Here is a 72,089-nt window from a genome sequence, read left to right on the forward strand (position 1 = left end):
TTATGGAAGAGGTACCTTGATGACACCTTTGTCATCTGGCCACATGGCCAGCCTGCTCTAGACCAATTCCGCGACCACATCAATTCCATACACCCAGCCATCAGATTTACCATGGAGGTCGAAAAAGATGGCAAACTACCCTTTTTGGATGTCTTAATTAAAAGGAGACATGACGGTTCAATGAGCCACTCTGTCTACAGGAAAGCTACCCATACAGATGCTTACTTGAAACCGGATTCCCACCACCATCCATACCAGAAGAATTCGCTCATCAAGACTCTATACCATAGAGCCCAATGCATTTACGACCAGGAACACATTACCAGTGAACTCAAGCACGTACACCAGGCTATCAGGGCTAATGGCTACTCCGACTACACAATCCGTAAAGCCATCACTCCAGTCATGAAGAAGGATCCTCTTGTGGAGCCACTCAAAACCATCACCTTACCCTACATTGCAGGGGTCACTAAAAATATCTCCAAAATCCTGAATAAACACAAGATCCAGGTCCGATTCAACACAGTACATAAAATCCGTGATTTAGTTCCATCTGTAAAAGATTCTGTTCCAGACATACAGTACCCGGGCGTTTACAAACTAAAGTGCCTCTGTGGTAGTAGCTACATTGGAGAAACCAAAAGACATATCTCGGACCGCATCCGCGAACATAAAGCAGACTTGAAACACGGTAGGACGAACTCCTCTGCCGTGGCAGATCACTGTTATAATTCAGTGGGCTCACATGACATTGACTTCTCCAAGACGGAGGTTCTTTGCAAATCAACCGGCTACCATGAGAGATTCGTTCATGAGGCCATTCACATATACACGCACAGAGACAATTTCAACCGAGAAGATGGATTCAGGCTTAGTAACCACTGGAAAGATGTTTTAAATCATTTCTGTTCTTAATTAATTGTATTTTTACGATGACCTTCAGACCGCAGCTCTTTCGCCAGCATTGCCTCTTAATACCTCTCACACCACGGTTTATGGTATAGTTTTACAACAGGGAGTATACTAGGGCCTCGCAGCTGTCTCTCTCCCCCTCCTCTGTTCCGACCATGGACGAACTCGTCCGTCTGAACGGAGCCCGTAGCTATCCGTGGTGCTGAAATTTGAGGGCGCTTTGTTCCTCTCACACAGCTTAAAGGCCGTGATCTGAACGTGGCTCTTTCACTCCAGCGCTGTCCTACCAGACAGTTTCGCCCCTTCACCTGATGAAGGCCGCTTGTGTTGTGACCGAAACGTCGTGAGAATATTATTGTGTCATTTTATTTTATCAATTTATTATTTTATTCTCATTCTACGTGACTTTACCGAAAGAACCAAAGAAGACCAAATATACAGGCGTCCGGGTCGGGATGGAACCACGACCTCGTGCATACCAGGCAAGGGAGTTAACATCTCACCACCACAGTGAGATTTTATCTCAATTGTGATTGCACAAAGCAGCTGCAATCATCGCCTGCTACTGGCAGACTCCTGCACCAGTTTACGTTTGCAGATGAGACTCATTCTGGTCTCTCCAGTTCTGGGCAGGTTAAACCTTGAATACCTATTCACGTACCCACCTGGTGACAATCAGAAATACATCAAGGGGGTTACCGAGGCACAGTTGATGAGGAGCGTTCCAACAATATTTTAGGCAGAGGACAGGTGAAGTTACCTGAATAGTTCCAGATATTGTGGGTAAAGAGGCTTCGAGAGTAGCCACAAACCTAGATTTACGTAGACACCCACACGTGCAGAGACCCATAGAACAGAACGAGTCTCCACGATCCAATCAGAGGAACGCGTAGACTTTTATTTTACCAGGTAATAGCCACTGAGCTATTAAGCTAATTCTATGAAGCAACCTGCCTAGCACATATGATAGCACAACGAAGGCTTAAAATGTGAAAATTTAAGCAGCCAATTACTCTGAGCATTTTTTTATTCTAAATATGGAGTTAAAAACCTGCGGAATCCAGAGAGAAATCCACATGACCAGAGGAAGTGAGAGAACATGCAAACACCAAATATACAGGCGTCCGGTTGGGATCGAACCACGACCTCGTGCATACCAGGCAAGGGAGTTAACATCTCACCACCACGGTGAGATTTTATCTCAATTGTGATTGCACAAAGCAGCTGCAATCATTGTCTGCTACTGGCAGACTCCTGCACCAGTTTACGCTTGCAGATGAGACTCATTCTGGTCTCTCCAGTTCTCGGCAGGTTAAACCTTGAATACCTATTCACGTACCCACCTGGTGACAATCAGAAATACATCCAGGGGGTTACCGAGGCACAGTTGATGCGGAGCGTTCCAACAATATTTTAGGCAGAGGACAGGTGAAGTTACCTGAATAGTTCCAGATATTGTGGGTAAAGAGGCTACGAGAGTAGCCACAAACCTAGATATACGTAGACACCCACACGTGCACAGACCCATAGAACAGAACGAGTCTCCAAGATCCACTCAGAGGAACCCGTAGACTTGTGGAGATCCGTTGACGAACACTGCAGTGGAGCAGCAGCGCATGCTGGGAGCAAGGAGATATTGGAGTGGAAAGAGCAGGCTGTTGGCAAGGGTGGTTGGCTTCACTCGAATCGCTCGCTGTGTGGCTCAGAGAGACGCTGGACCAGGACCTCTCTCTTATAGCGATGGTAAAGAAGGAAGTAAAATACTTAGAATATTTTCATTGTCGTTATTGACATGATGAGACACTGCCTGGAATGTGAACCTGCATCCTATTTGCACAAACACAATGCACACGGCTACTGTATTCAATTCTAGATTTAAAGCTTTTGTGACTGCAAGGATCCATACTCTTTGGTTCTATTCGGTAAAGTCACGTAGGTAAAAAAATAAAACAACAAAAATCACGACGTTTCGGCCACAACACAAGCGGCCTTCATCAGGTGAAGGGACCAGACTGTCTCGAGGACAGCGCTGGAGTGAAACACAGCCACGCTCAGACCGCGACCTTAAAGCTGTGTGCGAGGAAACAAGGTGCCTTGACAAAGGAATAAGAAAAAAACGCATTTGATTGGCCGACTTAGCATGATGAACGGTGTAGAGGTGGTGTACATGCGGGTGAACATGCCGGTTGGCGAGGGGGGGAGGGGGAGTTTACCTATTGATGGTGTAAAAAGGGAATTTTTAAGAGCTGCGAAAGTTTGGGGTACCACTAGTTGAAAAATATACTGTACCATTGAAAATTAGTTTAATGTTTGGTTCGATTTAGAACATCTTTCCAATGGTTGCTTAATTTGAAACCATCTTCTCGGTCGAAATTGTGTCTGTGTTTGTAAATCTGAATTGCCTCGTGAACAAATCTCTGATAAAAACCCGTTGGTTTGCAAAGAACCTTGGTATTTGAGAAAATTATATCGTGATCACCCACAGCGTTGTTACAGTGATCAGCTACGGCAGAATAATTATTTCTGCCGTGTTTCAAATCTGATATGTGCTCGCGAATTCGGTCAGAGACATGTCGCTTTGTCTCCCCGATATAGCAATCACCGCAGGTACAACTCAATTTGTAAACCCTGGGGTACTGTAAGTCAGGAATGACATCTTTCACGGATGGGATCAGATCACGAATTGTGTGTACTGTATTGAACCGGACCTGGATCTTGTGTTTGTTTAGAATTTTGGAAATCTTTTTAGTAACGCCTGCTATATATGGTAGTGTGATGGTTTTGACCGGAGTATCAAGTGGTTGTTTCTGTATGGAGGGAGAAACAGCTTGGCGTATGGTACGGTCAGAGTATCCATTCCTTTTGAGGGCCAGGTGTACATGTTTAAATTCACTGGTCAGGTGGTGTTGGTACGAAATGGAATGAGCCCTATGGTATAAAGTTTTGATGAGAGAATTATTTTGGGCTTGGTGGTGGTGGGAATCAGGTTTCAAGTAGGAATCTGTGTGGCTGGGTTTCCTGTAGACATAATGCCCCAATGAGCCATCAGGTCTCCTCTCAAACAGAACATCTAAGAATGGTAGCTTGCTATCTTTCTCCACTTCCATGGTGAATTTGATGGCGGGATGTCTGGAATTGATGTGGCGTAGGAAAAGGTTCAGAGCTGGGAGGCCATGTGGCCAAATGACGAAAGTGTCATCCACAAATCTCTTCCACAGGGAAGGTCTGAGGGTGGAAGTCTGGATGGCGTCCAATTCAAATTTCTCCATGAAAATATTGGATATCACTGGTGACAAAGGGGATCCCATGGGGGTACCCTAATTTTGTTTGTAGAAGGAGCCATTCCAAGTAAAGTAGGTATTGTTGAGGCAGTGCCTAACCAGTGCAGGTGTATCGAGGTCTAGTCCATGTTGGACCAAATTTTCATTGGTATCAGGTACTGGGACCTTGGTGAAAAAAGAGACCACATCGAAGCTGACAAGGAAATTGTCAGGGGACAGTACAACGTCTTTGACCATAGAGACCAATTGGGCTGAGTTAAGTACTGCTGAGGTGGTCTTGCCAGTGAAAGGCGGCAAGGTTTCTGACAGAAAACGGACTAGTCTAAAGGTAGGGGAGTTGATCGTGGATACGATGGGTCGTAGTGGGGTGCCTTCTTTATGAATCTTGGGAAGACCATATAATCTAGGGGGTCTTGTAGCAGAAGGTTTTAAGGGAGGGACGTTTAGTTGGGTCGATTAGGGAGGTCGAACTTGTGATGATCTTGTTGGTTTTTATCGCTAGGCTATTGGTAGGGTCATTTATATTTTCTGAGTAACTTCCTTCGTTCGCAGCTCTTAAAAATTCCCTTTTCACACCATCATTCGGTAAACTCCGCCTCCCCCCCTTGCCAACCGGCATGTTCACCCGCATGTACACCACCTCTACACCGTTCATCATGCTAAGTCGGCCAATAAAATGCTAATTTTTTGCTAATTCCTTTGTCAAGGCACCTTGTTTCCTCGCACACAGCTTAAAGGTCGCGGTCTGAGCGTAGCTGTGTTTCACTCCAGCGCTGTCCTCGAGACAGTCTGCTCCCTTCACTTGATGAAGGCCGCTTGTGTTGTGGCCGAAACGTCGTGAATTTTGTTGTTTTATTTTTTTTAACTACGTGACTTTACCGAATAGAACCAAAGAGTACAGCTACTATACTCACCTGTTGGGATTTAACTTGAACAGAATATATCAAATGAATCTACTCTTTAAAAAACCGCATGAAAAGAAAAATAACACGAAGAAATAAGTTGTTATTGTTGATATTAACATCAATAAAAGAGGCTCAGCTGCGAAAGCTCATTCGTGAGATGAGTATCAAGAGATAGACTCATCCTTCCACAGCTCAGTGCACAAGTCGGTGTGTATGGTAAGACAGAGCAATGGATTGTGTGCCACAGGAGGGAGATGTTATCTCCCTCACCTGGTGTACAGGAGGATCTGGGTTTTATCTGATGCTAGCTGTATATTTGGAGTTTGCGTCTCTCTCTCTCCGCGTGGTTGCGTGTATTTTTCTCCGGGTCCTCCGGTTTTTCCCTTCACATTTAGAATCAACATCACAAGTTTAGAGTACTTGGCTGCAATACATTTACACCTTGATTTGGTGCTTTCGTGACTGCAGGAATTACTCTTTGTTTTTTTTCGGTAAAGTCGCATAGAAATAAGAAATAATAATAAAATAATATTACATAATAGCATACGACATTTCGATTGCAACGCAAGCAATCATCATCAGGTATAGAAGAGCTAAATTTAAGAGAGAGAGAGGAAACACAGAGAGATGGAGAAGCACATCAAATTGAACAAGATTTTGTAAAATTGGAAACAATATAATGCAGCACAGAGGGTCAGTCAAAACACAATTAACGCATGGTCTGGCTGATTCCGTTATTTCAAAGATTGCTAAATTATAGGTTAAGAGTGATAGAGTACAGATCACAGACACATATATAGACATCCAAGCAGAGAGAGCCAGCACAGAGACACACAAAGAGAGACACACACATGGGACACAGTGAAACAATGCTTCTGTGTCGATGCCTTAAATAGAGGGAGAGGGGGGGGCGGAGACAGAGCAAAGGAATACAAATTACCATGGACTGGGCTGAGCAAGTAAAAGAGCCACCGCACATGCCGCTGCAGCGTGGTGAGGGGGGGGAAGGGGGCACAGAAATTAGATTAGCATGCCCACAGGGACTGTGGAGAGAGACAAGACACATACACGTAGACACAAAGGCAGAAACACAGGTAGAGACTGAACAACAAATCTCTGATAAAAAAAAAACCCTCTTTGCAAACCCACGGGTTTTTATCAGAGATTTGTTCATGAAGCAATTCAGATCTACAAACACAGACACAATTTCAACCGAGAAGATGGTTTCAAATTAAGCAACCATTGGAAAGATGTTCTAAATCGAACTAAACATTAAACTAATATCAATGGTACAGTATATTTTTTCAAATAGTGGTACCCCAAACTTTCGCAGCTCTTAAAAATTCCCTTTTCACACCATCAATAGGTAAACTCCCCCCCCCCCCCCCCGCGCCAAACGGCAAGTCCACCGCCACGTACACCACCTCTTTTCTAAAATCGGCCAATCAAATGCTATTTTTTATGCTAATTTATTTGTCAGAACAACTTGTTTGCTCGCACACAGTTTAAAAGTCCCCTGGCTGAGCGTGGTTGTGTTTCGCTAAATTCTCCTGTTTGATTTGTACTAGGTGCCTCGGTGAATGTATATGCTCTGACTTTAACATAGCTATTTCTGTGACCAGTTACAAGCTAATCACTCAGCTATTTCAATGCTAAATTCTATGCTAATTCCTTTGTCAAGGGGTGCCTCTGCAGATGTGTATACTTTAACTTAGCTATTTCGATTAGCCATTTCAATGCTAAATTATATGCTAATTCCTTTGTCAAGGCGCTTTGTTTTCTTCTCACACAGCTTAAAGGTCGTGATCTGAACGTGGCTTTTCTCACTCCAGCTCTGTCCTCCAGACAGTCTCGTCCCTTCACCTGATGAAGGCCGCTTGTGTTGTGGCCGAAACGTCGTGATTTTTTGTTATTTTATTTTCACCTACGTGACTTTACCCAATAGAACCAAAGATTACGTTACCACGAATCATGATAATCGAATCGTGTGGGAGTGGGGGTGGTATCTTATTGATTCAGAGCATACGACGCTCTCATTGGCCGAGCGAATGATGGGGGCGGGTACATTTACTCATCCAGCTCTGCTGTATATTCTCACTGTTAGAGACTTTGTGGTTTTGTTGATTTCATTTGTTTGTATTATTACACACTTTTAATTAACTCACTCTGTCTGTTGTTGTTGTCGTATCCTCAAATCTTGTAACTAAATTTTTACCCATTTCCCAATGTGGTATCGACTGCAAACTTGGTATACTTATGTCATACTGATGACAATACTCTATCATTAAAAAAAATAAAAATAGATATTTTAAAACAATCTTTTACACGCTTTTTTATTTGCTCACTCTGTCTGTTGTTGTATCCTCAAATCTTGTAACTCAATTTTAACCCACTTCCTAATGTCAATTGGTGCTAGACCAGATGACGCCAAAAGGCGCACGGCATCATCTGGTCTAGCACCAATTGAGACTAGGCTCTAAAGAAAGCTGTCTCAGGTGTGGACCAATCAGTTTCAAGGACAAGGTTTCAGTTTTGTTGCCAGAAAAAGGGGAAAAACGCTATTATAATATTTTGATATTGGCAAAGGAGGTCCAATTATGTAGAATATTTTCTACATGTTATGTTTCGGCTTGGGTCTAATGTCCACGCTCAACTCATGTTGGCTGTAAATCACCACGGGTCCCTTACGTTGTGGCACGCTTCAGGGCCACTTCCTGGAGTCGTGGAGTTCTGCCATTACTCGTACGGTAAATTTCATTAAAGCGTGTTTAAAAAAAAGTGTATTCAAATATTACTTATTGTTGTTGTTGTTAAAATGTTCTCCGGTGCAAAGAGCGCTACAACGAATCGGCGTTCTACGGGGGTCGCGCTCAGCAGGTTCTGTCGGTATCTCTGCTGTCTCTAAACTAGCTGAAGCCTCCAACGCATCACACGACTTGTGTGTGGCCACCCCGACTCTGAACCCCTCCGCTCTCATCTGTCGATCTCTAGCTCTCTACCTCAGTGGTTCTTAACATTCACTGCAGCCTTGCACCCCTTTGGTTCTCAATAGTTAACACAATTACAATGTTAATTAATAAATACATAGGGTTTGATGAAACAAAGCAGTTGTGCTTACGTACCTGTACTTAATTTGTTTTTTTTATTTACCTTAATTAAACCTGGCCATGTCTCTCAGCCCCAGGAGATGCGTGATGTTTTTTTGTTTGCATTTTGACCACAAGTATTGTGGTTAATGCAGACTTGATTCTTCGTAATATATTTCAGTTTTGTTGCTATAAAAAAGGGAAAACACGATTTTATATGTTGGTACTGGCAAAGGAGGTATAATGATGTGGGCACACTGAATGTCATAGCCAATGCAGAATCTGCTCGTATAATTATCAATGCTACTGACATGTGACTCTCCCAGAAGGTAATAGGGTTTGGTGAGTTCTGTAATAAATACTGTCGTCGTTTTTGTTTGGAGGGACAGATATATGAAGGCAGTGGTTCTTAACCTTTACTGCAGCTTTGCACCGATTTGGTTATGAATCGTAAAAAAATGTACAATATGAATAAATACATAGGGGTTGATGAAACAAAGTAGTTACGTTACTTACGTGTCCGTTCTTTATTTGTGTTTCAATTATTTACCTTCCAAAAAACCTGGCACGCCTCGCACCCCCAGAAAGGGCATCTCGCATCTCTAGTGGATGCATAGAACCCAGATTAAAAACTATAATTGTATTAAGGCGTCGTAGTGACTGCTTATATATATTGTTACTTTTAATCTTCCGTGTAATTAAATAAGACGAGGAATCTGGTGCCGTCTGCAAGCGATGGTTTTTCACGCTAAAGCTCTTAGTGAGGCGGCCAATAGGAGATTCGTAGGTCGTGAACAGCACGAGGCCGAGGTCAGAATCGTGAGAGACTCTGCAAGGGAGCTCGGTTTCCGCAGACAAAGACTCCCCGCTTTGACTGAGAAACTCCGGCAGCCTTTACAGTCGGACGTAATCTACCGTAGGGCTGGACCGCTGATCATGAAGTGACATCCCAGGAGGCCAATGAAGGGAGGAGAGTGGCTAACAGTGACCATAGTGAAGAGGTGTCAAGTGTTGTATATGCCCTCCTTTCCATCTTAATATTAACAAGTAATTTTTCAATACATAGAGATACATATTTCTATTGTTTCTTTTAATTTTAATAATGAATAAAAACACCAAACCAGGCCTCAGCATGGCATGTGGAGGTCATATTTACCTTGACCCACTAACACGATTTTGACATTAAGAGCCCTCCCAGGGTCAGAGGGAGCAGATAGAGAGCAGAGCACAGCGGATTGCCAGGGGCTGACGTAAACACACCAAGCCAGGGTCACTGGGAGTTTGCGTTAGCCTAGATATAGTTCAGTCAAAAAGCGTATTGGTTCTACATTACTATTAAAGTAACTTAAAATCGGAATTCAATGACAGGGTAGGCTAAAGTTATTGATCTTCACGCCAACTTCAATTGAACCCTGCCAATAGCTACATCAATGTAACCATCAACCGTCTATTGGTTTAACATTAAATGTATTTCCATATTTTAATAATTTCTATACGACTTGACCCGAAGCCTATAACAATCAGGTTTTCCTAACTCAACATAAATGCTCTAGCCTCCACCCATACGCAAATAATAAGCAGGGTTAAAGTAAGAGTAGAGAGGAAAATAAATGCAAGAGCACAGCAAAACTGCAACGTAAGCAAAGGGCGATGTTAAACCCAGGGTCGGAGAGAAAGGGAAATCCCGGCCGTCTTTGTATCCCTGCAGCGCGGGGTAGGAGTGTGTATACGCTTGGGGAAACACGAGTCAAACACCACAACGAGAAGCTGACTCAGACCTTGGATTAATACAGAATCATAACTATGGAACTCTGATGAAATGAAATGTTAACTTAAAACTTTTTAACCATTTCTTTGTGTGTCGGTGAAAGTCGGAGGGAATATCGCCCCTCCCTCCAGGTTGTGCACCCAGACAGAGAGGCGCCTTCGAGACAATTTATAACATTTGATTGTTTTACTTGTGGGTTTTATGGTAGGAGTATGACAACGGAATATACCGTGGGTGATGCACAAGGACACACACTGACACACGTACGGACACACACACGGAAACAGATACATACGGACAAATCCTGACACAGCAAAAATCGAAAGAAACCCCGCCTTGTGGGCAGGATCCGAGTGAAGGGATTTTTGGGCATAAAAAGAGGATCCTGAGCATTGAAACCTCAGTTCGACAGGAGTGGGTCGGCTCACCAGAGTTCGACCCGGGGGGGGGGTCGGCTCACCAGAGTTCGACCGGGGGGTCGACTCTCGGGAGACAGTTCGACTCGGAGGAGCAACTCGGAAGAGTTCGACCGGTGGGGGGTCGGCTCACCAGAGTTCGACCGGGGGGGGTCGACTCTCGGGAGACAGTTCGACTCGGAGGGGTCGGAACTCGGGGAGTTCGACCAGGGGGGTCGGAACTCGGGGAGTTCGACTCGGAGGAGGTCGGAACGCGGGGAGTTCGACCAGTGGGTCGGCTCAGGAGCCGTTTCAATCGGGAACGAGAGCAACAGGTCGCCAGCCGGCGAGCTGCAGAGCAGGGGGCGGCGAGCAGAAGCCAAAGTGGCCCCGTCGCTACCCACTGACGTTGGCAAGACTCGCAGGGTAGTGAGGCGTCACCTAGTGTGATTTCCAAGAGCTGAAAGACAGAGTATTGCTGAAAGATTATTCTACATTGAGTCCAGCTGCAGAGCGACCGACGCACCAAGCAAGAGCTTCTGCAAACCAGAGCAAGAGCACGTGCGACTTGAGTCATCCAGCAGTGGAGAAAAACCTGCTTTCAGCAAACCAGCAACGAGCACGTTCGAGTTCTCCACCCAGAGAGAGGGAGCGTGCCGATGCAGCTCATCCAACAGCGGAGAGAAACTGCTGTCAGCGAACCAGCACGAGCGTGATTGCGCAGCTCATCCAGCAGTGGAGAGAGGTGTCCACTGAGCAGAACTGAGAGCGATCAAGCAACTCTCCCCCGTGGACAGAGGCTGGCTGCTGCGTGGAGGAGGGCGGCGATTGGTATGATGCACTCCCACACACCTCACCGCTCTAAAGGGAGCGAGGCAACTTCTCCTACAAGCGATGCCAACTTCAGCGTATGGCAACGCAAATAATTAATTCCAAACACTGACTATTCAAAACAATTCATATCACTCAAACATACACGGGTCCTTAACCAGAAGCGAACACTCAAGTCCGTGAACCATCTGGCTGTGGAAGCATCGATCGTGTGATAACAGTCCGTCATTTATAAGTATATTCATAATTTCCCTCTTTAATATTTTGTTTTGGACTGTACTACTAATCGCATAAGTTACCAACCGATCCATCAATACGAATTAACCCTTGGCACCTTCGCCACGGAGCTACGCTCCCGGGGAGGAATCGTGCTAAACCGATTTTCTGATCATACAATCTTATTCACGAATTAATTAATCTCCTGTGAGATAACACGTTCCGCCGCACACCCTCACACATAAGCCATTTCGGTAATCTTATATTCTGTCCGGTGGATCTGTTGTTACATTTATGCCTCTGGAAATAATAACTGTTTGATTGTCTTTTTATATGAATACCGTTGCATGTTAATCAATCGCCTGTGATAATGTGCTGACCATTTCAAGCATAATGATCGTTCATATTATAATGTATAAGCTTTTGTGTAGCATAGCATTTGCATGTTCTGACTCTCTCTCTCACGAACAGCAATCGCTTTATGCGGGGTCTATGTGTTATCAAAGTGAAATCGTACAGTCGTTGATGATACTGTCTTGATACCGTGTGGATACCGTGTTGAAGTTCCGAGATTAAGACACATACATATTATAGTTAAGGTTTAATTAGAAAATAAATTGATTAATACAGAAGTGGTCGTGTGATTCTTTCTTGAAGTTTTTGCATAAGATCTGTATCCTGCGACGAGATATGAACTCGGGAACCTAAACTATAAACACACCAATCCACACTCATTAAACTTTAAAGCGAATGATATGAACTTGGGACCTAAAATATGAACACTCGGGGAGTGTTAAAGCGGGAATCATTGTATTATGCTGATCAATAATACGAAGTTAGCCAACGAGGCCGAATTGACACTAGCGTAACTGCACACGATTGATTGCGTTATCCTGATTGATAACCCCACCTCGTCAACGAGGCGGGGCTTGATTATCATAAAAGCTATCATTAACACAACCACACCCACTCGTATAATTAATACGATTACCTCTCTAATTAGCATAGTTACATGCATAATTACACGAATTAGCATAATTTCGGATTAATTATGCAAATTTCGAATTTCATTTTATTTTAATTATTTTTCATCAATTTTCACACACCCACATATACAACACAAGACTAATCTGGTGACGCAAGTTAAATATCTGGCCACGTCTAACAACATTGAAGAGTTGATCACTAAATGGGTCTCGACCCCACTTCACCAACCCGGATTGTATTTCATGCTCTAATTGTATTTATCGCGAGAAAGCAATTTTCTTTCATTTTAACGTTCAAATGCCCACACCCCCTCATATTCCAAGTGCATTGTCTTCGGTTAGGCTGCATCTAGATAATTCTTGAGAGACGTGACGGTCAACACGTAGCCCAACCCAGACAACCACACGTGGAGTATTTGCATATGATGGGGCTTAGTGCACCTCATTCATCGAGTAGACAATGACAAAAACATCTGTAAATTCAGGGACATCTGAAAAATTTCATGCAGACTTCAAGAAATATCAGGCAAGAAGCATGGATACTATGTATGTTTCATTTTAATATATCTGTGTTTTTAGGCAGTTTAGATTGCTTTTGAGACGATAGACTATACCCTCATTTTGTCCCCAAATCGCCTGAAACATGTCACGTGATTTGTTTGCTTTCGTTTAAAGCACACAATGGAATGACAACTCATGGTTAAACTATTCGCTTTGCAGCTGTTCAATAGATAAGGCGCTCACGTTTGGAATGCTGCTGAGCCTTGTGCCAGTGTTCACTGAATCATTCCACTTCTAGTTGGTCTCCAAAGGTCACAGGTATTTTAACCTTTAAGCGGCCTGTCAGTCCTCAACGTAAAACAAACTTCTTATTTAACTTGTAGATTTAGAATTCTTATTATTTGATGACACTGCGTTGGCAGTTGTGCACAAGCAAAGATAACAAACTCTAAACACATTCGTCGACAATAGCCAGATAATAGAAAACATGTAACTGGTGACGTTTCAGGAATATCCCAAATGTGTTTAAGAATAATGCCAATTGCTATAAACTTTGCTTATCGTGTGTATACATGTATTTACTTGAATGGCGGTATTATTGATGAATATGTTGAGCTGATTATAAAATCGATGAAGATGATTACAATTCGTAGACCACGCGCACAGACTGAAGAGGCTTCACCACCACCTTGATCAGCATCACTTGGTGGGGCCCACCTGAGTGGAAGCCTTTTGAGGGGGTGGTTGGTGGAATATTTGTGAAACTGAAAAGTAGCTGAGGCTGCAAAGTAGCCAGATGTTGTACATGAAGTGAGTTTGTTAAACCTTCTGTGTGGCCCTATAAGTGCCTTGCTTCCGTCTCAGTTATTTTACGGTTACTAGGCTGGACATTGATGTGGGTAGCACAGGGTAGAGCTGAACAATCTAATGTTGTACTGCAACATGTACCTCTGTCTATAGATCCACGTCTACCACCAACCTGTACTGTCTGGCGTGGTGAAGTTTGCTCCAAACAACCCCCACGGCCTGTGGACACTATAAATTATTTATTCTGAGTAACTGCGTGCGTTGCAATGGGTGGCTCGTAGATGAATAGCTCCGTCCATAACAGAAATACCCAACTTTACTGATCTCTCTCGACATTTTATCCCTTTAAACTCCACCAGCTAAAGCCTTCAGTTGTTTTGTTGTCATTCATAAACTTCTCTACAGACTTTCCAACCACCCTCTTCTTGCCCTCCAACAACGAACTGTGCTGTACCTGCATAGCACGGGCTGTGGTGATGCGTGCCTGAAATTCAGAACTGGATCCATTGAGGAGGGAGGGATCCCCTGTAATCCAGGTGGATCACTCCCTTCCCCTAGGGCACTGAGGTCAGTGCCCAGGGTGCAGACATCTGCTGGCGCGCCATATCCTGGCGTGCCAGCAGATGGCAGTACAGCAAGTGGCCTTATCTCCACGTGGGTCTTCGGGTTCATCATCAACGTCTTGCTTGTTGTTTATTTTATTCTCCTCCACTCGAGCAGCTGCGCTGTGAGCAACTCAGCAGCATTGCCGCTTATGACCCCTCACGTCCATTCTCATTGACGTGCGCACACTCCTTCACTTTGATGTTGTAGCTCGTGTGCCTACACGCGGAGGGTTCTGTCACGCGTGGTTTGTTTGAATTCTAAATAAAATACTTTCTCGACAGCAGTGATTTCCCCCGTACTTTACGTGTTGTACAATGGATGAGTGGCGATCGCGCGAGTGAATACGTTCATCCAAACCGCACCGGGATTGTTCACACCAGACGCTGGCGGGACAAGCCGTCTCGAGCACGCCCTGCCCACAGGACGTCCACAAAGCGCCCAGTGTCTCTCAACTCCGTGCTCTGTACAAGACGCAGCTACTCACACTCGCCTGCCCCTAACATCCACCATTTAACAAGGGGGGAGACCGGTGCATTTATTATTCTTTAAATGTGCTTGTTAATTTTATTATTCAGGTGTTATTCATTTTTTTTTAATAGTAAAATTTTTAAAATATTATTGTCTAATATAATTTTAGTTACAATTTTACGCAAAAAAATATTTTAATATTAAATTATTATTAATAAATATTTAACTTAATTGAAATTATTTTAAAATATTGTATTAGTGATTTCATGTAAATGCGTAAATTCACGTAGAATTGTATTTACAATTAATTTTAATGTTCATGTTAACAATTGTATTATTAAATGTATTTACTTATTCATTTTTTTTTACTTATTATTAACTTTATTTGCTACTTAATGTTCTTCTGATATTCGTTGTGCGCAGTTGCAAATTGACCCGCTGAGGTCGTGACGGGATTCTTTTGCTCCATTCCTGTTGCTCTGTGGCCCCGGTACCGTTCCCGTGCTGCTGTGATGTGCACCGACGCAGACTGAAGATCGATTGAAGAGGACAATGCAAGTCCCTTCATGTTCAGTCAATGTATCGTTACTTCAAGAAAAATGTAAAACCTTACCCATGGCTCGAGGAGTATCCTGAAGCTCATTAAATAACTGAACGATTATGATTGGAATCTCAGCTCCAGCGTAACGAATAATTGAAAGCTGTCAATGCTCCTCGCATTTCCGCTTTCAAATGAAGAAGATTAAAATATTGACGATGCTCCCAGCTCGTGGAGGGAACGTCACAGACATCGCGCTGATCAACAAGCGGCAGAACCTGAAAGCGCATCGTAGAGAGAGGCACAACGCGTAATCTGCACACCGCACTCTGACGTGCACGCCGCTCACCAATCCAAGCGCTACAGTCCAGGCTCAACCTTGTGCAGCTTCCGATATCTGTTAAAAAAAAGATCGGCGACAATCCGGGTTGATTTGGCCACAGCCCCTTTTGAAATCTCCTGTGTACTTTCATTAGGGGCCATCCATTTAGTATGTACGCATAGAGGGGGGAGGGGGAGTTAACCCAAATGCGTTCGCTTGCCTATGGGGAGTCTACTGTCAATGTATGTATGCATAAGAAACGGAGGGGGGGGGGGGGTATTAATTATTGATAATATTAATGCAGCCGGCGGTGGACAATGTGTTTGCTTAAACACATTAATATTATTCATCCTTGATCGTTTCTGCTTGGATATAATATCGGCTGTTCTATGGGATTCGGGGGGGGGGGGGCGTTAGTCCAGGGTACATACGTAGGTGGGGGGGGGGTGTTAAAACTACGCGTGCGTACAGGGAGGGGTCAAGTTTTGACGGATTTTTGTGTACGTACTAAATGGATGGCTCCTTATTCAGCGCGCCCCGTGAATCCCTGCGGTGGAGCGGCATCGCCCTCGCGTGGCGCGCACCAACACCGCTCCAGGCCCGGCCTGTACCCAAACGGCATCAGGGAATCGGTCGCGATTCGTGACTCGGTCCGCAACTCTGGAGCAGTGCCGGCAGTAAAACAATGAACCCCACGTGACTCCCAACATCCCCATCTCCCCCACACCCTAGGGGTCCCTCCTCTCGCGTGACAACCCCAAAGCCCCCCCACGCAGACAACCCCCCCCTCATGCACCCTTCCCAAGCACCCCACACCCCCTCCCACTCCCACTCCCTCAAATCCTCCCACTGCCCCTCCCACTACCCCTCCCACTGCCCCTCCCCCTACCCCTCCCACTGCCTCTCTCCCTCCCCCTACCCCTACCCAGCCCCAAACCCAGGTTCCCCCCCTCTCCATGCAACCCACTTCATGTGCTGGTCTCTAATTGGTGAGGGCTAGGCCTCGTGCTCGTCACGTGGTAGATGACAGTCAGCTGCTCGCTCAGCGGTTCCCTCCGCGCGTTCCATCACTGCCGCTCAGCCAGGCCGCTCGCCCGCTCAAAGCAACGCGTCGTGTTAGAGGCATCCTGGACCACGGCAATGGTGTGAAGGAGCGACGTCAGTGGCGCGAGTTCACGTTGAGACGTCTCCACGTGGGGTCTCCTCGTGATGGGAGCCCCACGGTGTCCGCGTCTCTGCCGCTCCGGGCTGCGCTGCCACCTGTCGTGGGGAGCGGTGGCGCAGCGGTTAGCGGCACGCTGCGCTACGAACTCGGGCCGGCCGAGTTGGATTCCTGCTTACGGCCGCCAACACCGTTGATGAATGATCTGAACAACCGGTCCTGGGCATCCCCTAGATCGACTCGGCCTCAAATGTGTACCTGGCGTGGTGTGTAGTAAACATTACCACTAGAGAGACAAAGGCGGCCGGGAATGGTGCTAGCCTCCTGCCCCCTCGTGTACCACAGTGTCGGCCTTCACAGGTGCTGCTACTCGCTAGCAGCACTTGACCCAACAGTCTGTTAAGGCTACACGGGGGATCTTTGTCGTTGTCTCCGCTATTCTGGGCTCTGCTGCTATCGAGTAATACAAAAAGATCGATGTAACTTGTTTTTACTGCCTTAAATGTAAACAGCTGATTGATACAGAGGCCGGTTGCTATGGAGACGCGCGACTCAGTCACTATGTATGGGACGTGCGTGGTGACGTCACAATGCACAACACGTGACAATCAGTGACTACTTCAGCACAAACCGGTTGTGTGCTGGAGAGTGAACCCACTACAACGTTGACGATTTGAGTTCCGTGACATCTCGCTGTTGACTACAACAACAAGCAGCTGCATCGGTCGATTTACCAGGCAAGGCCCACTGAGCGATGCGGCTCTTTTATAGTTCTACTCACAGAAGCGACCTCGCCACACGTGACGACAGCTCAATGAAGTGGCTTACCGCGTAGAAATGTATAGCAGTCAAATTCTCACAATTCTAAATGTGGAGGAAAAACCGGAAAAAAATCCACGCGACCACGGGGAAAGAGAGAGACACGGAAACTCCAAATATACAGCAGGCGTCAGGGTTGGGATCGAACCCACGACCTATTGTACACCAGGCGAGGTAGTTAACATCTCCTAGCCACCGTGGAGCTTTGATGTGGAATGATGCTCTGAGCCTCGTGTCAGTGTCTTGCGCACCAACATACTTTGCATCCTAGTGTCACTCTTTAGTTGGCTGTTGGTATCCTGAAGATCATAAAATATGAAGGAGGAGGAGGGAGCAGGTGGAGGGGGAGGACGGGGAGGGGGTAAGAGGGGTGGAGGAGGAGGGGCGGAGGAGGGGGAGGGGAGGAGGAGGGGTAGGAGGAGGGGGGGCGTAGGAGGAGGGGGAGGAGGAGGGGGAGTGGATGAGGAGGGGGGAGGAGGAGGGAGGAGGTGGAGGAGGGACGAAAAGAGGGTGAGACACTCTGTAAGCGTAGCGATGGCAGTGGAATGCAATCGCTAAGCACGCTTCACAAGCATCTTGATGAACACCGAGCGATGGAAACCGGCTTATGACGAAGCCTTTTGAAGGCGAGGGTCACGCTAGGGGCTGCGAGGTGGCCAGATGGCGCCACATGGAGCAGGTTCGTGACACCCTCCTTGACACTCCTCGCTTTCGTCTCCGTGACGCTCCCTGCGGTCACGACGCTGAGACGACGTCGTGGGCAGCAGGGGGCAGTGCAGCGACATCCGTGGCTGTCCCTGCGCTGTGATAGTCTGTCAACGTCTGTCCATGTGTCCCGTCTTCACAACCCGTGCTTGGCAGAGTGGCAAAGTACGGTCAAAAAACTCCCATAACCGGCACGGCACGGAGCGGCCTCTGTCCGTGTGCATATCCACGTATGTGTGTTGAACTTCTTTCGCACCGTACATCGCCAACCATGCTAATGGGAAGAGTGTGAGTCCAGGAGTAGGTTGACAAGAATAACAACAACAAGAACGATGATTTCAACTTGTAGCACGCTGCACGGTAAGTCGCTCGCTCCCGTGCAGAGAGGACGACCTCAGAGGCGCCAGGAGGGAGGATCCACAGACGAGGAGCGGGATAGGTAGCAGCCAGGCGGCGAGGAGCCGGGGCCACCAACGATTGCCCCGAAATCTGCGCTCCTCCTCTACAAATTCAAGTGGCGTCGGGCAAGTTTTTTTTAGGGGCTTAAACATTTCTGGGAGAACGTAGAACCCAGATGGAGGGAGGGGAGGGTGAGGAAGGGAGGAGGGAGGGGGGATTGAGGGAGGGAGTGGAGGGAGGGAGTGGAGGGAGTGGAGGGAGGGAGTGGAGGTAAGGACGGAGAGAAGGAGGTAGTGAAAGGCGTTGAGGGAGGGAGAGAGGGGAGATGTCGGGGAGGCTGACCCCCGGCTCCTCACTCACGTGGGATCCACTGCTCCCCTCTTCCGTGTCCAAGGGAGGGTTACTGCTCACCGACTCCCCCCGCCCCTTCCCTGCGGCCCCTCGGGGCATGTTTCATGGCTGGCGCTTAGCCACCTGGGATCAATTCAGACAATCTCTGTGCACACTCACTTACACCCACTCACTCGAAATCCGACATCGCTCCTCTCCCGTGCCACACACCCATCACGCGCACGGGACTCGGGGTCGGGGGTCAGAGGGCAGGGACGTCACTCGCACACACGCAGCCGATTGGGGGGTTGTCTCGGAGATTTATTTAAATGGCTGTATGAACAAACTCACGGGTACGCCGCCCGTTCACCCCACGCACACACTAAACAAAAAGCCGCACGAATAATCTCGCGTGTACGCCGCCCGTTAGCCTCACGCACATGTTAAACGAAAGGGCATATGTGTAATCTGACGTGCCCCTGTACGAGTCCGCCGCCGTTCACCACACGCAGATGCTAACCATGAGCTACACACATGGGCGAGCGCAAACACGTGGGTAAATACACACTCACGCACAAACACAGGGTTACAACGAAACCACACGACAAGGTTTATTGATCCCCAACAGTTTATTCTCAGCGAGACTGAGGCTAAATTACCCGAGTCAGTTTGAGTCAGCAGGGCAGATCTAACCTCTCTCCCGATGGTCTAAGACCCGATCTGTATCGCCTCTTTCAAATCACTCACCTAAGACAATCTCACAATGGCCTCAATATCTCACTCTCGGGTACTCACAGTTCGATTCGTACGGAGCTGCTGGGTCGGATCCTCGCTGCACTTCGACTCATCACATGGATATTCGAGTGGCTGGAAAGTCGACGGCCCCAAGCCTGGCTTGAGTACAATACGAACCAACTCTCCCTACCTTCTCTACCCTTTTTATTGTCCTCTACATCAAAGATAAATCGGCGCTGAACCGCTGGTTTCCCGTCCAATCAGGTGGCGCGGATTTCCCGCCACTCTCCCCGGACCGGTGCTCTCTCAGACATCCGCTTTTCATCCTCTAAACAAGCGCATCTGTCCTACCAATCAGAGGACCGGTCCTGTTTTTCCCGCCGTTCATGACACCATCCCCCCCTACCTGCCTGCTGACCCGTTTGTGTTGTGGGTGTTTTCTATCCGCGGTGGCTCAGCAGCCCCGTCGTGACCATGTAATTACGACCCAAGTTTTGGTTGTGGTTGTTGTTGTGATTGTTGTGGTGGTTGTTGTTGTGGTGGTTCTTGTGGTGGTGGTTATGGTGGTGGTGGTTGTTGTGGCTGTTGTGCTGGTTGTCGTGGTGGTCGTGGTGGTGGTTGTGGTGGTCATTGTCGTGACGGTTGTGGTGGTGGTTGTGGTAGTTGTTGTGGTGGTTGTTGTGGCGGTTGTGGTTGTTGATTCGATTGTTGTGGTGGTTGTTGTGGTTGTTGTGGTTGTTGTGGTGCTGGTTGCGGTGGTTGTGGTGGTTGTTGTGGTGGTTGTCATGATGGTTGTGGTGGTGGTTGTTGTGGTGGTTGTGGTTGTTGTTGTTGTGGTGGTTGTTGTGGTGCTGGTTGTGATGGTGGTTGTGGTGTTGGTGATCGCTGTGGTGGTTTTGGTTGTTGTTGTTGTGGTTATTGTGGTGGTTGTTGTGGTGGGTTTTAAGGTGGTTGTGGTGGTGTTTGTTGTAGTGGCGGTTGTGGTGGTGGTTGTGGTGGTGGTTGTGGCTATGTTGGTGGTTGCTCTGGTTGTGGTTGTGGAGGTGGTTGCGGTGGTTGTTGTGGTGGTGGATGTGGTGGTAGTTGTGGTGGTAGTTGTGGTGGTTGTTGTGGTGGTTGTTGATGTTGCGGTGGTGGTGGTGCTTGTGGTGGTTTATTGTGGTGTTTGTGGTGGTTGTTGAGGTTGTGGTTGTGTTGGTTGTGGTGGTGGTTCTGGTGGTGGTTGCTGTGGTGGTGGTGGTGGTGGTTGTGGTTGTGGTGGTGGTTGTTGTGGTGTTGGTTGTGGTGGCGGTGCTGGTGGTTGTTGTGTTTGTGGTGGTTGTTGTGGAGGTGGTTGCGGTGGTTGTTGTGGTGATGGTTGTGGTGGTGGTTGTGTTGGTGACGATTGTGTTGGTTGTGGTTGTTGTTATGGTTGTTGTTATTGTTTTGGTTGTTGTAGTGGGTATTAGGGTGGTTGTGGTGGTTGTTGTGGTGGTTGATAGAGTGTTGGTGGTTGTAGTGGTTGTTGTGATGGTGGTGGCGGTTGTGGTGGAGGTTGTGGTGGTGTTTCTTGTGGTGGTTGTGGTTTTTGTTGTGGTGGTGGTTTTGGTGGCGGTTGTGGTGGTTGTTGTGTTTGTGGTGGTTGTTGTGGAGGTGGTTGCGGTGGTTGTTGTGTTGATGGTTGTGGTGGTGGTGATTATTGTCTTGGTTGTGGTTGTTGTTGTTGTGGTTGCTGTGGTTATTGTGGTGGTTGTTGTTGTGGGCATTACGGTGGTTGTGGTGGTGGTTGTGGTTGTTGTTGTGGTGGTGGCTGTGGTGGCGGTTCTGGTGGTTGTGTTTGTGGTGATTGTTGTGGTGATGGTTGTGGTGGTTGTGATGATTGTGTTGGTTGTTGTTGTTATTGTGGTGGTTGTTGTTGTGGGTATTATGGTGGTTGTGGTGGTTGTTGTGGTGGTTGATATGGTGTTGGCGGTTGTAGTGGTTGTTGTGGTGGTGGTGGCGGTTGTGGTGGCGGTTTTGGTGGTGTTTCTTGTGGTGGTTGTTGTAGTTATTTTGGTAGTTGTTGTGGTGGTTGTTGTTGTGGGGGTGGCGGTTGTGGTGGTGGTTGTGGTGCTGGTTGTGGTAGTGGTTGTGGTGGTTATTGTCGTAGTGGTTGTGGTGGTGGTTGTGGGAGTGAGCGTGGTGACGTCACCACGTCCATGACGCAGCAGCAGCAGACGACTTGAACAGCTGGGACATTGTCGGTGCCTTTGGTGTTTGGCGCCGTCTCTTTAATTATTAATTTGTAGATTTAATTTGCTTGGCAGTCGCTGTGTAGACGATTTGGTCCCCGTGTTTAATTAATGAACAGTGAGCACGAATGTCACTGTACACAACTACATTGTTGTTGTATGTGTTGTGTATTTTTATTGTAGAATCGACGATACAAGAGTTACAATGCCACTGTCGTACGCATACATTTATACATTTTAAAATCAATATTATTGTTTTGACATAAAACTTTTCTTGACTGATGACGACCGCTTGTGTTGCGATATAAAACGTCATGAGCTTTGGGTTTTATATTTTAAATTTGTATTTAATGTTTATTATTAATTTGTTTCTTTTTTTTACCTTTTTTGTTATCTTCGTGACTTTACCAACGAGGGTGGCGAGCGCCGTGCGTCGTGGCGTCGTGGCGTCTATCCTCTGCGCTGTTCATGTTCACCTCTCTCAGGACGTACCACTCAGATCCACAATCCTCACTGACTCACCAACTATACCATACCACAACCCCCCAAACAACCCCCAAAACAACCCCCTCCCCACCGCCAGCCCAGGGTGTAGGGGCTGAGTGAATGTGTGGTGAAACGAGTGCAAAGGCCCCATGGAGTCAGCGTTGTAAAACGACAGCAGCCCCGCGTCCCAGTCCAGGTGGACCCCGACTCTCGGCGGAGGCTGCGGCACCGACAGTGACGTCTCTACCCCGCCATGCAGCACTGAGAAGCTGTCACCAAGTTTCTGTAGACACCAGGAGACGTCACTCTCTCCCAGGAGGCACTCTGCATCACTCCCTCTCCGTGGGATCGTCCCGTACGCAACTCCAACTCGACAACACCGCCTCGCGCTCTCCACGTCCACCTTCCAGTAGTGCTTACCGGACGAGAAGCTCTCAGAGCACAGCGCTTGTGACCAGCGTTCAAAGCGGTGTGGGTGATGGGGGCGACCCTGGGGGACACCACTCAGCGTCGCCGTCCTGAGATCCGAGGAAATCTGGAGGTCGTCGTGAGCTGAGTTTGTGTCCAGAGTCGGTGAGCGTCCATCTGTGGTGAGTATTCGTGCACACACACTAATATTAGTTAGTAGTAGTGTACACACACTAATATTAGTTAGTATTAGTGTACACACACTAATATCAGTTAGTATTAGTGTACACACACTAATATCAGTTAGTATTAGTGTACACACACTAATATCAGTTAGTATTAGTGTACACACACTAATATCAGTTAGTATTAGTGTACACACACTAATTTCAGTTAGTATTAGTGTACACATACTAATATTATTTAGTATTAGTGAACACATACTAATATTAGTTAGTATTAGTGTACACACACTAATATTAGTTAGTATTAGTGTACACACACTAATATTAGTTAGTATTACTGTACACACACTAATTTTAGTTAGTATTAGTGTACACATACTAATATTAGTTAGTATGAGTGTACACATACTAATATTATTTAGAATTAGTGTACACATACTAATATTAGTTAGTATTAGTGTACACATACTAATATTAGCTAGTATTAGTGTACACACACTAATATTAGTTAGCGTTAGTGTACACACACTAATATTAGTTAGTATTTGTGTACACACTAATGTTAGTTGGTATTAGTGTACACACTAATATTAGTTAGAGTTAGTGTACACACACTAATATTAGTTAGTATTAGTGTACACACACTAATATTAGTTAGTATTAGTGTACATGTAGTGTTGTAAAGACGAATAAACTTCTTAGGAGGCACACTCTGTTTATTTTAATCCTTCTCTTACACCGTCCTTAACACACAGAGGGGTTTACGGTGCCCTCATCCGATACCCTAAGGAGGTACAGCCTCCGGACTTAGCTTGGCGGGACTTGGACGTCTACCGCTAACCTCCTTGATACCTAAGGAGGTACAGCCTCCGGACTTGGCGGGACTTACACGTCTACCGCTATCCTAGCCTAGAGTACTCCGGCTTGGACCTAGGGGAGGCTATCTGACCCACCGCTGGTCCGGTGGGTCCTGACCACTGGCGATGCCGAACCTTAGCCCTCAAATGGGGTGGAAGGCTGGTCCAGGGTCCTGGCTAGTCTTCAGCCCAGTCTTCGGTCTTCGTGTAGGGAGAGAACTCCCCGAGCTCTGTTGGGTCACCCTTCTTATACTCGTTCGTGGCCTGATATAACCAATCACACATTCACAAGTGGAACTGGCCGATTGGTTCTCAGAAAACTGTGGCTATGATCCACTTCACCTCGTCTGACCCCAACCGTTGTGTACCCCGAGGTAACGCTGCACTGCACCCTTGACACCTGGTTGAAATGCAGTTTACTGAATAGTGCGTGGTTAATGCCTCTACATACACACACTAATATTAGTTAGCATTAGTGTACACATACTAATATTAGCTAGTATTAGTGTACACACACTAATATTAGTTAGTGTTAGTGTACACACACTAATATTAGTTACTATTAGTGTACACAGTAATGTTAGTTGGTATTAGTGTACACACTAATATTAGTTAGTGTTAGTGTACACACACTAATATTAGTTAGTATTAGTGTACACACACTAACATTAGTTAGTATTAGTGTACATGTGGTGTTGTAAAGACGAGTAAACTTCTTAGGAGGCACATTCTGTTTATTTTAATCCTTCTCTTACACCGACCTTAACGCACAGAGGGGTTTACGGTGCCCTCACCCGATACCCTAAGGAGGTACAGCCTCCGGACTTAGCTTGGCGGAACTTGCACGTCTACCGCTAACCTCCTTGATACCTAAGGAGGTACAGCCTCCGGACTTGGCGGGACTTACACGTCTACCGCTATCCTAGCCTAAAGTCCTCCGGCTTGGACCTAAGGGAGAATATCTGACCCGTCGCTGGCCCGGTGGGTGCTGACCACTGGCGATGCCGAACCTTAGCCCTCAAATGGGCTGGAAGGCTGGTCCAGGGTCCTGGCTAGTCTTCAGCCCAGTCTTCGGTCTTCGTGTAGGGAGAGAACTCCCCGAGCTCTGCTGGGTAACCCTTCTTATACTCGTTCGTGGCCTGATATAACCAATCACACATTCACAAGTGGAACTGGCCGATTGGTTCTCAGAAAACTGTAGCTACGATCCACTTCACCTCGTCTGACCCCAACCGTTGTGTACCCCGAGGTAACGCTGCACTGCACCCTTGACACCTGGTGGAAATGCAGTTTACCGAATAGTGCGTGGTTAATGCCTCTACATACACACACTAATATTAGTTAGCATTAGTGTACACATACTAATATTAGTTAGTATTATTGTACACAAACTATTATTGGTTAGTATTAGTGTACACACGCTAATATAAGTTAATATTAGTGTACACAAACTATTATTGGTTAGTATTAGTGTACACACGCTAATATAAGTTAGAATTAGTGTACACAAACTAATAGTAGTTAGTATTAGTGTACACACACTGATATTAGTTAGTATTAGTGTGAACACACTAATATTAGTTAGAATTAGTGTACACATACTAATATTAGTTAGTATTAGTATACACATACTAATATTAGTTAGTATTAGTCTACACTTACTAATATTTGTTAGTATTAGTGTACACTTACTAATATTTGTTAGTATTAGTGTACACATACTAATATTAGTTAGTATTAGTGTACATATACTAATATTAGTTAGTATTAGTGTACACATACTAATATTAGTTAGTAATAGTGTACACTTATTAATATTATTTAGTATTAAGTGTACACTTACTAATATTTGTTAGTATTAGTGTACACAAACTAATATTTGTTAGTTTCAGTATACACAAACTAATATTAGTTAGAATTAGTGTACATATACTAATATTAGTTAGTATTAGTGTACACACACTCATATTAGTTAGTATTAGTGTACACACACTAATATTAGTTAGTATTAGTGTACACATACGAATATTTGTTAGTATTAGTGTACACAAACGAATATTTGTTAGTATTAGTGTACACATACAAATATTAGTTAGTATTAGTGTACACATACTAATATTAATTAGTGTTAGTGTACACATACTAATATTAATTAGTGTTAGTGTACACATACTCAAATTAGTTAGTATTAGTGTACACAAACGAATATTTGTTAGTATTAGTGTACACACACTAATATCAGTTAGTATTAGTGTACACATACTAATATTAGTTAGTATTAGTGTACAAACACTAATATTAGTTAGTATTAGTGTACACACACTAATATTAGTTAGTATTACTGTACACACACTAATATTAGTTAGTATTAGTGTACACACACTAATATTAGTTAGTATTAGTGTACACACACTTATATTAGTTAGTATTAGTGTACACACACTAATATTAGTTAGTATTACTGTACACACACTAATATTAGTTAGTATTAGTGTACACATACTAATATTAGTTAGCATTAGTGTACACATACTAATATTATTCAGTATTAGTGTACACATCCTAATATTAGTTAGTATTAGTGTACACATACTAATATTAGCTAGTATTAGTGTACACACACTAATATTAGTTAGTGTTAGTGTACACACACTAATATTAGTTACTATTAGTGTACACAGTAATGTTAGTTGGTATTAGTGTACACACTAATATTAGTTAGTGTTCGTGTACACACACTAATATTAGTTAGTATTAGTGTACACACACTAATATTAGTTAGTATTAGTGTACATGTGGTGTTGTAAAGACGAGTAAACTTCTTAGGAGGCACATTCTGTTTATTTTAATCCTTCTCTTACACCGACCTTAACACACAGAGGGGTTTACGGTGCCCTCACCCGATACCCTAAGGAGGTACAGCCTCCGGACTTAGCTTGGCGGAACTTGCACGTCTACCGCTAACCTCCTTGATACCTAAGCAGGTACAGCCTCCGGACTTGGCGGGACTTACACGTCTACCGCTATCCTAGCCTAAAGTCCTCCGGCTTGGACCTAAGGGAGAATATCTGACCCATCGCTGGCCCGGTGGGTGCTGACCACTGGCGATGCCGAACCTTAGCCCTCAAATGGGCTGGAAGGCTGGTCCAGGGTCCTGGCTAGTCTTCAGCCCAGTCTTCGGTCTTCGTGTAGGGAGAGAACTCCCCGAGCTCTGTTGGGTCACCCTTCTTATACTCGTTCGTGGCCTGATATAACCAATCACACATTCACAAGTGGAACTGGCCGATTGGTTCTCAGAAAACTGTGGCTATGATCCACTTCACCTCGTCTGACCCCAACCGTTGTGTACCCCGAGGTAACGCTGCACTGCACCCTTGACACCTGGTTGAAATGCAGTTTACCGAATAGTGCGTGGTTAATGCCTCTACATACACACACTAATATTAGTTAGCATTAGTGTACACATACTAATATTAGTTAGTATTATTGTACGCAAACTATTATTAGTTAGTATTAGTGTACACACGCTAATATAAGTTTGTAATAGTGTACACTTACTAATATAAGTTAGTATTAGTGTACACTTACTAATATTTGTTAGTATTAGTGTACACAAACTAATATTTGTTAGTTTCAGTATACACAAACTAATATAAGTTAGAATTCGTGTACACGTACTAATATTAGTTAGTATTAGTGTACACACGCTTATATTAGTTAGTATTAGTGTACACACACTAATATTAGTTAGTATTAGTGTACACATACGAATATTTGTATTAGTGTACACAAACGAATATTTGTTAGTATTAGTGTACACATACAAATATTAGTTAGTATTAGTGTACACATACTAATATTAATTAGTGTTAGTGTACACATACTCAAATTAGTTAGTATTAGTGTACACAAACGAATATTTGTTAGTATTAGTGTACACACACTAATATTAGTTAGTATTAGTGTACACACACTAATATTAGTTAGTATTCGTGTACACACTAATGTTAGTTAGTATTAGTATACACATACTAATATCAGTTATAATTAGTGTACACTTACTAATATTAGTTAGTATTAATGTACACTTACTAATAATTGTTAGTATTAGTTTACACAAACTAATATTTGTTATTGTCAGTATACACAAACTAATATTAGTTAGTGTTATTCTACACATACTAATATAAGTTAATATTACTGTAAACACACTTATATTAGTTAGTATTAGTGTACACACACTAATTTTAGTTAGTATTAGTGTACACATAATAATATTCGTTAGTTTTAGTGTACACATACTAATATTCTTCAGCATTAGTGTACACAAACTAATATTCGTTAGTTTTAGTGTACATACTAATATTAGTTAGAATTAGAGTACACAAACTAAAATTAGTTAGTATTAGTGTTCACACACTAATACTAGTTAGTATTCGTGTACATACACTAATATTAATTAGTGTTAGTGTACACAAACTAATATTAGTTAGTATTAGTGTACACACACTAATATTAGTTAGTATTAGTGTACACACACTAATATTAGTTAGTATTAGTGTACACACACTAATATTAGTTAGTATTAGTGTACACACACTAATATAAGTGAGTATTAGTGTACATACACTAATATTAGTTAGTATTAGTGTACACACACTAATATTAGTTAGTTTTAGTGTACATACTAATATTAGTTAGAATTAGAGTACACAAACTAAATTAGTTAGCATTAGTGTACACACACTAATATTAGTTAGTACTAGTGTGCATATACTAAAATTAGTTATTATTAGTGTACACACACTAATATTAGTTAGTATTAGTGTACACACACTAATATTAGTTAGTATTAGTGTACACAAACTAATATTAGTTAGTATTAGTGTACATGTAGTGTTGTAAAGACGAGTAAACTTCTTAGGAGGCACACTCTGTTTATTGTAATCCTTCTCTTACACCGTTCTTAACACACAGAGGGGTATACGGTCCCCTCACCTGATACCCTAAGGAGGTACAGCCTCCGGACTTAGCTTAGCGGGACTTACATGTCTACCACTATCTTAGCCTAGAGTCCTCGGGCTTGGACCTAGGGGAGGCTATCTGACCCACCGCTGGCCCGGTAGGTCCTGACCACTGGGTATGCCGAGCCTTAGCCCTCAAATGGGCTGGAAGGCTTTCCAGGGTCCTGGCTAGTCTTCAGCCCAGTCTTCGTGTAGGGACAGAACTCCCCGAGCACTGTTGGGTCACCCTTCTTATACTCGTTTGTGGCCAGATATAACCAATCACACATTCACAAGTGTAACTGGCTGATTGGTTCTCCCTAAACTGTGGCTACGATCCACTTCACCTCGTCTGACCCCAACCGTTATGTACCCCGAGGTAACGCTGCACTGCACCCTTGACACCTGGTGGAAATGCAGGTTACCGAATAGTGCGTCGTTAATGCCTCTACATACACACACTAATATTCGTTAGCATCAGTGTAAACATACTAATAATAGTTAGTATTATTAATATTAGTTAGTATTAGTGTACACACACTAATATTAGTTAGTATTATTGTACACAAACTATTATTATTATTTTAGTAATAGTGTACACACACTTATATTAGTTAGTATTAGTGTACACAAACTAAAATTAGTTAGTATTAGTGTACACACACTAATATTAGTTGGTATTAGTGTGCACATACTAAAATTAGTTAGTATTAGTGTACACACACTGAAATTAGTTAGTATTAGTGTACACACACTAATATTAGTTAGTGTTAGTGTACACAATCTAATATTAGTTAGTGTTAGTGTACACAATCTAATATTAGTTAGTATTAGTGTACACACTAATATTAGTTAGTATTAGTGTACACACTAATATTAATGAGTATTAGTGTACACACACTAATATTAGTTATTATTTGTGAACACACACTAATATTAGTTAGTATTAGTGTGCACATACTAAAATTAGATAGTATTAGTGTACACACACTAATATTAGTTAGTATTAGTGTACACACACTAATATTAGTTAGTGTTAGTGTAGACCAACTAATATTAGTTAGTATTAGTGTACACACACTAATATTAGTTAGTATTAGTGTACACACACTAATATTAGTTAGTATTAGTGTAGACAAACTAATATTCGTTAGGATTAGTGTACACACACTAATATTAGTTAGTATTAGTGTACACATTAACATTACTTAAGATTAGTGTACACACACTAATATAAGTTAGTATTAGTGTACACAAACTAATAATCGTTAGTTTTAGTGTACAATTACTAATATTAGTTAGCGTTAGTGTACACATATATATATATGGCCCCTTTTCCATCTTGATATTAACAAGTAATTTTTCGATACATATAGACACATATTTCTATTGTTTTTTTTAATAATGATAAAAAAACAACCCAACCCAGGCCGTCAGCATGGCATGTGGAGGTCATGGACGGGCCATGGAATTAAAAAAATAATTATTCCCAGGGTCAGAGGTCACAGACCAAGTGCTGAAGCAGGCAGACGAAAACCAGCACTGACTCCAAGAACACTCCCCCACCACAGCGAGACTAAATTAACGAGGAACCTTGAGATGCACGGCGTGTGTAGACCGGATAAAGGCGCAGCCCTGAAGAAGGACGGGAGAGACCCCGCCGCGTGTCTTTGCTAAAGTTGGCAGTTGCACGATAATGGGGCAGAGAGTGGGGGCCAGAGAGTGTGGGGAAAAGACTGAGAGAAACCGCGAGCAGGAATAAGGGCGAGCAGAGAAGAGATGCTTGGAATGAAAGAATCGGCACTAGCTGCACCAGCAAAACCCCCAGATGTTGATACACATAACACATACGGGAGTGGCAGTTTACCACACTCCGAGCCATATGGACGTAAACCAGGGACGGGTTCCACAAAAAGAATGGCTACCATGCAAAGCAATTTTAATAAAGAAACCCCCTCGCAATTCTAGGGGAGGGAAGGAGAAATACGGATAAAAACATGAAAACATGAGGCTGAAAACTTCGAGGTAAGAGAGAGACAGAATATTAACCCTAAGTCACCAGGATATTACGTATTGATAGAGCAAAAAAGGGCGGAGCTGGGGCGAGGCGAGTGACATGACAAGTCAGATCACTTGGTAGACACATTCCACGCAAGCACAACCGACGTGGAATCTATGGCAGAGATTACTTTCCAGAAAGACGCACATCACACAACCATGAGCCATGGGATAAGCAGGAGTCACCGAGCAAAGTTGACTCACATTACAGGTGCAAAAGGCACTACAAAAGTTATGTTAAGCAGCGCCACCGTGATGGTGACAGCTCATATGAATCTGACGCCTCTGACGATGATCAACTGTCCGAATACTCATTCAGTAGTAAGACTCTGCAATTGATGGACAAAGCTCTCGTCAGAATTCCCTACTTCGATCCACACGACAAGAACAGGGATATACACACTCACATCGCAACGGTGGAAGCAGAAGCACTGATCAGGGGTTTGAGGAAAACGGATGAGAAAGCCAGTTTACTGAAACGAAGCTTGCACGAGCAATCAATACACTGGGTAAAGTCGCTATCATATAAAATTCGGAACGATTTCAAAAAGCTGAGCCTGGCAGTGATTCGGAAGTTTGGAGAATATTTAACATGGTCTGAGGGATTTAACGCTGCAAAATCTATCACCCAGTGTGCAGACGAGGATCCGCGAGATTACCTCCTACGGTTTAAAAGAGCGTACTGTGCGGGCGATGTGGATCAGTATCACGAAGGTGACAAAAGGTTCAAAGTTATGTTTTTCGGGTCCTTGAGTCCAGAGATTACAGAGATTGTGGGAATGGTCTTGAATTCAGAGACAGCCTCCTGAGACCACATAGAGGATAAGGCTCACAGAGCTTGGCTGTACAGAGCTAAAGACAATAACTCTCCAACACCCAGGGAAAGAGATAATGTAACCAACGTTTCAGAGGGAAATAAAAATCACGTGAGCAGAAACACAACACCACCAGCGAGGCAATGGCCCACAGGCTGGGAGCGATCACAGCGTGCAGGGACGCATATTTGCGAGAATCGCGGTGTGTGTAGACCGAGAGCAGAATCATGCCAGTTCCCAATGCCACAACACACGAAAAGTCAAACACAATCTGCCCACTTCCGATCGATCCCACCATCAGCTTTACCAGGAGAGAGCAGAGGCATGAGAAATAGGGAGACAGGTGTGAGCTTGGCTGAGACAAAAACAATGACACGGGCACATGATGAATCAATCACATTGGTTGAGAGGGAGCTTTCAGTGAGAGCAGTGTCCGCTGAGCTGCAGGGAAATCACAGACTCGTTAAAGAAATTAAGCAGGCTGCTGGTGACAAGGCAAACCAGGAGGGTCACAATGATTGTGAAAAACTAAATGCGTCGTGTGCCAATTATGATAATGTGGTGGAAAACGCAACAGTCGCTCCCGTGGTTGACACACCTATTGAACAAGAAAAAGTTACTATTGAAGAGTGATCAGACGGGAAATGATAACCATCAGGATCAGGGAGAGAAACCGGATTGTCTGGTAAATGGAAAAGCCACCCATTGTGTCGCGGAATTGCGTGAGTGTACTGTGGAGGCAAATGAATGCAGACATCAGCCTTTGGATGAGAAATTGTGCTCTGGCACAGTAAGGAGGGATGGAGATCAGAGTGTTGAAGTGGAGGAGATAAAGATCCATGGTGAATCGAGGAATATGTTGAAATCCAGCACGTGCACAAACATAGAATCGAATCGTGGTAAGGAATCGAATCGTGGCCCAGAGTCGAATCGACTTCCGCAGTCAACAGAGGTGCACCAAGCTGCGAAGAATGCAAATGACCCCAACAGTCGAGCACGGAAACTCATGGTGTATGTTAATCCTGGTTACGCACAGCATAACTTCACGCCACACAATCTCACATGGAAAGAGAGGGCTAAAAAACAAATTTAGTACAGATACGAACCAGAAACCGTGCTCATTTGGCCAAGGCCATAACAGGAGCAACCAAGACGACGATGTGATGATGTTGCATGGAAGCGTCATAGGTAACTCTAAGATACCTGGCCATGAGAGATATGATACACTCTTGACTAAAAGTGTCAGTCAGGTTATCAATGACTTGGTACAGAGGTGGCAGAGAGGTAACATGAGAAAGACAGAGAGACACCGTGGTTCTCGTTAGCCTGCACTCCGCCATGATTAACTTAACAATCCAAGAATTGGGTTTTGCAATCCGAGGTCTATACGAAGAAGAGAATACTCGACAGCCAATTCAACGGTTGATCCAAGACTTGTTGCATAACACCAGCGGCAGCATCAGTGATCTTATCCAAGGACAAATTCCTTCATATCTGGTAACTCCAACAATGAAAAATAATGTGCTACAAGCAGCATCCCTGGAAACAATCAGTACAACACAGGTACAAATTGCCTTTTACATGGGTACAGCCACACCAATACATGTGGACTCCCAGACCAGACAGCTGGCATTTTTTTTTACCACTGGTCAAACCCGAAAATGTATTTTGATTGCGGACAGTATTGAACATGGGTACCTGGAATAATGACATTTACTCTAAGATGGAAACCCCCTTAGTGGTGGTCTATCAGGAAGAGGGCCCCCTTAAGTACCTAGTTCCTGACCTAAACATGTGCCAAATAATGAAAGAGGTTCATTGGCTCTGCCCAGGGGAACCATTCCTAATCAATACCGCAGAAATAATGTGCAGTCTGTCAACCCTAACCTCCAGGGAGACTTGCAAGTTCAAGCTAAGTAAGCCCAACGAAAGAACCGAAACAGTGGCCATGATAGCCGATGCTCAGTGGTTAATAAGCACACCTCTAGATACGGCAACCGTTTCCACCGATCAACACTCCGTAACCATGAAAGTTCCGATTCCAAGCCACATTGCCCAGGTCACAGTACCAAGAGGTACATTCGTACACATAGGGGACAAGGTATTATATAATTTAGACAAAAGCCTACATCAAGCAGAGGTAGAAATAGTAAACACATTCCGAAGCCACAAGTTTGAAATAAGCAGAAACTCTGTCTAACCTGTTGAAGAGTAAAGCATTTCATATGGTGAAATTAATCAGCGAGTCAGAGGTTAACGTAACAGATCTCACTTCGGCGACCGAAGAAGCCGGATATCAGCGGAATCAACAGGTGGGACTGGGAATCACAGGGGCAACAGGAATGATCATACTAGTCATAGCTATCCTAACCATAACATACCATATGGCCAAAATTAATGCCGAACTTAAAAAAACGAATCGCATGGACAAGCCACATACCATTCGAGCCCAGGAACAGAGGTAGAGTCAAGGCCTGACGATTCCACCCAAGGGTAACCATAAAAAAAACATATTTTTTACGACATCTCCTATAACATGGAGTCAGGAAAAGAATTTCCCTTGTTTAACCTTCCTTTTTGTATTTATTTTCTTATTTCAAATGAAATCATGCTAAGTTGTGACACGTATGCGCACGTTGTAAGGATAAATCAGCCAAAGCTGGAGGACAATTGATGATTAATGATGGAAAAGGGCATATATTTTTTATTTTGAAAATGACCTGTGGCCAATTGAACATCGATCATTTTTAAAAGGGCGGATGTTGTATATATGTCCCCTTTTCCATCTTAATATTAACAAGTAATTTTTCGATACATATAGATACATATTTTATTGTTTTTTTTAACAATGATTAAAAACAACCAAACCCAGGCCGTCAGAATGGCATGTGGAGGTCATGGACGGGGCCATGTAATTAAATAAATAATTACTCCCAGGGTCAGAGGTCACAGACCAAGTGCTGAAGCAGGCAGATGAAAACCAGCACTGACTCCAAGGACACTCCCCCACCACAGCGAGACAAAATTAATGAGGAACTTGAGATGCACGGCGTGTGTAGACCGGATAAAGGTGCAGCCCTGAAGAAGGGCGGGAGAGACCCCGGCGGGTGTCTTTGCTAAAGCTGGCAGTTGCATGATAATGGGGCAGAGAGTGGGGGCCAGAGAGTGTGGGGCAGAGACTGAGAGAAACAGCGAGCAGGAATAAGGGCAAGCGGAGAAGAGATGCTTGGAATATCAGCGTGTCAGCGAAAACCCTAGCAAGTGTTTAAGTAAGATATAACAATACATTATTCCATCCATAACGTTCATGTTGGCCGTATTCACCGTGAACTATACTACGCTTACACAAAGATAAACTGCATGACTTGGGCGATGTTAAACCCAGGGTCGGAGAGGAAGGGAGATCCCGGCCGTCTTTGTCTCCCCGCAGCGCGGGGTAGGAGTGTGTATACGCTCGGGGAAAATGAGTCAAACACCACAACGGGAAACTAACACAGACCTTGGGTTAAATACAGAATCATAACTGTGGAGGTATGATTAAATGAAATGATAACTTAACACTTTTTAACCATTCCCTTGTGTGTCGGGGACATGATGCAGGGAGGGAAGCTTGCCCTCCCTCTCGTGCAGGCAAACAGAGCGGCAGACAGAGAGACGCCTTCGAGACAATTTGTAATGTCCGGTTGTTTTACTTTTTGATGGTTATTGGAAGGAGGAGGACAGCGTTATAGGCCGTGGATGACGCACACAAGGACACACACTGACACACGTATGGACACACACATACGGACAGATCCTGACACAGCAAAATCGGAAGGAGCTCCGCCTTGTGGGCAGGATCCAAGTGAAGGGATTTTTGGCATAAAGAGAGGACCCTGCAGCATTGATACCTCCGTTCGATCAGTTCAATCAGTTCGCTCGGAACTCGGTGGAGTTCGACCGGGGGTCGGCTCACGAGAGAGTTCGACCAGTTCGTCCGGAACTCAGCCGAGTTCGGTCGGCTAACTGGAGCCGGACCCTCGGGGCTCAGTTCGACCGGTGGGTCGGCTCAGGAGCAGTTCAAACCGGGAACGAGAGCAACAGGTCGCCAGCCGGCGAGCTGCAGAGCAGGGGGCGGCCAGCGGAGGCCAAAGGGGCCCCGTCGCTACCCACCGATGATGGCGAGACTCGCAGGGTTGTGAGGCGCCACTGAGTGTGAGTTCAAAGAGCTGAAAGACAGAGTATCGCTGAAAGTTATTCTACATTGAGTCCAGCTGCAGCGCGATTGACGCACCAAGCAAGAGCTTCAGCAGTGGAGAGAAACCTGCTGTCAGAGAACCAGCACGAGCGTGATCGCTCAGCTCATCCAGCATCGGAAAGAGCCCCGTGAACAAGCAACACCAGGAGGGAGCAGCGTGCCGGCGCAGCTCATTCCCCAGCGGCGTGAGAAACGCCGAGCGAGAAGGAACCTGCCTTCGTTCGTATACCCCTCCTCCACCTTCACAAACCCGCTGCGCTTACGTTGTCTGCTCACACAAGAAGTTACCAAAAGAACAATCCTACGAACCTAACACTAAGACTAATAAATCATCAGCTGGCCACGAAGGCATCACCGCCCCTCAAATGATAACGATGCGTCGGTTATAAGTACATTAATTAAGTTTTTCTAATATTGAAAGTTTCTGGTGTTAGTTTTCTGATGGTACTTCTAATCGCATAAATTACCCATAGTTTCATCTATCCGAATTAATCATTGAGACCTTCGCCACGGGCTGCGCTCACAGGGAGAAATGATGTTAAACCGGCTTCCTTATCATCCAATCTTGTACGCGAATTAATTAATCTCCCGTGAGGAGCACGTCCCATCGCATACCTTATTCCAAGCCATCTCATAATTATACAATATCGCTGATGAATCTATGAACGCATATTTGTGCCTTTAGGAATAATAATCGTATGAATACCGTCGCTTAATATTAAGGACTTTATTCATATTTTCTATACGTTCGTGTTACGCTGCATAATAATTAATTGCCCTGTTAAAAACGTGATAAGGATTGCCTATGGATCAATGAATGAGCATCCGGGAGTACTATGTGGCCGATTTGAAATATAATAATTCATAATAGAATGTTAAAGTTTTTGTTTAGAATAGCTTGCACGCATGTTTTAATCACTCTCTCTCTTCCTAACAACAATTGCGTTATTTGGGATCCATGTGCCGTTGTCAAAGTTAAATTGTACAGTCGTTGATGATACTGTATCGATACCGTGTTGAAGTTCCGAGATTGAGAGTTCACATACTATATTATAGTTAAGGTTTAATTAGAAATAAATTGATTAATACAGAAGTGGTCGTGTGATTATTTCCTGAATTTTTTGCATAAGATCTGTATCCTGCGATGAGATATGAACCTGGGAACAACACATAAACACACTAATCCATACCTAGTAAACGTTAAAGCGAGAATCATTGTATTATACTGATCGATATTACGAGGGGAGAAAACGAGACCGTTTTTGACACTAGCATAACTGCATACAATTGATTGCATTATCCCAATTGATAACACCACCTCGTCAACGAGGCGGGGACTGATTATCATAAAGGCTGTCGTTAACATAACCGCACCCACTCGTATAAATCAATACGATTACCTCTCGAATTAGCATAATTTATACGCATAATTACACAAATTATCATAATTTCGGATTAATTTTGCAAAATTCAAAATTCATTTAAGTTTCATTATTTTCATCAAATTTTCACACACCCACTTATACAACAAGTGGGGGTGTGCGTAGGTGAGTGAGTGGGTGAATGAGTGTGAGGACTGGTAATGTAGCGGTATGCACACTGCACCGCGTAGAAGCGACCTGGCGACACGTGCTGATTGCTCATCAAAGTGCCTTTTCACGTGGAAATGTATAGCAGCCAAATACCCTAAAGGCAGATTTCTAAACGTGGAGGGAAAAAAACCGGAGGACCTGGAAAAAATTAGGATCTTGCACTGAAACTCTGAGACGCAGTCAATTATTTACATTCCGTTGCACTTTTTAAAGTCCTGGTTGTGAAGGCTGCCTTCGCGATTATGAAACAGCTGCAGCCTCCATCCTGCACTTCGTTTTACGTGAACAGTTTAATCCCAATTTGCCCACAGTGAGCGCCCTAAGTAGAATAAGTTACTTTTCATTTGGCTCTCGTTCATCTTAATTCTCATGTAGCAGCCACTTTCCTGTAGCAGCACTGTCACGTTGATGTTGTTGTGTGCAACTTCTGATGAGTGAGACCCTTCGTGCTGTTAGCGATCTTTCACCAAGCACCTCGGTGCCTGTTTCATGACCAGAATGCACGCAGGTCTCCCTTGCCAAAGGGGTCACTCTGCATTAATGCACTCAAGCCTGGGTGAAATAAAGGAGGCCTTCCAAATGGGTAGGATTTGCAGGCAATCTGGAGTCTGTAACGGAGCCTAACGAAGATTGTCATGGCAGAGGGACGTACCGAGAAAAGGCAGAAGCTTAGTTTGGACGCCGCCCACTGAGATGACTTTTGCGAGGTTCAGACCATGGGAGACGGGGGCTGGGTAATACTGAGTCTCCTGGGAGACGGAGCTCCTCCTGCACTCACAGCACAGGATACACACAGAGTCTAATGAGGGGCCATGTCTCTCTACACTCACAGCATGATACGCACAGTTTTATGAGGATCCATGTCTCTCTACACACACAGCATGATACACACAGAGTCTAATGAGGGTCCATGTCTCTCTACACAACAACCGCCATTCGCCTCTAAGTGGCAGTGACGTGCACCCTGAAGCCACGTGAAGTGTCGAACGCCCGCTGGCAGGAGGTCACGGGGCAGACCCTGGTGCCACAGGTCGACTGAGATGACTGGCTGATGCATCACCTGTGCCCCTTACTGTGCCACCTTGCTGTGCTTTAGCCAACCGGCGCTCCACTCGTTGTTGTGAGCGCCGCTCCTCCGCCCTCTGTTGTTGTTGGAGGGCGACTGCCTCCAACTGTCCAATAGCGTCCTTCACGAGCCTCCTCCACAGAGGCTGATCTTGACACCGCTGGTACCAGTCATCGGCAAGTCCACTCAGCTCCACTGTTTCCTGTACCACATCACTCCATCTCTTCTCTAGCCCGTGCCGCGCCCGATTATACCCCTCTATCCGGCCGAACAAAAGCTGTTTAGGCATGCGGTGGCTGGGCATGCGGGCTACAGGATCCAGCCAACGCAGCCTTGCCTGCCGGAGGAGCTCAACGATTAGACTTTGCCCAGATCTTTCAAGGATTTGTGAGCTCCTCACACAATCCAGCCTGGTTAAACCAGGATGGATCGTAGGCAGGCCAGCCTAAATGTTTCTAATCGGCAAAGATGCTTCATTAGGAGGGTCCACGCTTCGCAAGCGTAAAGAAGGGAGGGAATGACCATGGCCGAGAAGATATGAAGCTTCGTGCAGAGCGACAGACCAGGAAGCTTCCACATATCGTTACGCAACCGATGAAAATATATTGCTCCTCGACTGATTCGGAGTGAGACCTCTGCTGTTAAACCGGAGCTGGTCATGAGCACACTGCCCAGGTATGGGAGACTCTCCACTCTCTCCACAACTGCCCCATCACTGATTGGGAGGTGTGGGAGTGGAGTGTCCGATGGTACAAAATACCCAGGCAGGTGCTTAGTTTTGGTGGGGCTGATGGTAAGGCCTCACCTCTGAGTGGCACACTCCAGTTTCAGCAGCAGCGTCTCCAACTCCTCCTCTGAATGAGCAACAATTACCAAATCATCGGCATACATAACGTGGTTGACCACTCACAGCACAGGACACACAGAGTCTAATGAGGGCCCATGTCTCTCTACAAATGGACCAAACAGGCAACCCTCGACTTGTGAGCACCAGCTCCCATGAAATTAAAATAACTTTGACTTAAAATCCAAACTCGCAGTTGCAAACTGAACCGCTGAACTATTTTGTTCAGAAGAGCAATCCTCTGCCATATGTGATGAGCCGGCCTCGTGCTGGGAGTGTTTGCATGTGTACGAACATTGTGCGTGTGTTAACATTATGTGTGTGTGTGTGGAAGTGTGGGGGGTATAGCTGCTGCATCTACCAGTCATCTCTGTCAGCCAACCCATGGCACCTGGGTCTGTCCCGAGACCTCCTGTCAGCGAGCCTTCGACATTTCACGTGACCTCAAAGTGCACCTGGCCGGGCACAGGCGCCGTGGTAACGTCACCATAACTTAGTGGCGAATGGCCGTTATTGGTATTGGTGTGGGGAGCGGTAGGGTAGCGGTGAGTGCGCTGTGCTACGAAAGCAACGACCCGAGTTCGATTCTTGCTCACGGCCAACACCAGTACCTGGTGTGGGGTGTAAACATCGCCACTGGGGAGACAAAAGCAGCGGGCCGTGACGCTGGCCACCCACCCCCTCGTGTGCCACAGTGGCGGTCATCTTAGGCGCTGCTCGCTGAGAGAACTTGCCCCAAACATCCTGTGAAGGCTACACGGGGGATTGTTGTCGTTGTGGTGTCTTTGTCGATGTGTGTGCATGCGTGCCCCGTTTGTTGTGGTGACTCATTGCCCCCCTTCCGACTACAGGCGAGCATCAATGTAAGTGAAAACAAAGTTTGTTTTCTATTCATGTAAATGTATTTTATGTTTAATTTACTATACAGTATTTTTTTTACATTGTTGGATGCAAATGTACAACATTTCTTCTTTATTATTAGTCTAACAATGCTTCCCTCTTTGTTGAACCCTAACAAATTTTATAACCATGTCAGCATTTAAGTACGGTGCATTATTGTTTTCCGACTTACGAACTGTTCGACTTACGAACGAGTCTCAGGAACAAATTGCGTGTGTAACGCGAGGACTGCCCGTACGGGATATAATTGACCACATGGGATACAACTGCTTACAATTGGGTCTATTAGGAATCACATCACGACCGTTTGCTGATTTGTCCACCAGGTGGCAGACAGAGCTCGAGTTTGAGTCTGGGTTGGTACTGACCTGAGTCTCTCATTTACGGGAGCCTGAAAAACACAAACCCGCATTTCACATTAACATTGACATCATAAACAGATGCCCAAACCTCCACACAGTCGCCTGCTATTTAGAGTGGAGTGCGACATCAAGGAATTAACAAATACCTGCACACGGGAGAATGGTGAAAAACAGAGTTATCTGTGTGCCTTTGTACTGTTAAGCCTATTCTTATAAAATGTTGACTTAAATATTTCGTGACTGCAGGTATTCATATGCTTGTGTTTCAAACGAAATTTCGCGAGTTTTTTTATATTTTTAATATTTTTGATATATATTTTTTTTATTTTAGTGTTTTATTATTTATGTATGTTTTTATTTTAAGTCTACGTGACTTCACCGAAAGAACCATAGGATATTAATTCCTGCAGTCACGAAAGCTTTAATTCAAAACATAGAATACCTATTATTATTATTTTTTTTTTCAACAATAACAGGATTCCTTTCACTGAATACGGACCCCAACAAATGACACAGCCACTCCTTGCAGGTCTAGTCTAGCAACTAAACAAATGGTTAAGTAATGTTCAACAACTCGTGTTTTTGCTCAGTAGCGAGCTGCCTACCACAATGATAGCTCAACGAACTGGCTTATGTGGACATTTATAATTTCAGCCAAATACTCTGAATGCGTGATGTTGTTTCTAAATGGAGTGAAAAACCAGAGGACCTGGAAAAAGTCTACGCGATCACAGAGAGAGAGAGACGTAGACTAAAAATTTAGAGCAGGCATCGTCAGGGTCGGGGTCAAACCCACGACCTACTCCATACCAGGCGAGGTAAATAGCGATGTTGTGCTGGACAAGTCAAGGTCTGAATGTCACACGGAAGCAAACGCGTTTCTATTTATGGACACCGCCGATTCCTCCCAGATCGTAAAACACTAAAATAAGATTGCCAACAATGTGAACGTCTCACAGGGTGGTGCACCTCTGCTGGTTGGAGATAAACCCTCTGATAAACCAAGGCTGTGAGTATAAACTACTTTTTATACCTTACTAGGTAAGGCCCACTGAGCTATATAGCTCTGCTTCAGAAGTAACCTTGCCACAAATCATAACTAAAAAAGTGGCTTATCGTGTGGAAATTTATAGCAGCAAAATATTCTAAACGCGTGATGTTGATTCTAAATGTGGAGGGAAAAACCTGAGGACTGGGAAAAATCCACGCAAGCACGAGGAGAGAGAGATATGCAAACTCCGAATATACAGCAGCAGACGTCAGGGTTGGTATCGAACCCACGACCTCCTGCATATCAGAAGAGGTAGCTAACATCTCCTAGCCACCCTGGCGAGTGAATGGAGGTGGTGCCACCTGCAGGAAGGAGAGCGGGTCCTGTACAGCGAGGGCGGCGAGCAGCTGGTTGATCTCCTGCTCCAGGCCACATGCTCTGCTCTCGTAGCGAGCGATGTCCGCCTGGATGCGGGACAGCACGGAGCGGCCCTCCTCATCCACGCGCTCCAGCGCCTCCCTCTCCTCCTCCGTCAGCTGCTCCCTCCGGCGCTCAAACTCTCGACTGATCCGCCCCTTGGTCCCACGCAGAGACTCCTACACAGTGATACGATGACGCGCTATTGAAACGCAACACGACACAGTGCGATGTGACGTCATGAAGGACTTCGACACGGCCACGTCTAATAAATCCGTACAAAGAGGCGGGCGACTTAATTTTTGAAAACGTCGAGTAATGAAATGCATAAAAGGAGATTTAGTGAGGATATTAATGGGCACTCATGCCAAATGCTAAGTACCCATATAGTTTGTGTGTTTGTCTGTACCTGCACGTGTCTGTGTGTGCTCTCTGTACCTGCACGTGTCTGTGTGTGTTTCGCTGTACCTGCACGTGTCTCTCTGTACCTGCACGTGTCTGTGTGTCTCTCTGTACCTGCACGTGTCTGTGTGTCTCTGTACCTGCACGTGTCTGTGTGTCTCTCTGTACCTGCACGTGTCTGTGTGTCTCTCTGTACCTGCACGTGTCTGTGTGTCTCTCTGTAACTGCACGTGTCTGTGTGTGTCTCTGTACCTGCACGTGTCTGTGTCTCTCTCTCTCTGTACCTGCACGTGTCTGTGTGTCTCTCTCTGTACCTGCACGTGTCTGTGTGTCTCTCTGTACCTGCACGTGTCTGTGTGTCTCTGTAACTGCACGTGTCTATGTGTCTCTCTGTACCTGCACGCGCTTGTAGGCACGCTTGAGTTGCTTTGTCCGTGATTCTGCCATAGTCTTCTTCTCCTCTCTCTCCGTCTTCTCGAGTCTGAACGCCTCCTATACACGGGGTAGACAAATACGCGATGTTTGGTTCTCCCATCATTGTCATCATCTGGCCCATGTCTTTAACCTGGATCCTTGCAGGCCAGTTTCGTGGATCGCCCAGCGATAATCATCGACCTTTTAAATCTTTCAACCTCCCAGGTTTGAGGTGGTCATCCGTGTCTGAGGTAGGTGGCTGGATCACAGCGCGGTGTAATGAGGAGTCCCCACTCCCACGCTCGTGTTTTCTTCAGTTTTCCTAACAATGGAATCTTGCGAAACCGAGAACCATAACCCCCCGATATATCTACAGCACACACTTTGCGTGACAGTGCGGTAAACACCCAAACTTAAATACGAAATATTACAAGAAACCAAGCTGAGTGCCAGAGCTGTATTAGGGTACAGACAGCTCTGGTGCTGATAGGGCTGCTGCTGGGGCGTGTTGGGACAAGTTGGACAGGACTAAGTGGAGGGGAAAGCCATGTGACCAGGTTTGTATCACAGCACGCTAACCACTACACCACTGCTCCCCAAAGCAGAACAACTGCACACTCATGTCACAGGTTAAACATTCCTAGAAATATTCTTAGTTTTTTCGGTAAAGTCACGTTGAAGGGAAACAACAAAATAATAAAATATATATAAAACAATAAAAAATTCTCACGACGTTTCGACCATAACTCAAACGGTCGTCTTCATGTGTGTTGGTTTGCATGAATGTATTTTTAAACGGCGCATTTATTTATTTATTAAAAAAACGTTAGCGCCACGCGCAACGATTTGGCAGTTTATTTAGGACTAGTCCATCTATATTCTGAAAAGAGGAGGGGGGGGGAGACGAAATTTTTTTTATAATGTATGCTGTCTGAAAGCCACTGTAAGCGTGAACAATCAATTAAGACCTGAAATGGTTTATCAAATCTTTCCTATGATTGCTAAGATAGAATCCATCTTCTCGGTTGAAATTGTCTCTGTGCTTGTATATGTGGATAGCCTCATGAACGAGTCTCTCATGGAAGCCAGATGGCTTACAAAGAACCTCTGTCTTGGAAAAGTCAATGGCATGTGAGCCTACTGAATTAGAACAATGATCTGCCACGGCCGAGGTGTTGGTCCTACCGTGTTTAAGGTCTGCTTTGTGTTCACGAATGCGGTCCGAGACATGGCGTTTGGTTTCTCCAATGTAACTACTACCACAGAGGCAACTTAGTTTGTAGACACCAGGGTATTGTATGTCCGGAATCACATCTTTTACAGACGGAACCAGATCACGGATTTTATGTAATGTGTTGAAACGGACCTGGATCTTGTGTTTATTCAAGATTTTGGAGATCTTTTTTGTGATCCCCGCAATGTAGGGTAAAGTGATGGTTTTGAAAGGCTCCTCAAGAGGGTTCTTCTTCATGGTTTGAGTGATAGCTTTGCGGCTTGTATAGTCGGAGTAACCATTAGCCCTAAGAGCTTGGTGTACGTGTTTGAGTTCACTGCTTATGTGTTCCTGGTCGGATATGCATTGGGCTCTATGATACAGAGTCTTGATTAGAGAATTCTCTGTATCATAGAGCCCAATGCATATCCTACCAGGAACACATAAGCAGTGAACTCAAACACGTACACCAAGCTCTTAGGGCTAATGGTTACTCCGACTATACAATCCGCAAAGCTATCACTCAAACCATGAAGAAGAAGCCTCTTGAGGAGCCTTTCAAAACCATCACTTTACCCTACATTGCGGGGATCACAAAAAAGATCTCCAAAATCTTGAATAAACACAAGATCCAGGTCCGTTTCAACACATTACATAAAATCCGTGATCTGGTTCCGTCTGTAAAAGATGTGATTCCGGACATACAATATCCTGGTGTCTACAAACTAAGTTGCCTCTGTGGTAGTAGTTACATTGGAGAAACCAAACGCCATGTCTCGGACCGCATTCGTGAACACAAAGCAGACCTTAAACACGGTAGGACCAACACCTCGGCCGTGGCAGATCATTGTTCTAATTCAGTAGGCTCACATGCCATTGACTTTTCCAAGACAGAGGTTCTTTGTAAGCCATCTGGCTTCCATGAGAGATTCGTTCATGAGGCTATCCACATATACAAGCACAGAGACAATTTCAACCGAGAAGATGGATTCTATCTTAGCAATCATTGGAAAGATTTGATAAACCATTTCAGGTCTTAATTGATTGTTCATGCTTACAGTGGCTTTCAGACAGCATACATTATAAAAAAAAATTCGTCTCCCCCCTCCTCTTTTCAGAATATAGATGGACTAGTCCTAAATAAACTGCCAAATCGTTGCGCGTGGTGCTAACGGTTTTTTTTATAAATAAATAAATGCGCCGTTTAAAAATAAATTTATGCAAACCAACACACCTGAAGACGACCGTTTGAGTTATGGTCGAAACGTCGTGAGAATTTTTTATTGTTTTTTATATATTTTATTATTTTGTTGTTTCCCTTCAACGTGACTTTACCGAAAAAACTAAGAATATTAATTACTGCAGTCACGAAAGCTTTAAATCAAAATTCCTAGAAATGCAGTATGTGATAATAGTAATTTAAGGGATATTGCTACAAGTAAATATATGCAGATTAAGTTTAACAATTCGGCTTTGGCGACCAATACTGTTCATAAAAGAGATGTTTTTGGGTTAGGTCATGTAAATAGAAATGTGTCGTTAAACCCGCCACCACCCGACTCAGTCAATTAGTAACATTCGTCACGTAAATACAACGTGCCAATAAGTGACTAGTTCAGCATCACCAGTGTGTAGGAAAGTAAACCCACAACATTTACAATTAGTGACTAGTTCAGCACCACCGTTGAGTAGGAAAGTAAACCCACAACATTTACAATTAGTGACTAGTTCAGCACCACCGGTGTGTAGGAAAGTAAACCCACAACATTTACAATTAGTGACTAGTTCAGCACCACCGTTGTGTATGAAAGTAAACCCACAACATTTACAATTAGTGACAAGTTCAGCACCACCGGTGAGTAGGAAAGTAAACCCACAACATTTATAATTGGAATACCATGACATTTTGCCTCACTACTAATTACAACCAGCATCATCAGGCGACAGCCAGAATTGAATATGCAGAGTAGCATTGTCAGTAGCAGCGAACATAATAATGTCAATATTAACACTATCATACTAACACTAACGATAGAGGAATATTACCAGCGGCAGCAACAACGACAACAACAAACATCCGTAGTCATGATGATGGTGATTATTGACTTGAATATCCTTCATTGTGATATTTGACTTAAGCTGTCCCCATTTGATTGCCTCTGGCAGGGCCTGACACTGGCAGGATTGAGCGCTGTGAACGTGAAACTGCCCACGCCAAGTCCCACACAGCCTGCTGGCCGTGTACCCTTAGTCCCGCACTCTGTTGCCCCATTTCACCTGACAATAAAAACGTGGCAGGCTAAACGCTCTGGGGGTTGGCCAAGCTTCACCGTGGCAGCGCTCAACCACAATCCACTGTTGTGTCACTGAATGCAAATACACGGCGTCTATGTTAGAGGCACGGTGGCATTTTAGACACCAAACATTTTTCAACAAAATCAAATCTAAATCTGCCCTACGGACAATCATCCCGTGCCTTGTGGCCTGTCTCTACCACTAGAATGTCTTCTGATTCGCCTCCTTTAAGTTCATGGTCAGTGCACTTCAAAGCCGTCTCACGTTTGAAGTATCTCGCGTTAGTCCACATTTCTCTCCACCCATCATTGCTGCTCACAAGTACGAATCTTATTATGTGAAGTGTATTTTACAACTTTGCCAGCCATGTCACAAAGTGCTTTGTCTTGTAACTAAACCATGGAATACCCTGCTTTGCTAAACATTCAAAACAACATTGCCAGATGCCTTGTCTCTGCTGTCTAGCGTGTGCCAGTTTTACAATACGCGTTGCCCAAAGTCATTTGATTGACCGTCACAATGCTGGCACAATAGGAGTTACCTAATAATGTGCAAATCTAAATGATAAAATACAAACCCTCTATCTGAACAACACACTCAGAATGCTGTAGTCACACTGAGGGATATTTGATTACAGCAGCGATTTAGATCTCACCTGTTTTGTCCGTTGTGCATTTTCCAGTGGAATGACCTCATGCCCTCTATGTTCCCCAGCGATGGTGCAGACTGTGCAGACCAGGCTGTCATCCTGTTCACAGTAGAACTTGATCTGCTCCTGTCTGTGCTGCCGGCAACGTCGCTCCTCCAGGATCGCGATGGGAGCCACCAGGACGTGGCCACTCAACCTGGGATTCTCCAAGTGAGGCCTCGCGTGTCTTGCACAGTAGGACATCTCACATTTCACGCAGGTCTTCACTGCAGGAGTGTGGCCGTCAGTGCAGTTGTCACACACAACGGCCGCGGCCATCCCGTCTCCAACTCTGAGCTGCTCCGCCAGGTTGGCGAGGGCCACGTTCCTCCTCAGCTGGGGTCGCACAGGGAAGGTCGCTCGGCACTGCGGGCAGCTGAAGCTGCTCGCCGTCTCCCAGGTGGTCTCCAGGCACCGCAGGCAGAACGTGTGTCCACAGCTCAGCGTGGAGGGGCAGACGAACGTGCCCAGTCAGATGGAGCAGCGCAGCTCACTATCCACACTCTCACTGGGAGTCGCGCTCGCCATGACCCATGGCTTCGCTTAGATCGCTCGCTGTGTGACTCAAAGAGACGCTGGACCAGGACCTATCTTTCATAGCGACGGTGAAGAAGGAAGTAAAATACTTACAATTTTTCATTGTCGTCAATGACATCACGAGACACCGCCTGGAATGTGAACCCGCGCCCTGAGGTGTGCAAACAGCAGCCTCAAGGTGAACACGGCTACTGTACACACCTTGCCATTTAAAGAAATGAGTGCTGTTGTTAATATAAATCGGTGAGGCTCAGCTGCGGTGGCTCATTCGTGAGATGAGTGTCGAGAGATGAACTTCTACAGCAAGTTGGTGGCAAGATGTTTTCTCCCTCGCCCGGTATACAGGAGGTGGTGGGGTTTGATCCCAATCCTGACGCCTGCTTCATATTTAAAGTTTGCGTCTCTCTCTCCGTGGTCGCGTGAATTTTTCTCCGGAAAATTTTACAATCAACATCACGCGTTTAGAGTAGTTGGCTGCAGTACATTACCACGTCATAAGCCATCATTTGTGGCCAGGTCGTTTCAGAAAATAGCCACATTGCTCAGTGAGCGTTGCCTGGTAAAATAAAAAAAAATGTTAGCATAGTTGTAGATATCTCATGATGTCCTGTAACTCCATCTAAGTGTAATTACCCCAATGTGACAAGTTGCTTGAATGTCCTAGTGGCATCTGAGATGGAATTTGCCTGTAGCCTCCCGTGACAGATCCTGGGATCTTGAGCCTTTTGCTAGCAGTGTGAATCTATCACCAACTCTACCTGCCTCCATCAACCACTGCTGGCGATGTCACCGTCTCTCACTCTCACCTTGTCCGAGACTGCAGATCCCCGTGCCGGCCATTCACAGCCGCACCCACCGCTTACTTCAGGTGCGTTGTTGTTTCACATTCACACGCACGGTTACTCAACGCGCATGCACACGCAGCAACACAAATGCCCATCGGTGTTCACCATCATTGTAAACAAATTTAAAAGAAATTAAACTAAACTATTTTAAAGTTACCAGGTGTAATGCCCCACTGAGCTATTGAAATATTATTTTTCAGAAGCGACCTGCCCATCACAAATGACAGCTCAACAAAGTGGCTCGTCATGTCGTAAATGCATAGCAGCAAATAATCTAAATACTGAACTCTAAACGCTGCTTGAACCCAGAGACGCTCTCTTGGGCTCTGCGGGTTGTTCACAGCAGATAACGAATGCCTTAGACTCTACACCCAAGTCGGACTTGTGGGAATACCCGACCTGCACGAAATTGAACATACGGCCTGGACTAACGGATAAATAAGCGACACTCCGTTTGAAAGCTTCCTTCTACAAGGTCACCAATGAGAGCGAAGGGGGTCCCCACGATGTCCACGGCTCATTCCTTGGTGCAGCAGCAGCGACGGCTCAGTGCTCAATGAGGCGCAGTGGCTCCAGGCCAAGCAAGCAGCGTGATCCGCCGCCGGTTTTGCAGCCAACAAATCCTCGCAGCGTCCGGGGAGAGCCGTCTAGGTGGCAGCTCAGCACTCCTCGGGTGCCAAACAGCCCACACCCGGCTACGCATCCAGTTACACTCACACACTCACTCACTTACACACTCACACTCACTCAATTACACACTCAATCATTTGCACACTCACTTACTTACACACTCACTCACACACTCACACACTCACTCACACACTCATTTACACACTCACTTACACACTCACTCACATACCTACACACTCACACACTCACTCACTTACACACACACTCACACACTCACTCACTTACACACACACTCACTCACTCTCACACTCACACACTCACTCACTCACTCTCACACACTCACTCACACAATTACACTCTCACACTCACACCCTCACTCACACACTCATCAATAACAACAACCGCCATTCGCCACTAAGTGGCGGTGACGTCACCACGACGCTTGTGCCAGGCCATGTGCACACACTCACTAACATACTCACACAATCACTCACACACTCGCACACGGGCCTACGGTCTCTCTCTCTCTTTCTCACTCACCGCTTGTATAAAGCCATCTATGTCCCGTCTGTATACTCCCGTACATGAATATGTGCATCTCTCGTCTGTGTCTCTAGTCTGCATGTCTCTATAAAAAGTCCTCTGTGTTGTGTAAATGCCGTTTCCAAAAAAATATATTAAGAGTGATATTGCCTATTTTATCGTAACAGTTTTTTTTTCTCTGCACATGTCTGGATTTAAATCGTTCTAAAAGAATAAAAATGCATAATATGAATTACGCAAAATTTCCGCGACCATAATAACATGTATTAATAACAAATATTCCAGTTGTATAACCGCCTGCTCAACCGCCTTTGTCTTCCCAGTGGCTGTCATTGCTGCAGCAGGAATTCGTATTAAGGATGAGTCGACCGAAAGAGGGGGGAAGGCCGTTCCACAATAAACAAGGCTACAGACACACACCACACCAGGGCAGCAGTGGAGAGAGCACGGCACTCTCCCTCAGGGCAGCAGCGATGAGAGTGCGGCTCTCCCCCAGGCCAAAAGTGGAAAGAGCGCGGCTCTCCCTCAGGGCAGCAGTGGAGAGAGCGCGGCTCTCCCTCAGGGCAGCAGTGGAGAGAGCGCGTCTGGCTCCCTCAGGGCAGCAATGGACAGAACACGGCTCTGCCTCAGGGCAGCAATGGACAGAACACGGCTCTGCCCCAGGGCAGCAGTGGAGAGAGCACAGCTCTGCCTCACTCTCACTCAGCCGTCTCCTAACTGTTACTCACCCGTTTCTTGCTCACGGTCACGTGACGCACTTCAACCAATCCGTGCCGCGTTAATCACAGTCACAGAATGACAGAATGACAGAGCTGAGTGTTTATATAAAAATTTATACTTGTGTTTTGTTGGCATTCAGTACGGATTGATGTGTCGGTATATTTGCGTGGGTGCTGTCGTTGCTATTAATTCCTGCTGATCAGAGTTCTGGATAATTGAGTAAGTTGATGTTAAATTTGCTTAGATTATAAACAAGTTTCAGCGTGCTTCTTTCCTTTCTCATGCATTACTGTCGTGATGAGGAACTGTCTTCTGCGGTGAGATCTGAATCCCGAGACCTGACGTCATTACACACGTCATTGTTAAAGCGAGAATCATAAATGTTAAAGCGATCATAATATCAGAGAGAGAATCATTGATAATATCACGATCGGTGAAACATACCCCAATGCTAATAATGTAATCGCACCACAAAATAACTGCACACGCAAACACATAATCACTAACACATAATCACACCCACATACCCCTCAACAACGAGAGAGCCAATAATTCTTGCACTACATAATAATAATGACACACACAAAATCATACGTGAATACCCCTACACAATGATATCACACAAAAGCATAGTCACACGTACATGCCCCTAGACAACACATAATAACATATACACATTAATCAGGTTAAGAACCACTGTCTACAGGGACCGATCTCCGCTCATAAACCACGAGACCCCTGAGGACTACGGATCGCCTCCTTCTGAAGACTCCGAGGTCAAGGCTCTGTTGGTGTGGTGATGGGGTGGATGGGTGGGTGAGTGGGTGGGTGAGTGGGTTGGTGCGTGGGTGAGTGGGTGGGTGAGTGGGTGGGTGAGTGGGTGGGTGCGTGCGTGGGTGGGTGAGTGGGTGGGTGAGTGGGTCGGTGCGTGGGTGAGTGAGTGGGTGAGTGGGTGGGTGAGTGGGTGGGTGGGTGGGTGAGTGGGTGGGTGAGTGGGTGGGTGAGTGGGTCGGTGCGTGGGTGAGTGAGTGGGTGAGTGGGTCGGTGCGTGGGTGAGTGAGTGGGTGGGTGAGTGGGTGGGTGGGTGGGTGAGTGGGTGGGTGAGTGGGTGGGTGAGTGGGTCGGTGCGTGGGTGAGTGAGTGGGTGAGTGGGTCGGTGCGTGGGTGAGTGAGTGGGTGAGTGGGTGGGTGAGTGGGTGGGTGGGTGGGTGAGTGGGTGGGTGAGTGGGTGGGTGAGTGGGTCGGTGCGTGGGTGAGTGAGTGGGTGAGTGGGTCGGTGCGTGGCTGGGTGAGTGGGTCGGTGCCTGGGTTAGTGGGTGAGTGAGTGGAGGTGGGTGAGTGAGTGACTGAGTGGATAAATCCCCCTTTACCCTCCCCCCCCCTGCCAAGCCCTGCCCGTCTACCCTGCAGGCTCTGTCTATTTTCTGCTTTCCATACGCGGGGTGCACTGGTGGCGGGACCCTACGGATGCAATTCCCAACTCTCGAAGTGTAAATTATTGTTGTAGTTATTGTAATTTGCACACGTTGAGTAGTAAGTAGTCTCCCTATAATGTACAAAAGCGTCTTTTACAGCAGGAAAAAAATAATGTATATTCTAAATAAATAGCAAGAGAAAATATTTCAGCTTCTTGTTTTGAGTTTCATTTTGACACTTGCGTGACGAAACTTCTGCTTTTTAAACACAAACAACGCTGTAACATTTAAATATTTATTTATTATCTTTGTTTGTTTCTTCTTCTAACGTCGTTCCAAAAGGACTCCCCAAAACCTTCCTCCCAGGTGGACCACTCAGCAATTGTTATTCCAGACAAGTTGCCAATAACAACACTAATACGTGGTCATCTTCTTTGGTTCTTTCGGTAAAGTCATGTAGAATGAGAATAAAACAATAAATTGATAAAATAAAATAACACAATAATATTCTCACAACGTTTCGGCCACAACACAAGCGGCCTTCATCAGGTGAAGGGGCGAGACTGTCTGGTAGGACAGCGCTGGAGTGAAAGAGCCACGTTCAGATTACGGGGATTGTTTGTATTTGCTTGCAGTTACTGGCGAGTTAGGACACCTCACAAAATGGACAATTGGTTCAAATATTGACGTTCATTCTTCACGCATTTATTTCCCAGAACCACGTTGGGTCAGGCAAGGGCGGTACTCGGTTTGAACAAAATGCAACAAAGGGGGCACAGCAGTGGCCAACAAAGATTGAGAACCACTGCTGTCAACATTGCGTGGACCATCCCATTGCGTGCCTGGCACAGGAGTGATCCAGATGTCTGGTGACCCCGCCCCCACCCCTAATTATTTGACCCCTAACACTTTTTTTCCTTTGCATGTTAATTCCTATTTAAAATAAGCCTTACTTTAAAATATACATAAAATTTTAGAGAATTAAATGGGGGAGAGGGAGGAGGATGGGGTCATAATACATCTGGACCACCCCTGTAATGTTAAACTTCGGCACCTGTAAGACGACTGGAGTGGTGTTGTGTCACGTGATGGAGGTGTGGAAGTTGCCCGTTTAAACAACAGCTTTAAACATCGCACAGAGCACCCAGCATGCCCAAGGCACAAACTGTAAGTAACAACAATGTTTATTCTACCATGTAAGGCTCCACTGAGCTATGGAGCTCTTGTTTTCAGAAACGACCTGGACACCACAAATGATAGCTCAAAGAAGTCACCGTGTGGAAATGTATAGCAACAGCCAAATATACATAGAGACCCATATAGATACATAGAAACCCATAGAGATACATAGAGACCCAGAGTGACACATAGAGACACATAGAGATATGAGACCCAGAGTGACACATAGAGACCCATAGAAATATTAGACCCAGAGTGACACATAGAGACACATAGAGATAAATAGAGACCCAGAGTGACACATAGAGACACATAGAGATATGAGACCCAGAGTGACACATAGAGACCCATAGAAATATTAGACCCAGAGTGACACATAGAGACCCATAGAGATATTAGACCCAGTGTTGTATATGTAGGTTATGAAAATTTGATGAAAATAATGAAAATTAAAGGAAATTTGAAATGTGCATAATTTATCAGAAATTATGTAAATTTTGGTGTAATCATGAGTATAAATTATGCTAATTCGAGAGATAATCGTATTAATTTATGCGAGTGGGTGTGGTTATAATAATGCAGGTCGTTATGATGATTAGGGCCCAGCCTCGGTGACGAAGGTTGGGTTATCAATTGGAACAATGCAATTAATCGTATGCAGTTATGCAGGTGTTATGAGCATGGATGAGGGAGTCAACACGGCTTCGTTGTTTAACTCCGTATTATCAATAAGTATACGATTATTCTCGATTTAACATAATTGATTATGTGTGTTAGTGTGCTTATGATAGGTCCACCAAGGTTCAGATCTCAATCGCAGAACAATTTTACGCAGAATCACAGAAAGAATCACACACAACCCTTCTGCGTTAATCAATTTTATTCTCTAGCTCAACTTTAATTTTGGATAATATGAGAACTCTCAATCTCGGAATTTCAACACAGCATTAACATGGTACACATCACGACTGCGTTGTTTCACTTCGATAACGACACCTGTGGTTAATTCCCGACGCGTAACGCAATTAATCGGTTGTTGAGAGAGAGATTTAAACATGCAAACTATTCTACCAAAACCTTAACTCTATCATATGCAACTTCGTATACTTGAATTGTTACACAACACGGCACTCGGTCATTGATTATACGTGACCCTTAATACAAATTCTTGTCACGCTGACAAACTAGTAGGATTATTGATTATTATGCAACGCTGTTCATATGAAAAGACACTCGGTCATTGATCATATACGACCCTTAATGCAAATTCATGTCACGTTGTTAACCAGTAGGACGATTGATTATTATGCAACGCTGTTCATATGAAAAGACACTCAAACCATTATTATTCCTAAAGGCACAAATATGCGTTCACAGATTCGTCATGTTCATTCATGGATACCTCAGCAAGATTATGCAATTAAAAACGAACGACTCAAATACTCCCAAGTGACCGTATCCAACTCAATGGCCGCAATGTTTTCCTTTGAGATTCTTATCTTGGACCAATCTTTCAATTAATTGTGGCCACATCCCTGACAGGGAAACCGGTTGAACACGCTATTCACCCCCGTGGGTGGCGCTCCGTTGAATGTGCCGTGACTGAATTCGTATTGATGGATCAGTTGGTAACTTATGCGATTAGAAGTACAGCCCCAAAACAAAATATTAACGAGGAAAATTTTGAACACTCTTATAAACGACGGATTGTTCACTCGGTATTGCGATGCTCTCACAGTCACGGATGGTTTACTGACTTGAGGTTTTAGGCTTTGTTAATGAACCGAGTGTGTTTGAGTGGTATGGATGATGAATGAGTAGGCCAATGTTCGGAATCGATTCCTTGCGTCAAGCAGACGTCTGGTTTGTTGTGTATTGGGGGGCAGTGTGTATCATACGTATTAGTTGATTCTCCTTTCACTAGGTGGTTCGGACTCGGCTGACGTCGGTTGACGAGTTTACCAGTTGATACGTTGTTGTAGTTGCGATAAACCTTCGGTAGATGGCGCTAGAAGCTCGTCCGCTCGCAGCGGCGCTCTTGTACGCCGTCAGTAGATCGCGGCTCACGGCTTGCTCGTAGCGGGCACGATGCTGCGATGGTCGTCGGTAGATGGCGCACACGGCTCGCTCACAGCGGCGTGGTTGTAGATTGCAGGCTCACGATTCGCTCGTGGTTGTACTGGCCGCCAACAGCGGGCAGCGTGTCGCCAATCGGCAAACACTCGCCAAGTTAGCGAGTTTGTAGAGGCTTCTTCTGCGTCGGTGGTGGCTGGTCTTCTGCTGAGATGAGTTGCTGGTCTTCTGGTGAGATAAGTCTTCTTCTGTTGAGCTGGCTCCGCGGGCTGATGTGTTGAATTCAATGCTGGAGCGCTCTATTTTTATTCCAAAATTTCTCCCCTTAGCTCCTCCTCACGAGGTGGAGCTACCTTTTATCTGGTTGTGTGTCGGTTTTAGAGGTTCGTGTGTCAGTGTGTATGTTTATGTGTGTGTCATTTATGACATGGTTCTGTTCTTGTCTTCCTCAAGCCATAAACCATCAAGGGAATCAGACGCTTTGATTCATCTCAAAGGCGTCTGTCTGTCCATCCAGAGGGAGGGGCGGGTTCCCCCCTCCATTTTGTACACGTTTTCGACGCACAAAGAAATGGTTAGTTTTTAAAGTTTAACATTTCTCATCATAGTTGGTATTGTACCATTCGCATCTATGATTCTGCCTATGATTCAGGGAATTTGATTTCATTTCCAAGTGAAGATGCGCTTTCGAGCGTATGCATATTTTTATCACGTGCTGTGGGGAGAGACAAAGGTGGTCGGGATCTTTCTATCTCTCTATAACTTGAGTTAACATCGCTCAAATATCATTTCTATTTTATATTCAACCAGTTTGATCCACCCCGTTATCTTGGCCCTTATTCAGTTTTATTAATTTTCGTCATTCTGTGTCTTATCATCATATAGATGTATTGAGATTTTCTTTAACTTAAAAGCTTGCTCGCCTGGATTTGCTGCGTGTGGTTGTGGGGTGGGGCCATTATTAAGCCCTGGTCGGGTGTGCAGATGGCCCTTGCGATAATAATCTCCTTGCTCTGGCGTGAAATTCCTTCTCGCGCTCTGCGGGAGAGACAAAGGTGGCCGGGAGTACCTCTCTTTCTGGCTGCTTTCGGTTTAATGTTTCTCAAATACCATTTGGTCTTTTGTTCACCTAAGCTCGTGATTTGTAACTCTGTCCTCCCGACACACCTCTCGGGTTACCGAGATTCGCATTGTTATGGTGGAGTTAAGGAAAAATAATTTTTATCCTGAGATTAGAAGGTCCGTTTCTTGATAGTCTGTGACATATCACTTGGTTCTGTAAGGTTCTATAATGGAATATCGTTTAAGGTGAACACGTTGATATCAATGTTAAGTGTGAATTGTGTAATGCAATTTCTTTAACTTAAAACCTACTCGCCTGGTTTTGCTGCTCGTGGTTGCGGGGGGGCCATTATTAAGCCCTGGGTCGGGTGTGCAGATGGCCCTTGCGATAAGGTGTAATTCCTGTTCCTCCGCGCTGCGAGAGAGACAAAAACGGTCGGGATCTTTTGGAATATTGTTTAATTTGTTTCGTAAGTTTGCCCGTTCGCATAATTCCTTCTCGAAACCTTTGATGTGACTCGGCATTTCTGTCCCCAAGCTTGTGATTTAATATCGAATTTAATAATTGGGTACTGATTCACTGATGTATCTGGTGGCCTGGTCTTAATTGGAGTGAGCGTGAGGACCGCTAATTTTAGCTTATTCTTGTTGTTGCCTTTTAAATATTAACCGTTGTTTCAATAGCAAATAAGAGGGAAATGTGTTTAACTCGTTGGCGTCAACGTGTCTACCTGCCTGACGGATCTGACCTCTGAGAGACCCATTTTTTAGGGCACATCAAACACTTGTTCATCTGGATATCTTCGCAGATAGCTGTTAACATCCTCGCCCAGAGTTATTTATTTATTTATGGCTTTGTTTATGATCGACATCTGGTTTTCCTGCTACGACTGGCTTACGTGTTTTATTAATTATTTTTTGCCCCCCAAAAATCTATATATATTGGTAAATATGCTTATGGATATTAATTGTGGAAAAAGCGCCGTATACAACATTATGCACCCTTCCCGAGCACCCCACACACCGTCCCCCTTCCCCTCCCACTCCCTCAACCCCTCCCACTGCCCCTCCCACTACCCCTACCCCGCCCCCTGCCCCTTTCCCTCCCCCTACCCCGCCCCCAAACCCAGGTGTCCTCCCTCTCCACACACCACACTTCATGTGCTGGTCTCTAATTGGTGAGGGCTGGGCAAGGCCTCGTGCTCGTCACGTGGTAGATGACAGTCAGCTGCTTACTCAGCAGATCCCTCCGTGCGATCCATCGCTGCTGCTCAGCCAGGCCGCTCGCTCGCTCAACGCAACGCGTCGTGTTAGAGGCATCCTGGACTTCCGCAACGGAGAGAAGGGGCGACGTCAGTGGCGCGAATTCACGTTGAGACGTCTCCACGTGGCGTCTCCTCGTGATGGGAGCCCCACGGTGTCCGCGTCTCTGCCGCTCCGGGCTGCGCTGCCACCCGGCGTGGGGAGCGGTGGCGCAGTGGTTAGCAGCGCGCTGCGCTGAGAACTCGAGCCGACCATGGTGGATTCCTGCTCACGGCCGCCAACACCGGTGATGAATGATCTGAACAACCGGTCCTGGGCATCGCCTAGATCGACTCGGCCTCAAATGCGTACCTGGCGTGGTGTGTAGTAAACATTACCACTAGGGAGACAAAGGCGGCCGGGAATGGTGCTAGCCTCCTGCCCCCTCGTGTACCACAATGTCGGCATTCACAGGTGCTGCTACTCGCTAACAGCACTTGACCCAACAGTCTGTTAAGGCTACACGGGGGATCTTTGTCGTTGTCTCCGCTATTCAGGGCTCTGCTGCTATCGAGTAATACAAGAAGATCGATGTAAGTGGTTTTTACTGCCTTAAATGTAAACAGCTGATTGATACAGAGGCCGGTTGCTATGGAGACGGGCGACTCAGTCACTATGCATGGGACGTGCGTGGTGACGTCACAATGCACAACACGTGACAATCAGTGACTACTTCAGCACAAACCGGTTGTGTGCTGGAGAGTGAACCCACTACAACGTTGACGATTTGAGTTCCGTGACATCTCGCTGTTGACTACAACAACAAGCAGCTGCATCGGTCGATTTACCAGGCAAGGCCCACTGAGCTATGCGGCTCTTTTATAGTTCTACTCACAGAAGCGACATCGCCACACGTGACGACAGCTCAATGAAGTGGCTTATCGTGTAGAAATGTATAGCAGTCAAATTCTCACAATTCTAAATGTGGAGGAAAAACCGGAAAAAAATCCACGCGACCACGGGGAAAGAGAGAGACACGGAAACTCCAAATATACAGCAGGCGTCAGGGTTGGGATCGAACCCACGACCTATTGTACACCAGGCGAGGTAGTTAACATCTCCTAGCCACCGTGGAGCTTTGATGTGGAATGATGCTCTGAGCCTCGTGGCAGTGTCTTGTGCACCAACATACTTTACATCCTAGTGTCACTCTTTAGTTGGCTGTTGGTATCCTGAAGATCATAAAATATGAAGGAGGAGGAGGGAGCAGGTGGAGGGGGAGGACGGGGAGGGGGGAAGAGGGGTGGAGGAGGAGGGTCGGAGGAGGGGGAGGGGAGGAGGAGGGGTAGGAAGAGGGGGGGCGTAGGAGGAGGGGGAGGAGGAGGGGGAGTGGATGAGGAGGGGGAGGAGGAGGGAGGAGGTGGAGGAGGGACGAGAAGGGGGTGAGACACTCTGTAAGCGTAGCGATGGCCGTGGAATGCAATCGCTAAGCACGCTTCACAAGCATCTTGATGAACACCGAGCGATGGAAACCGGCTTATGACGAAGCCTTTTGAAGGCGAGGGTCACGCTAGGGGCTGCGAGGTGGCCAGATGGCGCCACATGGAGCAGATTCGTGACACCCTCCTTGACGCTCCTCGCTTTCATCTCCGTGACGCTCCCTATGGTCGCGACACTGAGACGACGTCGTGGGCAGCAGGGGGCAGTGCGGCGACATCCGTGGCTGGCCCTGCACTGCGATTGTCTCTCAACGCCTGTCCACGTGTCCCGTCTTCACAACCCGTGCTTGGCAGAGTGGGAAAATACGGTAAAAGAACTCCCATAACCGGCACGGCATGGAGCGGCCTCTGTCCGTGTGCGTATCCACGTACGTGTGTTGAACTTCTTTCGCACCGTACATCGCCAACCATGCTAATGGGAAGAGTGTGAGTCCAGGAGTAGGTTGACAAGAAAAACAACGACAACAAGAACGATGATTTAAACTTCTAGCACGCTGCACGGTAAGTCGCTCACTCTCCTGCAGAGAGGACGACCTCAGAGGCGCCAGGAGGGAGGATCCACAGACGAGGAGCGGGATAGGCAGCAGCCAGGCGGCTAGGAGCCGGCACCACCAACGATTGCCCCGAACTCTGCCCTCCTCTACAAATGAAAGTGGCGTCGTGCAAGTTTTTATTAGGGGCTTAAACATTTCTGGGAGAACGGAGAACTCAGATTGAGGGAGGGGAGGGTGGGGAAGGTAAGAGGGAGGGAGGATTGAGGGTGGGGGTGGAGGGAGTGGAGAGAGGGAGGGAGTGGAGGGAGTAGAGTGGAGGGAAGGATGGAGAAAATGAGGTAGTGAAAGGCGTTGAGGGAGGGAGAGAGGGGAGACACTCTATCCCACACAGACGGAATAGATCTCCATTCCGAGGGGCCGGTGGCCGATCTTGTGTGGGGAATGTGATCAGAGCAAAATGTATAAATATATTTTAAATTAGTAGGTAATTAAAATATTTTATCACCACCAATGTGCACGCTCCATTGCTTATTAACGCTCTCAGTTGTCATAAAGTCCCCATCCATAAATTCGGCATTACCCAAAGATTCTTCCTCACTGCTCCCCTCCCCCCCCTCCATTTGTGTTTTTTTTTACCCAGCCCCAAGCGGTCCCAATGGAGAATTACGCAGAAACATCGCACCAGCGCCACGGTGTGTCACGTGACACCGTCTAGCTACTACCACTACCACACCGCTGTAATCAGACCAGCACTACGGTGGGTCACGTGGCACCGTCTAGCTACTACCACTACCACACCGCTCTCATGACACCAGCATCACGGTGTGTCACGTGGCACCGTCTAGCTACTACCACTACCACACCGCTGTAATCATACCAGCACTACGGTGGGTCACGTGGCACCGGCTAGCTACTACCACTACCACACCGCTGTCATCGCAATAGCACAACGGTGAGTCACGTGGCACCGTCTAGATACTACCACTACCACACCGCTGTTATCGCACCAGCACCACGTGCGTCACGTGGCACCGTCTAGATACTACCACTACCACACCAGCTGTCATCACACCAGCACCACGGTGCGTCACGTGGCACTGTCTAGCTACTACCACTACCACACCGCTGTAATCATACCAGCACTACGGTGGGTCACGTGGCACCGGCTAGCTACTACCACTACCACACCGCTGTCATCGCAATAGCACAACGGTGAGTCACGTGGCACCGTCTAGATACTACCACTACCACACCGCTGTTATCGCACCAGCACCACGTGCGTCACGTGGCACCGTCTAGATACTACCACTACCACACCAGCTGTCATCACACCAGCACCACGGTGCGTCACGTGGCACTGTCTAGCTACTACCACTACTACACCGCTTGTCATTACACTACACCATATTTATTTATAATTATATACACAAGTATATATATTTTTGATATTATTTTTCTTATATATTTAGTTATATATTTATATAAATATAAATTAATGCATACAAATATATATTTGAGAAATATATATAAATTGTTATCGGTATATTTATGTATATACATATACACATGTATTTATATTTTATATACATTTAAATGTGTTCATATTTTGTTATTTAATCATATCATTATATATTTTTACATATAAATGTTCATTTATATGTAAATATATTTCGAAATATATATTTACGTATACATTAATATTCATACGTAAATATAAGCATTAAATGAAAACATAATATACAGTGAATATGCACAGATATAAATATGTATTACGGAATTTGTGTGCGGCGTGTTGACAAAAAGCCTGGTGGTGGTTGTGGTGGTGGTTGTTGTGATGTTTGTTGTGGTGGTTGTGATGGTGGTTGTGGTGGTTGCTGTTATGGTTGTGGTGGTGGTTGTTGTGGTTATTTTGGTGGTTGTGGTGGTGGTTGTTGTGATGGCGGTAGTGGTGGTGGTTTTTGTGGTTGTGATGGTTGTTGTGGTGGTTGTGGTGGTGGTAGTGGTGGTGGTTGTTGTGGTGGTGGTTGTGGTGGTTGTAGTGGTGGTGGTTGTAGTGGTGGTGATGATTGTTGTGGCGGTGATTGTTGTTGTGGTGGTTGTTGTGGTGGATGGGACGGTGGTTGTGGTGGCGATTTTGGTGGTGGTGTCTGTGTTGATTGTGATCCACCAACCTCCCTGCCCCCTCTACAGTGCAGGGTGACAGCGAGGCTGCAGGTTGCCCCTCAGTGCCTCTGTTTTGTTTTTGTTGTCGCCAACGCGGGACTACCCCAGTGGCGGGAATCCAGAATGTCATAATCTGTGTTTGTAGTGCAGGAGGAATCCGATGAGCTGTGAAGCTCTTTGTGTTCACAGATGGTGCAGTGGTGAGGGGCGGGCGTGGTGGAAGCGCGTGGGGGGGAGGGGTGACGTGATGACGTCACCGCGTTGGGGGAGCGTGTGTGGTGACGTCACCACGTCCATGACCCAGCAGCAGACAACTTGAACAGCTCAGACATTTTGATTTAAAGCTTTCGTGACTGCAGTAATTCATATTCTTAGTTCTTTCGGTAAAGTCACGTTGAAGGGAAACAACAAAATAATAAAATATATATAAAACAATAAAAATTCTCACGACGTTTCGACTATAACACAAACGGTCGTCTTCAGGTGTGTTGGTTTGCATAATTTTTTTTTTTAAACGGTGCATTTATTTACTTATAAAAAAACGTTAGCGCCATGCGCAGCGATTTGACAGTTTATTTAGGACTAGTCCATCTATATTCTGAAAAGAGGAGGGGGGAGACGATTTTTTTTTATAATGTATGCTGTCTGAAAGCCACTGTAAGCGTGAACAATCAATTAAGACCTGAAATGGTTTATCAAATCTTTCCAATGATTGCTAAGATAGAATCCATCTTCTCGGTTGAAATTGTCTCTGTGCTTGTATATGTGGATAGCCTCATGAACGAATCTCTCATGGTAGCCAGATGGCTTACAAATAACCTCTGTCTTGGAAAAGTCAATGGCATGTGAGCCTACTGAATTATAACAATAATCTGCCACGGCCGAGGTGTTGGTCCTACCGTGTTTAAGGTCTGCTTTGTGTTCATGAATGCGGTCCGAGACATGGCGTTTGGTTTCTCCAATGTAACTACTACCACAGAGGCAACTTAGTTTGTAGACACCAGGGTATTGTATGTCCGGAATCACATCTTTTACAGACGGAACCAGATCACGGATTTTACGTAATGTGTTGAAACGGACCTGGATCTTGTGTTTATTCAAGATTTTGGATATCTTTTTTGTGATCCCCGCAATGTAGGGTAAAGTGATGGTTTTGAAAGGCTCCTCAAGAGGGTTCTTCTTCATGGTTTGAGTGATAGCTTTGCGGATTGTATAGTCGGAGTAACCATTAGCCCTAAGAGCTTGGTGTACGTGCTTGAGTTGACTGCCTATGTGTTCCTGGTCGGATATTTAAAAATAAATTTATGCAAACCAACACACCTGAAGACGACCGTTTGTGTTATGGTCGAAACGTCGTGAGAATTTTTATTGTTTTATATATATTTTATTATTTTGTTGTTTCCCTTCAACGTGACTTTACCGAAAGAACTAAGAATATGAATTACTGCAGTCACGAAAGCTTTAAATCAAAATTTAACCGCCTCTACGGGGAGGGTTTTCACATAACTTTAAGATCCTTCAACAAACTCCGGGATAAGAAAGCTCAGCTGATCGAGTCTCTCACCTTCCTGAAGAGATGCCGCGACTCTGGGGTAATACCAATCGCATTTACACTGACCTCTGCTGCTGTAACTTCTTCTAATGTGAAACGAATTCTTTTCAAAACTAGCTTAGCTCTTATCTCAGAAAAAATCTGACTTATACGCACAGAACTAGATCAGTTAGACAAGACACTCTACAAATCACACTTATCATTGACGGCAACAATGTCCACATCGGATTGGGAACATGTAGACAATATGACTGCCTCTTCAGCTGCTACTATGTCGACCAAATGTAAGGAAAACCTGATTTCCAAATTTAACCTCCTCTTCAACAAAAGACCGGACCCACACACATTAAAATTAAACGTTAACAAAGTCGTAATTAATCGCAGTAACAGTCCTATTTCCGATGGTCTGAAATCCGTTTTAGCTAAAGGTCTAAACTTTGCAGTCACACCTAAACACATACCAGTTAATGATATAATTGCCCAAGTAGACGTTGCTCTTAGGGGCCTGGGTCACATCGCTGCAGACGTAGCAAGATCTGAAATCGCTGCAACCCTCAAAAACGCTAAGATGCCAGCTAGCAACCTCAGCAAAGATGAGCGTTTTGAATTATATAAATTAAAAAAGAGGAATGATATTGTAGTCCTCTCAGCTGACAAAGGCAATGCTACTGTCATCATGGTTAAAATAGAATACAAGAAACAAAATTAATTAATTACTCGACGATGGCAGTTATACAAAAATTAAAAGAGATCCCACCAACAGCCTCGTCACACAAACCAACAAAATAATTTCTGATTCAACCGCATTAATTGATCAATCTAAACAGTTTTCGTTGAAACCTTCTGCTGCCAGGCCACCAAAATTATACGGCTTACCAAAAATACATAAAGTAGATACACCCCTTCGTCCCATCGTCTCTACTATCAACTCCCCCACCTACAAACTAGCTCGTTTTTTGTCTGAAATCCTGCGTCCTTTCACTGGAAAAACCACCTCTGCGGTACAAAATTCTACTCACCTGGTATCGACAATCAAGGGTATTTCCCTGTCCCCAGACGACCTGCTTGTCAGTTTTGATGTAGTTTCCTTATTCACCAAGGTTCCTGTACCTGACACCATTGCAATCATTGAAGACTTGGTTCATCAAGGACTAAACACTGAGGTACCCCCCCTGGTGAGACACTGTTTAACCAATACATACTTCACTTGGAATGGAACTTTCTACAAACAAACTGAGGGCACCCCAATGGGCTCCCCCCTTTCTCCGGTTATAGCTAACATTTTCATGGAGAAATTTGAGACTGACGCCATCCAGACTGCCACTCTGCACCCAACCTTATGGAAGAGGTACGTGGATGACACTTTTGTCATCTGGCCACATGGCCGGCCTGCTCTAGACCAATTCTTCGACCACATCAATTCCATACACCCAGCCATCAGATTTACCATGGAAGTCGAAATAGATGGCAAGATACCTTTTTTGGATGTCCTAATTAAAAAGAGACCTGATGGTTCAATGAGCCACTCTGTCTACAGGAAAGCTACCCATACGGATGCTTATCTGAAACCGGATTCCCACCACCATCCATCACAGAAGAATTATCTCATCAAAACTCTGTATCATAGAGCCCAATGCATATCCGACCAGGAACACATAGGCAGTCAACTCAAGCACGTACACCAAGCTCTTAGGGCTAATGGTTACTCCGACTATACAATCCGCAAAGCTATCACTCAAACCATGAAGAAGAACCCTCTTGAGGAGCCTTTCAAAACCATCACTTTACCCTACATTGCGGGGATCACAAAAAAGATATCCAAAATCTTGAATAAACACAAGATCCAGGTCCGTTTCAACACATTACATAAAATCCGTGATCTGGTTCCGTTTGTAAAAGATGTGATTCCGGACATACAATACCCTGGTGTCTACAAACTAAGTTGCCTCTGTGGTAGTAGTTACATTGGAGAAACCAAACGCCATGTCTCGGACCGCATTCGTGAACACAAAGCAGACCTTAAACACGGTAGGATCAACACCTCGGCCGTGGCAGATCATTGTTATAATTCAGTAGGCTCACATGCCATTGACTTTTCCAAGACATAGGTTCTTTGTAAGCCATCTGGCTACCATGAGAGATTCGTTCAGGAGGCTATCCACATATACAAGCACAGAGACAATTTCAACCGAGAAGATGGATTATATCTTAACAATCATTGGAAAGATTTGATAAACCATTTCAGGTCTTAATTGATAGTTCACGCTTACAGTGGCTTTCAGACAGCATACATTATAAAAAATTTCGTCTCCCCCCTCCTCTTTTCAGAATATAGATGGACTAGTCCTAAATAAACTGCCAAATCGCTGAGCTCAGACACTGTTGGCGCCTTTTGTGTTTGTCGCCATCTCTTTATTTGTTTATTTATTTGTAGATTTAATTTGCTTGGAATTGGATTTTTAAAAGATTTAGTCCTCGTGTTTAATTAATGAACAGCGTTGCAGTATGCAGTGAGCACGAATGACGCTGTACATATTACATTGTTGTTGTTTGTTCGGTATTTTTTTATTGTAGAATCGACAATACAAGCGTCACAATGCTACTGTCATACGCGGACATTTATACTTTTAAAAATCAATATTATTATTGTTGTTGCATCTCTCCCACAATCTATGACACCACCGGTGTATAAACACATCCCAGTTCACCATTGCTAATCACTGCACCATACACTACAGTCACACCCCTCTGGCAGGGTGAATACATCGACGTTGGCTTCACACCCACACACAGAGCGGTAATTATTTTATCACCCCCCTATGAAGGTTGTGAGGATTGTTTACGCTAAGCCCTCCCGTTGTGATGGAGAGCCGCGCAGCCCCTAGACACCGACAGCCACCAGCCAGTCACGGGCGTGTCACTGCGCGTGACGGTGACGAGGGTGGCGAGTGCCACTCATATCCATAATCCTCACTGAGGCACCATCATCACACCCCACTGCCAGCCCAGGATGTAGGGGCTGAGCGAACGTTTGGTGAAACAAATACAACGGCGCCATGGAGTCAGCGCTGTAAAACGACAGCAGCCCCGCGTCCCAGTCCAGGTGAACCCCGATTATCCGCAGAGGCTCCGACACCGACAGTGAGGTCGCTACACCGCCATGCAGGACTGAGAAGCTGTTGTCAAGTTTCTGTAGACACCTTGACACGTCACTCCCTCCCAGGCCGCACTCATCACCACTGCCTCTCCGTGGGATTGTCCCGTACGCGACTCCAACCCGACACTGCCCGGCGTTCCCCACGTCCACCTCCCAGTAATGCTGACCCGACGAGAAGCTCTCAGAGCACAGGGCTTGGTTCCAGACATCAAAGCGGTTTGGGTGATGGGGACGACCCTGGGGGACACCGCTCCACATCACCGCCCTGAGGTCCGAGGAAATCTGGAGGTGGTCATAGGCTGAGTTTGTGTCCAGAGTCGGTGAGCGTCCATCTGTGGTGAGGACAGCGACGACGATCGCACAACGGTCACGGCAACATTAGCGGCACGAGCAGTGCACGTGGCGTGTACACACACACACGTGGCATGTACACACACACACGCAGGTGTTCTGTTGTCTGTTGTGTTGCTGTGGTCATACCGCAGTACGTGGTACGTTGATACGTAATACAGTGATCATCACGCGTATGACAAATGCATAGAGTACTAGTATTCGTTAGTATTAGAGTACACATACTAATATTCATTAGTATTAGTGTACATATACTAATATTCGTTAGTGTTTGTGTACACATTAATATTCGTTAGTATTAGTTTAAACATACTAATATTCGCTAGTATCTGTGTACACATACTGATAATCACTCGTAAATAATAATTAGTGAATAATAATCATTTCAAAAGAATAAATTATAAATAATAACAATAGTATAACACTAATATGACCATGGGTGTGTGTGCAGTGGTAGTGAACAGGGATGCCAGCAACACGATGTTAACGCTACTCTCACAGCGTCTCTCTACAAACAAGATGCCTGTACAATAGCCACCGCAGCCTCGCACACTCACATCCACACACAGACATTTTGTCACTCCGCTGCTGGATGAGCGCCTCCCTGCACCGTGTGCGTCCTGCGGGGGGATTATTTTACCATGCTTCACCGCTCTCATCAGTGCGCCTTAGAGTTGGTGGGGATCGTGAACGTAGAAGCGTAGTGGTACAGTACAACAATAGTTAACGCTGCGATGCCCTCTGCTGTCCACCCCATCACAACAGTTAAAAGTTTAAATTTAATTAAATAAATGTTGTTGCCCAAAGATCTTCCAAGTCCTCTGTTTTTTCCCTCGACCAGCATCGAGTCTTTGTCTGCTTCTTTAAATGTCCACACAGTGACGATATCAGCCACTTAGTTGAGCTGTCATTTGTGATTGCCAGGTCCCTTCTGAAAAAGAGCTACACAGCTCAGTGGGGCCATATCTGTTCAAATAAAATGAGTTCAGTCTATGGGTCTCTATGTATCTCTATTAGTCCCTTTGTATCTTTATTGTTCTCTATGTGTGACTATGGATCTAGTATCTATATGGGTCTCTCTGTATCTCTGTGTCCCTATGCATCTCTATGGGTCTCCAGCTATCTCTATGAGTCTCTATGTATGTGGATGTGTTCATATGTATATTTATGTGTGTCTGGATATCTCTATGAGTCCCTATGTATCTCGATATGTTCCTTGGTATCTTTATTGTTCTCTATGTGTGACATTGGGTCTGATATCTATATGGCTCTAGTATCTATATGGGTCTCTGTATATTTGGCTGCTGATATAAATGTCCACGTGATGACGTTGATGATGTCAGCCATTTGGTGGAGCTATCATTTGTGACAGCCAGCTCTCTTCTGAACAAGAGCTACATAGCTCAGTGGGGCCCCTGCACCTGGTTACGTAAAAATACGTTAAATAGGTTAGAGAGCCCCACAGCCTATAGTACCTGCTATGCACGGTGGTCACCCATCCCAGCACTTGCCAAGTTCAACGCTGCTTAGCCAGGAATCGACACCACGTTGTGCAGCACGTCAGCCGCTGCCCCACCGCTCCCCCAATGTGTACACTAACTCCTAAACATATAAACTAGTTGGTAGGCGAGTGAGTGAGTGCGAATTTAGGTAAATAGATGAGTGGGTGAGTGAGTGGGGGTGTGCGTAGGTGAGTGAGTGAGGTAGTAAAAGTGAGTGGGTGTGGGGAGTGGTAATGTAGCGGTAGGCCCACTGCGCTATGTAGCTCTTTTTCAGAAGCGACCTGACCACACGTGCTGTTTTCTCATCGAAGTGGATTTTCACGTGGAAATGCATAGCAGCCAAATACCCTAAATGCACAATTCTAAATGTGGAGGGGAAAAAACTGGAGGTCCCGGAGAAAAATCCACATATACAGGCATCGCGATTGGGATCGAAGCCACGACTTTCTGTATACCAGGCAAGGTACAGTAGTTAACATATACTTAGCCACTATGGTGTATACAACAGTGCTTGTACTGGAGCGTGTATATTACCATCTGTGTGTTTGAGTACACTCGGTCTAGTCACGTGTACTCTTGATGTCATAGCTCTACAGTGCTTAACTCCTCACAGCTATGCTGCAGTGTGGCTCTCTGAGCTTTGGGCATCATTTCCATTTAAAATCGCGGTTTCTGGACGCAAAACGTCAAGCGTGCAGCAACAAGCAGCACAATACAATTTGTTGACTTGGGCGAGGTTCGTGTAGGAGCTTGGGAGCAGAGACGAGGAAGGGGGTCTACCAAGTGGAGTGGAGCGAGGGAAGATGCAGAAAGAAGAGTGAGGTGGCCTGCAGTGTGGTGAGTGGGTAGATGAGTGAGTGGGTAGGTGAATGAGTGAGGTAATAAGTGTGAGAGAGTGAGGTGGGGCAGTAAGATTGTGAGTGGGTGAGTCAGTGGGTGAGTGAGTATGTGAAGTAGCGAGAGTGCGTGAGTGTTTAGTCTGGGAAGTATTTTGACCGCGATTGCATCGTTTGTTGTGATTGCACTCTGAGAATCCAAAAGCTGCCTTAGTCCGGCTCTCTGAACCTCTTGTGAGTGAGAGTGATCTCGTGCTGGAGCAGTGGGTGCAGCAGCAGTTGTTGTCGTTCACTCGTGTTGCTGTGAACCGAACGACCTCAGTTTGATTACCGGCTGTGGCTAACAACGGGGCCGAGCGACATTAGAACTGGTCCTTGTCCTACCATTTCGCAAAAACACAGACACAAAGTGGCCACCGTGGTGAAGTATGGTTAAGCAACCTCCATATTCGACACACTATTGGAGGCCTTCATCCAGCGGTAGTTTGACAAAGGGCTGCAAATGAAGATCTTAGACTGAAACTCTGAGACCCAGTAAATAATTTACATTCCGTTGTTCTTTTCAAGTCCGAGTTGTGAAGGCTGCCATCGCGATGATGAAACAGTTGAAGTCTCCATCCTGCACTTCGTTTTATGTTAACGTTCAATCCCAATTTGCCCGCAGTGAGCGCCCTAAGTACAAAAAGTTACTTATCATTTGGCTTACGTTCATCTTAATTCTAACCTAGCAGCCACTTTCGTCAACCAACCGTGAACCCCCTGCAACCACGCGTGATGGTCAGCATCTAAATGAGCGTGCCAGGACTGGAACGTGCTTCGTCCATAGCTTACAAAGTCGCCCTTTTTCTCTCAAGAAACGCACTATCACGTTGCTATTGTTGTTTGCAGCTCTTGATGAGTGAGACCCTTCGTGTTGTTGACAATCTTTCACCCAGCACATCGGTACCTGTTCCATGACCTGAATGTACGCAGGTCTTCCTTGCGAAGGGGTCACACTGCATTAATGGACTCAAGCCTGGTTAAAATAAAGAACGCCCTCCAAATAGGTAGGATTTGTCGGCAATCTGGAGTTTGTAATGGAGTCTAAGGAAGATCGTCGTGGCAGAGGGATGTACCGAGAAAAGGCAGAAGTTTGGTTTGGACGCCGCCCACTGAGATGGCTTTTGCAAGGTTCAGACCATGGGAGACTGGGGCTGGGTCATCCTGAGTCTCCTGGGAGACGGAGCTCCTCCTGCACTCACAGCACAGGACACACACAGAGTCTAATGAGGGTCCATGTCTCTCTACACACACAGCATGAGACACAAAAAGGTCTAATGAGGGTTCATGTCTCTCTACATATGGACAACACAGGCAGCCCTCGACTTGCGAACGCCCGTACTTACATACCAGCTTCGATTAAATTTAAAAAAATAACTTTGACTTAGAGAGCAAACTCGCAGTTACAAACTGATCCGCAGAACTATTTTGTTCAGAGGAGCGATCCTCCGCCAGATGCAATGAGCCGGCCTCGTGGTGGGAGTGTTTGCGTCTGTACGAACATTGCATTTGTGTGAAAATTGTGTGTGAAAGTGTGGGGGGTACAGCTGGTGCATCTACAAGTCATCTCAATCAGCCAACCCATGGCACCTGGATCTGTCTCGAGACCTATCAGCGAGCCTTCAATATTTCACGTGGTCTCAAAGTGTACTTCGCCTGGCACAGGCGCCGTGGTGATATCACCGTCACTTAGTGGTGAATGGCGGGTATTAGTATTGGTGTGTGGAGCGGTAGTGTAGCGGTGAGTGTGCTACAAACGCAGCGACCCGAGTTCGATTCTTGCTATCAGCAAACACCAATACTTGGTGTGGGGACTAAACATTGCCACCGGGGAGACAAGCGGTGGGCAGTGACGCTGGCTACCCACCCCCTCGTGTGCCACAGTGGCGGCCATCTTGGGCGCTGCTCGCTGAGAGTACTTTCCCAATACATCCTGTGAAAGCTATACATGGATTGTTGTCGTTGGGGTGTGGGTGTCTTTGTGTGTGTGCATGCGCGCATGCCCGGTGTGTGTGTACAATTGTGGTGACTCATTGGCCCCCTTCCGAAAAACAAGCTAACATCAAAGTAAGTGAACCTAGTACTTTTCCACACTTATGTTACTTTATTTTATATTTTATTATAATATACAGTATTTTTTATTATCGTGTTAGATGAAAATGTACAACATTGCTTTATTATGAGTTTGAAAATGTTTCTGTTTTTGTTGAATATTACACTGACCGTGTCGGCATTTAAATACGGTGCATTATTGTTTTCCGTCTTACGATCCGTTCGACTTACAAAGGCTTACACATATGGGATACTAGCTTTACTACCCGGCTTCACCCGGGACTTGGATTCACCACGCCCGTCCGCCTTTGTCTCCCCAGTGGCGATGTTCACACACCACACCAGTTACTCGTTTGAGGTTGAGTCGACCTAGGGGAGGCCCAGGACCGGTGGGCGTGAGAGGAAATCGAACTCGGATCGCCGGGTTCGTAGCGCAGCGCCCTAACCACTACACTGCAAGGCGTTACGCTTCCACATGCGCGGGTCACATGACAGATTTGACGTCACAGCTCACTTACCGTGCAAAAAAGCACATGAGCTCTCCCCCCCCCCAAAAAAAAAGTGTATTTTTATAATTTTTCCATGGTGTACAGTCGGAAAAGTACCCACATGGCAAATTTCAAGTTTGTTGCATGTCGGGAAGTACGCTAAACATTTTGAACAGACACACATAATCACAAATTTGCCTTTTATAGATGTAGCAGAGTAGATAATGCGATTAGGAATTGGCCATGTACAGTACATACAGACAGACAAGGAGAACGGGTCACACGAGGTCGAACAGGTGGTCGAGTCGCAAGTGCCGTAAACAAACCCAAGTAATTAAGGGAGTCGTGGCACGAGGGCTGTGATTGGTCGAGAGGCTGTTAGCGTTAAGTGGTGGCGTCAGAATGTCTGATGAGGGGGACAAGTGCGGGCTGGCGGGAAACGGCCAGCGAGCCACGTGGCAATTAATTAAGGCTAATGCGAGAGGGGATAAAACG

The 72,089-nt window shown here is 45.5% G+C and overlaps 1 protein-coding gene across 1 annotated transcript; it reads right to left on the reverse strand.

The window, feature by feature from the left end:
* Window positions 1–22,131: 22,131 nt before the first annotated feature.
* On the reverse strand, window positions 22,132–48,920 carry LOC116957995 (tripartite motif-containing protein 14-like). Its single transcript, XM_076058153.1, has 6 exons — window positions 47,183–48,920; window positions 43,002–43,097; window positions 42,149–42,382; window positions 40,802–40,824; window positions 38,276–38,391; window positions 22,132–23,053 (listed from the first exon to the last, which is right to left on the reverse strand). Exons 1-6 carry the CDS (start codon window positions 47,492–47,494, stop codon window positions 22,464–22,466), a joined length of 1,371 nt encoding a protein of 456 aa, XP_075914268.1. The 5' UTR covers window positions 47,495–48,920; the 3' UTR covers window positions 22,132–22,463.
* Between the last annotated feature and the right edge of the window lie 23,169 nt (window positions 48,921–72,089).

This window comes from Petromyzon marinus (assembly GCF_048934315.1).
Source record: "Petromyzon marinus isolate PM22_M1 ecotype Great Lakes invasive population chromosome 68 unlocalized genomic scaffold, UKy_Petmar_22M1.pri1.0 chr68_unloc.1, whole genome shotgun sequence".
NCBI lineage: Eukaryota > Metazoa > Chordata > Hyperoartia > Petromyzontiformes > Petromyzontidae > Petromyzon > Petromyzon marinus.

Bases quoted from the DNA above. Each gene is read 5' to 3' on its own strand.
- LOC116957995 (XM_076058153.1), bottom strand. From the start codon at position 47,494: ATGGCCGCGGCCGTTGTGTGTGACAACTGCACTGACGGCCACACTCCT. The intron at 40,825-42,148 runs GTGGCACCACCT...TGTGTTTTTCAG, and splicing joins ACCCGCTCTCCTTCCTGCAG to GCTCCCGTAAATGAGAGACT. The intron at 38,392-40,801 runs GTCAGTACCAAC...CTGTGAGTGCAG, and splicing joins CCCGTAAATGAGAGACTCAG to GAGGAGCTCCGTCTCCCAGG.